This window comes from Rhinoderma darwinii, chromosome 9 (genome assembly GCF_050947455.1).
Source record: "Rhinoderma darwinii isolate aRhiDar2 chromosome 9, aRhiDar2.hap1, whole genome shotgun sequence".
Classification (NCBI taxonomy): Eukaryota; Metazoa; Chordata; class Amphibia; order Anura; family Rhinodermatidae; genus Rhinoderma; species Rhinoderma darwinii.
The window spans coordinates 68,164,182-68,236,270 of NC_134695.1; the positions used below are offsets into that span (position 1 = coordinate 68,164,182).

Genomic DNA, 72,089 nt, shown 5'->3' on the forward strand with positions numbered 1-72,089 from the left:
ATAACTACTATAATACTGCTCCTATATACAAGAATATATCTACTATAATACTGCTCCTATATACAAGAATATAACTATTATAATACTGCCCCTATATACAAGAATATAGCTACTATAATACTGTCTCCTATATACAAGAATATAACTACTATAATATTGCCCCTATATACAAGAATATCACTACTATAATACTGCCCCCTATATACAAGAATATAACTACTATAATACTGCCCCTATATACAAGAATATAACTACTATAATACTGCTCCTATATACAAGAATATAACTACTATAATACTGCCCCTATATACAAGAATATAACTACTATAATACTGCCTCCTATGTACAAGAATATAACTACTATAATACTGCTCCTATATACAAGAATATAACTACTATAATACTGCCCCTATATACAAGAATATAACTACTATAATACTGCTCCCTATATACAAGAATATAACTACTATTATACTGCTCCTATATACAAGAATATAACTACTATAATACTGCTCCTATATACAAGAATATAACTACTATAATACTGCTCTCTATATACAAGAATATAACTACTATAATACTGCCCCCTATATACAAGAATATAACTACTATAATATTGCCGCTATATACAAGAATATATCTACTATAATACTGCTCCTATATACAAGAATATAACTACTATAATACTGCCCCCTATATACAAGAATATTACTACTATAATACTGCCCCTATATACAAGAATATAACCACTATAATACTGCCCCTATATACAAGAATATAACTGCTATATACTGCCCCCTATATATAAGAATTCTACTATAATACTGCTCATATATACAAGAATATAACTACTATAACACTGCCCCTATATACAAGAATATAACTACTATAATACTGTCCCTATATACAAGAATATAACTACTATAATACTGCCCCTATATACAAGAATATAACCACTATAATACTGCCCCTATATACAGGAATATTACTACTATAATACTGCCCCTATATACGAAAATATAACTACTATAATACTGCTCCTATATACAAGAATATAACCACTATAATACTGCCCCTATATACAAGAATATAACCACTATAATACTGCTCCTATATACAAGAATATAACTACTATAATACTGCCCCTATATACAAGAATATAACTACTATAATACTGCCGAAATATACAAGAATATAACTACAATAATACTGCCCCCATATACAAGAATATATCTACTATAATACTGCCCCTATATACAAGAATATAACTACTATAATACTGCCCCCTATGTACAAGAATATAACTACTATAATACTGCCGCCTATATACAAGAATATAACTACTATAATACTTCCCCTATATACAAGAATATAACTACTATAATACTGCCTCCTATATACAAGAATATAACTACTATAATACTTCCCCTATATACAAGAATATAACTACTATAATACTGCTCCTATATACAAGAATATAACTACTATAATACTGCCCCCTATATACAAGAATATAACTACTATAATCCCCTATATACAAGAATATAACTACTATAATACTGCTCCTATACACAAGAATATAACTACTATAATAGTGCTCCTATACACAAGAATATAACTACTATAATACTGCACCCTATATACAAGAATATAACTACTATAATACTGCCCTCTATATACAAGAATATAACTACTATAATACTGCCCTCTATATACAAGAATATAACTACTATAATACTGCTCCTATATACAAGAATATAACTACTATAATACTGCACCCTATATACAAGAATATAACTACTATAATACTGCCCCCTATATACAAGAATATAACTATTATAATACTGCTCCTATATACAAGAATATAACTACTATAATACTGCCCCTATATACAAGAATATAACTACTATAATACTGCTCCTATATACAAGACTATAACTACTATAATACTGCCCCTATATACAAGAATATAACTACTATAATACTGCTCCTATATACAAGAATATATCTACTATAATACTGCTCCTATATACAAGAATATAACTACTATAATACTGCCCCCTATATACAAGAATATAACTACTATAATACTGCTCCTATATACAAGAATATATCTACTATAATACTGCTCCTATATACAAGAATATAACTATTATAATACTGCCCCTATATACAAGAATATAGCTACTATAATACTGTCTCCTATATACAAGAATATAACTACTATAATATTGCCCCTATATACAAGAATATCACTACTATAATACTGCCCCCTATATACAAGAATATAACTACTATAATACTGCCCCTATATACAAGAATATAACTACTATAATACTGCTCCTATATACAAGAATATAACTACTATAATACTGCCCCTATATACAAGAATATAACTACTATAATACTGCCTCCTATGTACAAGAATATAACTACTATAATACTGCTCCTATATACAAGAATATAACTACTATAATACTGCCCCTATATACAAGAATATAACTACTATAATACTGCTCCCTATATACAAGAATATAACTACTATTATACTGCTCCTATATACAAGAATATAACTACTATAATACTGCTCCTATATACAAGAATATAACTACTATAATACTGCTCTCTATATACAAGAATATAACTACTATAATACTGCCCCCTATATACAAGAATATAACTACTATAATATTGCCGCTATATACAAGAATATATCTACTATAATACTGCTCCTATATACAAGAATATAACTATTATAATACTGCCCCTATATACAAGAATATAGCTACTATAATACTGCCCCCTATATACTAGAATATAACTACTATAATACTGCCCCTATATACAAGAATATAACTACTATAATACTGCCCCTATATACAAAAATATAACTACTATAATACTGCCCCTATATACAAGAATATAACTACTATAATACTGCTCCTATATACAAGAATATAACTACTATAATACTGCTCCTATATACAAGAATATAACTATTATAATACTGCCCCTATATACAAGAATATAGCTACTATAATACTGCCCCCTATATACAAGAATATAACTACTATAATACTGCTCCTATATACAAGAATATAACTACTATTATACTGCTCCTATATACAAGAATATAACTACTATTATACTGCCCCTATATACAAGAATATAACTACTATAATACTGCTCCCTATATACAAGAATATAACTACTATAATACTGCCCCCTATATACAAGAATATAACTACTATAATACTGCCCCTATATACAAGAATATAACTACTATAATACTGCCCCTATATACAAGAATATAACTACTATAATACTGCCCCCTATATACAAGAATATAACTACTATAATACTGCCCCCTATATACAAGAATATAACTACTATAATACTGCCCCCTATATACAAGAATATAACTACTATAATACTGCTCCTATATACAAGAATATAACTACTATAATACTGCCCCCCTATATACAAGAATATAACTACTATGACGTCCATAGGCTGTAATTGGGTCTTTATGAGAACTCCTTTAAGGTTACAGATGTAGCCATCTTTATCTTAACTTTTAACACATATAAACTGTCAAGCAGCTTAATTTGACTTGTCAGTGGCTTTTGGTGTGTGATATTACGCTGCAAGTTATCATAGTCCAGATATAAATGGCTACATCGTTGTATCTGCTGCATGTGTGAATTTACAATCTACAGTGAAGCCGGATATAAGTAGATAATATGAGGTGTACAGGACACTTTGAGCTGATGTTACTCCACATACGGGCGTCCGTCTCGGTTTTCTATACACTAGGCCCCAAATTCTAAACTAGGTGCTAAACCAATAAATCTCGGCCCCCAGCAGTAATAGTTCCCTGCCAGCTTGTAAAGGCTCTGCAATTCAACAGAGCCGCTAGACATTAATATTCCATGGCAATTCGTTCAAGAAGAAAAATTGTAACAAAGGCAAAAAAATGGGGCGACCTCATCTATCCTGGTAATCGCAGCGGAATTAGGACTGGGACAGGCACAGCGAGGATACGCTGCTAATGACCCTATTCTGGGGAATTAATGAGGCTTAAACCAAGATCATTCGCCGTAGTAGCCGTAGACAAAGTGTATAATGTGGCTGCTCTTTCATATTCGCCATTGTGTACTAGAATTCAAATGTCACAAAACGCAACCGTAGAATAATGTCCTGAATCTCTGGTGTTTTATTGTCCTGGGGGCTACTCTAAAATATGAACCCCTTATTAGCTGCAAGCATGGACTGTGCTGCACCGGACTATAGTATTCCAAAAATGATAGCGTTAAAGAGATGCTGACGTCACAATTCAGCTTTCTATGATTAAAAGTAAATTTTCAACATGTTGTTTTTTAAATCGAAATCGGTACAACATTTTGTGCTGATTTAATTTCGTAATACATCTTTACAGCGGTCAGAGTTCCATTTTTCTTTCTAATACAAACCTCCAAATCCCCTTCATAGACATAGAGGTAAATGATAAGATTCTGTTTTCCTGCAGCCACCACTAGAGGGAGCTAAGGAGTTTACTGCATACTGTTATTATGGAGTTCAATGTATAAACAGTAGTAAGCTCCCCCTAGTGTTGACTGCAGGTAAGCAGAATTGTATCGTTTTACTCTGTTTATGCAGGGGATTTGGAGCTATGTATCAGAGAAACATAAATAAACTATAAAGATATAGTAAGAAATGAATTGGCACAGAATTTAGGCATACACAAAGAGTGGTTCAAACTCCCTCCGTAAGCTTTTACGGGGTATCTGTGATCTATACTCAAGGTTGTATTCCTTTAAACTATGCCAGTGTCCAGGGGGTGCAATACTCTGCTAATCAGCACTGAAAACTTTTAGACTCCATTCACACCACACTTGTGATGCATTGTCCGTGTATCCTGCAGGTAAATCGTCCGGGCAAACTGCACTTTTCAATTCAGCTGTATATAAAAATAACGTATATTGTGCAGTACATGTTATCTTATTGATGCGGGCATAGGCAGCTGTATTGGCAAAATGTCCAGTGACTGTAGGTGGCAATCTAAAATTAAATGCACTGGGCCATTCTAGGATAATTTGGGTAGAGGGTCCTTTAATTAACTGGTCCCAATCTTTAGGATTTTGGGGTGGAGATAATTTAGGTAAACAGTTTGTTTTTTTTCGCCTGGTAGGGTTATATTATAATTTACAGCAAATTGCAAAAATTGCCTATTAGTTTTAGGCTATATTAAGGGGGTTGTCTATTCCCATAAAATTGATGGCCTATCCTCCCGATAGGCCATCAATATATAATCGGTCGGGGTTAGACTTCCGGCACCTCTGCCGTTCAGCTGTTTGTGAATGGGGGAAGACTAATCCGCCGCTACAGGTGTGTCGGCGATTCATACAGTGAGCAGTACGAGCGCTGCGGCCCCTTCAAAACAGCTGATCAGCGAGGGCGCCGGGAGTCTGACCCCCCGACTGATCAGTTATTGATGGCCTATCCGGGGATGAGACATCGATATTTTGAGACTGCAAAACCACTTTAAATGAAGTAAAACTTGGCACGTTCAATGATAAATTTAGACTTTACTCCATAAGTCAACCACCGGAGGTGCGCTCCATAAGCATATAGACCTGTTTCGCCATGACCGGCATCTTCAGCCCCTTTCCCCCTGAAGATGCCGGTCATGCTGGTTTTCCCCTATTTGTGATTGAAGGGGTTGTCCCACTATTAAATATTTTGCAATATATTTCAGCATTAAAAATTCATTTGTTTTGTAATTAACCTTCTGTTACAAAAATGTTCCAGTTGCGTGATATTCCCTTTACAGATTGAATACCAGGGGGCGCTATTGTAATAAAGTATAGTAATGTGAATGTCCTCCTACTAAGCTGAAGGGAGAACGCACGTGCTCAGTTCCACTATACAACAGCCACCAGCCAATACAAAAAATTTCTTCTCTCCCTGTCCGTAAAGAAGAGGGGAAGAAGCTTTTGTTTCAGAAATACGGCTTGTAGTGCGGATGGAGACTCACACAGTAAGAAATACACAGGAGAGGCAGCAGATTGTTTAGATGAAGAGAGAACTGGCATACAGCACAGCTCTCCCGTCTCCTGCTCATCCTCTTACTGTGCGTAAACTGCAGGCTCTCCCTCTTCTTTAGTTTTATATAGGGCTGGGCTCTCCCTTTTCTTTAGTTTTATATAGGGCTGGGCTCTCCCTCTTCTCTAGTTTTATACAGGTATGGGCTCTCCCTCTAAACTGGAAGAGCCCAGTTTTATAAAAGGCTGGGCTCTCCTTCTAAAAAAGACATTTGTAAAGCTGTTTCACTGTATCACTAGAAGAACAATCTGCCTATACAAGCTATGACGGAGGGGGAGGAGCTTCAGCAGAAAGCACACGCCCCTGAGCTGCCAGCTTGAAGAAGATCCAGCAGAGCAATGAATCTCTCTGGATCCATGTAAGATAAAGGGCTGATTCTAGCATTTATTAGATAGTTAATTCCGGGACAACCCCTTTTAAGTACCTTCCATATATCTTCCATGACTAATTTTTTAAAACTATAAAAAATTAGGTAAAACTAGACCAGGCAGGCAGAAGTCGCGCCACATTTAACACACTGGTGCATATTGTATGATCATTTTTGTCATCTTGCTAGACATGAAAGACCCTTTTCTCTTCCTTAAGTCCCCTCTTGGCTGAGGTCATTTACATCAATCTTTTGCACAGTGTTCTGGCGCATTTCACTCCCCTCCTGTCTAGAAAGGTGCATAATTTGGCGCATACTATGTACGGTACGCCACTTCTTTTGGTGCAATTTGTGACAGAATTCTGGTCTTCCTCGTCCACATTGACTGTAGATGTCTGGGTACATTTTCCTACAGGAACACGATCTACTCGAACCTGACTACAAGGGTTGACCTCAGCAGACGAGGGCAAATATATCAAACTCTCTGCAACCGTGACTTGCATAATTACCGAAGAGATTTTCTTAGCAACAGATTTAGCTACAGAATTAGGTCACGGTGTTCAAAAACCAAACATTATTTCAAACCAACAATGCCCTCGGCTACGCATTCACTTAAATGACTCTTAAGACATTAATACTAAATTGGCCAATTTTTTTTTATTTTTTTTCTGTAATTAAGATATAAATGAAGGGTGAGGACTTTCTAATTGGAAACATTGGAGATGCCCGGGTGCTTGGAACACGTCTTGAAATCATCGAGTTCTCTTCTATTTACTCAGAGCTTTTAATGTGAATAAACACGGCACATTTAGCGATATACGGGAAGATGTTTCCTGATGGAAGCGGGCATTAAATATTCATAAAGCGGTGGCTTGACATATCATTTATGACAGCTTTGTAATGTGTATGCAAATGCAGTTCCCGGGCTTGTTACTGACTTATATACCAGTGTTCGCTTTTACGGAGGTGAATCTCAATGTACTTGGCCTGATTATAGTTTCTTTCATCCCAAAATACATGAAGATTCAAGCCAATGTTATTTCTCAACCCTCCCAGCTGCCTTATACGTATCGGTAAAATAGGAGATAAACAGTGGCTAGTGCCCCTAGTGGTCACTTGATGTCAGTGCATGTCCAGATTATCACACTAATGTGGTGTTCTCTCATATCTTTTTAGATAAATGAAGTCTTTCTCATTTTTTAATTGACAATTCTACTCATCGGTTGACAATTAAAGGGATAATCCAGGGAAAACTTGAGTTTCCAATTGTAATTGTACATCAGGAAGTTCTGAAATGTGTGTCGACTTTTGAAACTAATGTTGGTTTTTTTTCTATTGCTCCAATGCATTTATTATAAATCAAGCAATTTTATAATATAACAATAGGTTTGATTAAAGAGATTCTAGCAGTTTGTGTTTACTGCTCCTTTGCAGACCTATGTGTCTCCATGGTAACAGACTACAAGTCATCTCTGTGTAGTCTGGTCCTGCAATCATGTGTTACTCTGCTCCCTCTGCCTCATCTTCTCATTATCTTGATAACCTATGGACAGTAGAAGAGCGGAAGATTGATAGAAAATAAAAGCTAAGCTTTTGTAAAGTATTGTATGTTTATTTATAGGCGTAGTTGTACAATGATAGATATATGAATGTATATATATTTGTGGGCGTGTCTATATATATATATATATATATATATATATATATGTATATATATATATATATATAGTGTGTGTGTGTTTATACTTGAACATATTGATATGTGTATCTACAAGTATATGTACTGTCACACAGAATACATCACCTTTCACTACTGAAGAGGGCATCAATAGTTCTGATGGCCTGGGCACCCGGAGCTTGTACCCTCAATTCTACACTTTGTGCCCAAGGCAGCTACATTTGCCTAGTTTATTGGTTGGACAGTGTTAATTCGACTATATTATTTGGGCGCTGTGTGGGGCCATCATGCACACGACTGTGCCCGTAATCATGGGCCGCGATTGCGGGTACGGACGGCCTCGGACATCCGGCCGGATTTTTGGCCCGTGCTCCCATACTTTGTATGGGAGCACGGCCCGTAAAAAGCAAAGGATAGGACATGTTCTATCTTTTGCGGTACAGTTCTACGCAATTACGGAGAATTTTTACGGTCGTGTGCATGGGGCCTGACTTTATTATTTATTATTATTTGGGCACTATATGGTCAATTATAAGGGAGAGGTGTCAATAGAAGGTACTGGACAAGGCACCAAGTAACCTAAGGTCAGCCCTCTTTGTACGTGTGAATGTTGTCTAGTGTGTATTTATTTGTATTGTTGGTGTATATAGATATATTTGTATATTTGTGTTTTATGTACAGATGTAGCCAAGTTTATTTTGATTCTGATGACTTACTGCAGTGTGATATCACACAAGTCATTGAAAAAGTCAAGTTAAAGTTTCTTGCCACTGTAATTAATGGGTTAAAAGTCAAGATAAAGGTGTGTGTGTTTTTCATTAGTGTGTGTGTGTGTTTTTATTAGTATGTGTGTTTTTATTAGTATATGTGTGTTAGTATGTGTATAGATTAGTGTGTGTGTGTGTGTGTGTGTGTGTGTGTGTGTGTGTGTGTGTTTGTATAGATTAGTGTGTGTGTTTATTAGTATGTATATATTATACTATGTGCTGTCAGATACAGAATGACATCACTAAATATCAGTTAATGATGTCACATCTGTATTGGGGTTGGAGAATGGGGGACAATGACTGGTTGGGGGTTTATTATGATCTCCCAGAATAGAATATAACCAGACGTAATCCGCGTCCAGCTCCGTTCTCCTCTTCGGTGGGTCTTTCTCTTGGAGCACGTCACCCTCTTATCAGCATGTGAACAGTCGCCCTCCATCTCCCCGAAGTGATCCGCGAAGAAGCCATTTACCGAACACTAGAAAAGTGACAACCCCCAACACCCAATCACATGTCAGACGTCTCCAGTAAACTACCCACATGCATTCTGGGTAGTGAAGGGTGCCGAGAAATACTCAACCGCAGACTATTATTCCAGGAAAAGTCACCTCCTGAATACCTGTCCCGTATTTACACTGCTCTTACAGTTTGGAGGAACACTCCGGATGAAACCAATCCCTTGTGTTATGACTAGTGAAGGGTTACTCAGGGGGCGGAGCATGACACAATAATTCTCTTTGGTGGCTTTTACATTCTGATCATGCTCCGCCCTCTGGGACCCTGCACTTGGCATAACACAGGGGATTAGTTTTACAGTGTCCCTCTAAGATTATTTGGACATGCACATATTCTGTATAGATAGAGGGTGGAATCATTTCCTCTTGTGGGCGCCAGTCCGGCGCGGCTCACTAGTCTCGCTAGGCTACAGGCACACATTGCGGAATTTGGTGCAGGAAATTTGCATCAAAACCGCAAGTATTTTTTTATTTTCCACTTTGATGCGGCAATAAATGCATTTTTATGCTGCAGATTTCTTTGCGTTTTTTTTTACATTTCAGATACAGTTTGCAAGCCGAAACGTAAGATAAATTGAAATGCTGCCGATTTTAAAATACGCACCGCAGGTCAATTTATGTGCAGAAAAGATCCGCACTGTGTAGATCACATCTTTTGAAATCTCATTTACTTTGCTGGTACTGTATTACGCTTCAGATTTGCCGCCGGAAAATATACGGCAAATCCGCACGTAATACGCAACGTGTGCATTTGGCCTTTATACTACTAGCACTTGAAACAAGGCAATGTAAATGTTTTAAAGTGTTTTTGTTTTTTTAAAGTAATGTGTATTAGTGTGTTCAGAAATTTTGTAAATACATTTTATTAAAAATAATTTTTACTTCTTGAGATACAGCTGCTTTGTATCCTGTATACAGAGTAGCTGTTTCTTGCGCTGAGACCTGAAACCGTCAGTCCAATAGGACTGACGGGTTCAGTGTTGACGGGTCCTGCTTGTCTATGACACGCAGGATCGAGCGGTTATTGCTCACATCTAAGTTCTGAACACGCAGGACCCGCTTTCACTAAATCCGTCAGTCCTGCCGAACTGACGGATACAGGATTCAACGCCAGATATATACAGGATACAAAGCAGCTGTATCTTAAAAATTAAAAATTATTTTTAATAAAATGTATTTACAAAGTTCATTAACACACACTTATTTTAAAAAAATAACCCCTTTTAAACCTTTACATAGTCCTTATGACCCACGGGCGAGCATCTAAACAGCAATATATAATATCCTATAGCTGTGAGTCATGAACAAACTAAATTCTGTCATTTTACAGGCTACAAGATATTTTATCAATACAATTTTAGGACCTTTTTTCACACAAAAATCACATTTTACAGATGTAGTAGAGCTGAATTTGCTATTTATTATATGGAGGTTAAATCAAGATGTATCAAAAGAAGTAAATAAGGTTATTGGTGCTCTGTCGCCACCATGTGGCAGAACTAGATCACTGCTGCTAGGTAAACCTTGTGAGGTGGTGGTGGTGACTTTTGGTCTTCTGAAGAGCAGTCAATCATGCAATGCACAGGAGCCAGTCAGCATGGAGGTTTTGCATCCCTTCCATACCCCGAAGACCACAGGGCCCAGTGGTGTATTTCTGTCTGGAGAAATCCACTATTCCTCCCACCATTTAGCTGTTTCATATTTATTTATTTATTGTAGTTGTTTATTGTATTAGAATTTACACCACATTGTTGCATCTGGAGGAATCAGGACATGCGCGGCATTCATAGGGCCTCATAGCAAAACTCCGAATGGGTCCCACTGTGCCAAATATACACTTTTTTTAGGCCCTGTTTACACATTTTTTTGACACGTTTTTTTGCTGCAAAAACCGTGGCAAAACACGGCCGAATTTGCCTCCCATTGTTTTCAATGGGAGGTGGAGGCGTTTTTTTCCCCCAGAAAAAAACGCTTGTGGGAAAAAGAAGTGACATGCCATATCTTGAGGTGTTTTCCGCCTCAAAAACACCATTGAAATCAATGGGAGACGGAAAAAACGCCTTGCCCCTTTTTTGACGCGTTTTATGTCAAAAACATGGTTTTTCCCTTTGCTTGTTGAAGAAATAGGTAAAAAAAAACAGCGTAACAAAAGCGACAAAAATCGCGTCAGAAAACGCGTCAAACAAAAAAAACTGGGCTGATTTTTCCAGGCAAAATTTTCTGCCTGCAAAAAACTCTGTGTGAACATACCCTTAATGTCCAGCATTGCCTGTAATGTATCTGTAATACGGGAGCTTTGTTTTTCTGACTACATACATTTTGTAATGCAGTCAACCGGTCAGCCCTGAATCCCCCCACCCCCAACATGGCATCATTGCAGGTGAATACTCTGACTCACTGGTCACCGGTAGGTTTTCCACTGAGACATGGGATATCTATCTCTAATATATACTAGTCCTCAATGAATTAGAATATCATCAAAAAGTTAATTTGTTTCAGTCAATTCAATTCAAAAAGTGAAACTCATATATTATATAGGTTCATTACACACAGAGCAGCATTTTTGCGCTACTGAAAACCCAAAATTTAGCCCTTCAGAAAATTAGAATATTGTGTAAAAGTTGAGGATTGCAGCCTCCTGGTGTGACACTCTAATCAGCGAATCAACACAAAACACCCGCAAAGGTTTCCTAAGCCTTTAAATGGTCCAACAGTCTGGTTCAGGAGGCTCCACAATGATGGGGAAGATGCTGACGTGACAGTTGTCCAGAAGAGTCACTGACACCCTCCACAATGTGGGGAAGCCACAAAAGGACATTGCTAAAGAAGCTGCTGTTCACAGAGTGCTCTATCCAAGCATATTAACGGAAAGTTGAGACGAAGGAAAAAGTGTGGTAGAAAAAGGTGCACAAGCAACAGGGATAACCGCAGCCTTGAAAGGGAGATACACAAGCAGTGGACTGCGGCTGGAGTCAGTGCTTCAAGAGCCACCACACACAGACGTATCCAGGACATGGGAGAAAACCATCGCGTTCCTTGAGACAGTGTCAGAAGCGTCTTACCTGGGCTAAGGAGGAACAGGATGGGTCTGTTGCTCAAAGTTCTGTTTTAAGATGAAAGTAAGTTTTGCATTTCATTTGGAAATCTCGGTCCCGGAGTCTGGAGGGAGAGTGGAGAGGAGTCAATCCAAGTGTCCTGCGGTCCAGTGTGAAGTGTCCGCAGTCAGTGATGGTTTGGGGGCCGTGTCATCTGCTGGTGTTGGTCACTGTGTTATATCAAGTCCAGAGTCAGCGCAGCGTCTAGCAGGACATTTCCCAGCACTTCATGCTTCCCTCTGCTGACAAGCTTTATGGAGACGCTGATTTCATTTTCCAGCAAGAGTCGGCACCTGCCCGCACTGCCAAAAGTACCAATACCTGGTGTAATAACCACAGGATCACTGCGCATGATTGGCCAGCAAACTCGCCTGACCTAAACCCCATAGAGGATCCATAGGGTATTGTCAAGAGGAAGATGAGACCCTAGACCCAACAATGCAGACGAGCTGAAGGCCGCTATCAAAGCAACCTGGGCTTCCATAACACCTCAGCAGTGCCACAGGCTGATCGCCCCATGCCACGCCGCATTGATAACACATCAGCAGTGCCACAGGCTGATCGCCCCATGCCACGCCGCATTGATAACACATCAGCAGTGCCACAGGCTGATCGCCCCATGCCACGCCGCATTGATAACACATCAGCAGTGCCACAGGCTGATCGCCTCCATGCCACGCTGCATTCATAACACCTCAGCAGTGCCACAGACTGATCACCTCCATGCCACGCCGCATTGATGCAGGAATTCATGCAGAGTCGGAGCCCAGACCAAGTATTGAGGGCAGATACTGGACAGACTTTTCATTCGGTCGGCCAACACTTCGGTATTAAAAATCATTTTTGAAATTGGCCTTATTTATTATTCTAGTTTTCTGAGACACTAAATTTTGGGTTTTCATTTTAACTGTTCCCATAATCATCAATATTAAAATAAAAAAAATGCTGGAAATACATCTCTCTGTGTGTAATGAATATATATAATGCATGAGAGACACTTTTTGAATTGAATTTTCTGAAATAAATTAACTTTTTTATATTCTAATTAATTGAGAAGGACTAGTGTGTATACCTTGCCTCTGGAATGTATTTTCGATAATATTGCTAGCTAAGGTTTGTTCTTGAACCATATTCTCTGAATATCCGACTACTGCTCTCCTTATCAGGCCTTCAAGGCTGTTCTGATATAAGACTTCAAAGTTTACTGGAGACAGACATTATATTCAGACAACATAAAGTAGATAGATAGATAGATATGAGATAGATATGAGATAGATATGAGATAGATATGAGATAGATATGAGATAGATATGAGATAGATATGAGATAGATATGAGATAGATATGAGATAGATATGAGATAGATATGAGATAGATATGAGATAGATAGATAGATAGATAGATATATGATATAGATAGATAGATAGATATATGATATAGATAGATAGATAGATATATGAGATATCTATCCAATCTCTATCTATCTCATATATATATATATATATATATATATATATATATCATATCTATCTATCTCTCTTCTCTTACATTTTGTACACCGTTGATTTTATTTGATTTTTTTATGGCACCTGTTACCCATGAGAACCAGTGTCCTGCTTGCACGGTGCTGTACACCTGTCCTTATGTTACACCTTGCAGTAGGTAAATCCTATTTACCCACAAGGAGGATCGCCCCAATGTATTTTACATTAACACATAATTAGCAAATTAACTCAAGTGAAGAAATGTGATTGAGTCTGCAGTCCGTGCACAGGACACCTGGACTACACCTGCCGCTGTATCAGCTTGTTACTGATATGCGACACGTGATGATCTGCGGATGATGAGTGTTCTTATACATAATAAAAGATAAATAAAATTTTTAGTTTTTTGTTTTTAAAAAGTTTTATAATGGTATCAAATTAAGCAAATATATAAAGACTAGAATACTTGGCTTCCTGTTTTCCATGTGGCAACCATTTCTCCTGCAGGTCCTGGATATTGTTCTCATTTCGAGCACATGGAAGGCAGAAGGGTCTTTTTATATGCAGTAAATGGTACAAAAAGAAAACGTTTAAACCTTATGTAATGGCAGGAAGGAGGTGAAGGGAAAGTGAGCCCTAATCTACCCACCGCCCTGTCCCTGCCTACTTGCAACGACCCGCCCTAGGCGACGGGGTACAACTGGGCGGCGGTCCCTACGCTGTCTAAGTGCACGGGAGAACAAACAGGGAACACGCAAGGGAAGGGGCAGCAGCCACGGAACGCCGTGAGGAAACGGAGCGGTGAATGAGTAGTCAGGACCAGGATGAAGTGGAGTATACCCAAGTGAGCACGGAGGAGGAAGCAAGCCGGAGGCAAAGCAAAGCGGGTTAAGCAGAACAGCAGCAAGGCAGAAGCACGGCAGAAGCAGGCTGGAGCAAGCAGCAGTGAGGCCAGGAATCCAGAAGAATTACAAGCACTGAGGAGGAGAACACAGCAGGTAATAAAGGACAGGGGGCGGAGCTAACTCCGACTGACCAGGCCGCGATAGGCTCTCCCACTCCTGAGCCTGCCACCCTGGTTGGTGGGAGATGGTGTCAGTCGAACAGGTCTGGCCTCAGGTGTGGATTGATTAATCCCAGGAGTATACCCAGACGTAGTACCTGGCAGATCCCTAACACCTGACGTACCAGGCAAACTGACGGCTCATGTATAAAATCCTTTCTTATGAGCGACACCAAATGTTAGATACACTTATGACAATGTACGAAATCATCTGCACATCCTATTTCATATTCAATTATTTTCGGTTTTGCATCGATTGTTGGGTAATCTTAGCATCCCGTTATTTTCCGGTCATTGCTCCATATTTAAGATATTTGAGGGTTATACGACTGCTATAGAGCGCTTGTATGCAGAGCGCACCGCATCGTTCCTTGCCCCTTCACCTGAGATGAGGGGGTACTTTCTTATATACAATACCAGCCTACAGGTGCGTCGCTATAGGAGATGTAGAGGTAGCGGTCTCATCCGGTCATGGTGCCTGAGGGGAGACAGAAACCCCTTCCATACAACATAAGAAGACACCAGTATTATAAATGTCACATGGTAGATGGGGGCCCAGTTACAGATTTAGCATTGGGGCCCCATGTTAAGCCTCTGGTGCCAGTGAAGTAGAATATGACAGCCTGGGCCATATGAAGAAGGGGTCGTCGGATCCAATTTTTTGTTCTTTCCAGTTGGTACAATCAGAATTAACCTAACCAAATGTTATTACTTTCTGCACAATTTTTTTATGACATTTGGATAGTGCAAAATAATTTTTTTTTTTTTATGGCTTGTCAGGACAGTAGCTTGTGAGCACAAGAGCCCAGGATATAAGGCAGCATGCGCCATTTTTACGACTTGCGTCCATACACATACAATGTATGCCAATTATCATGTTCTCCGATATCTTTAGTAGTCCAGAGACAACACAGCTAAGACTTGTATGTACCATGCAGATGAACTTTTCACGTCTTTTCGGGTAGTGCCAAAGTCTTGCTAGCTGCCACTTGTATAGTTGATAACGTAAAAAGCAAGATTGGGTTAGTACAATAAGTACAAATGCACCTGGTCACCCTTCGCTTACATGGCACCCTCTGCAGACGTGTATTTTAGCACCAATTCCCCACATAGCACTCACACAGTACCCCAATAATGCACCTACACAACATACATACAGCACCCATACTACACTATCCATGTGCACCCCTCATTCTGCCGTATATCACCTATAGGATAGACATAGCATTCATACAGAAACTACACAGCGCATATACGGAACCCACACAGTACCCTACATTGCACCCCTCATTCATCTATATGGCATCCACACCGCTACGATATGATACACGTGTACCCCACATTTCTCCATAGAGCTCCTACACAGAACATTTTATAGTAGAGAGATGGTTTATGGGACCCATATACAGAAGATGCCATGTCATGCCATTATGCAGTAGTCCATCTGATCTCAAGCACTGTGTAAGGATTGTAACATGCCTCCGGGGTTAATTCCTATGATCGTCCCTCCGGACAAATGTTCTGGTAATTTTACTAAATTGTGTGCAGATTGGAATTTGTTCCAGGGAGGAAACTATGAAATATTCCTGGACGTCCAACCTAGAAGTTATATATTAGGAGACCCCGGAGCGCTCCTTGCAACAAAGTTCTTACCAAGACCAGAGGAGACAATGGCAAAGACTTGGCACCTGACTCTACTGGGCTGCGTCTTCATCCAGGTCCATAGCCTTCCATTACAGGTGAGACGGTCACTTCTTCTATTATTTCTTCAACTGTTTTGGGATTTGTTTTTTGTATTTTATTTTTATATAAATTTTTTATTTATTTACAAGATTATATTTATTATACTCATTAATTACATCATAGAAAATATACTTTTTAAATAACTTCAAAATTACCACGGAGATTCAAAAAGTTTGTAGGAAAAAATGCACAATTTTTATTTGAGGAAGTTCACAAATAGACGATCATTTATATGTCCATATGGGACCCCAAATAACAGGTTTTAGCACAGGAAGCCCCAAATATCAGCTGTTTCCAGAGATTCAGTATTGCAAAATGCTCATTTTAGTCATTGGATATCAGTAATGTCCATCATTGACGCTTCACCCGTACCCTAATGTTTGCTCAGCCAAAGTTTTTGGGAACTGTTAGGTGTAGGACATATGAAGGGAGAAATCCCTCACTCAACTTCCCTTTTGAGATTACCTTGGGGCATTGGAGGTAATTCAACTTTATTTTTTAGTGGATATATCAGTTGCTAATGTGGGGTCTGGTTATAGGAGGGCAAGAGGGGTAATTACACCAGGGCCTCTGCCATCCAGGGACCTGCCCTAACTCATAGGAATCTACGAAATCTATTTAAGAGCACAAAAAAAAATCTGATTGTACTAGAGGGCACCATTATTGGATGCTTTCTGAGTCTTCTTCACATCTTCCTAACAAGAGAAGGACGCTAACATGCGCAATGTTTTTCTACGGAGCCTCCACAGACATAGATCCAGCCCTGTGCATGAGGGCTTCATGAGAAGCAGAGTTAAATTATAAAATTATTTCTGCCGCCACTAGGGGGAGCTCACTGTATACAGATTAATCATAGAGTTCAATGGGAGTTGTATAAATCCTTTTATACAGTAAGCTCCCCCTAGTGGTGGCTGCAGGCAAAAATATGTTTAGCATATGACTATGGCTGTGTGAAAATCCTCTCTGACACCTATAAAGTATGTTTGTCCTATTTGGACTCAAATTAAAGGGACATTTGCCTTAAATTACATACACTAACCCTTGCACCATCACAAACCACCCAGAATATTTTAAGTGTTGACCAGGGACACCAATTGTCCAAAAATTCCCAAATAATCCGTTTAATGGGGGTGAGGAGAAATTTTTCCTTATCCACTGCGGACATCAACAAGTGTGGAAACCGCCCTTTAAAATCCTTTATTTGTCCGTAAGGATTTTAGAGGTTGACTTATATTTTTCATTTGTCCCTATAAAATACGTGAGATGGGCTCATCCGTTTCAGTAAAAAAGCGTACACCGTTTTAGTGGTGATGGGGTATGACAGAGAATACTTCATATCTTTATGAAGGGCTCTAATATGTTCTCAGTAATTCTGACCATTCATTGTGCCATTCTACAGCTCGATCTGATGACTATTTCAAGAATTGGGCCATTTAGTGAAATATAAGGAACGGCCCTGACGATGGCCACATCAACAGTGAATGCATCATGAAAATGTGCTGTATATTGATAATCTTTCTGTGTTACTATATAGTTAATAATAATAATAATTGAACTTTACTTCCAGCTACCTGCCCTCCTAGGCTACCAAATACAAGGTGAGAAAGCATGCTAACCTATTTGATTTTTTTGAATACATTGTTTCTATGAAGAAGTTTCGTGTGCCACCACTAGGGAGGTTGTAGTAGCCATTTTTACCACCCACAGAGCTATAATATAGTCACAGAGTCACTCCGGCTTCATAGAAATGCATAGTCTCTGCTTGCTCCTCCCCTCTCTCTATTGCTCATTCTGTAAGATCTCACACTGAATTTAGGCAGTGCCTGATTTGTTAGATTGTAGCTCATATGGGCAGAGCTCTTCCATATTGTGTCCTATGCTTTATTTGTGTTGTTTAATTGTTTGTTTTGTATGGAGTTTTTACCCCTTGTGCCACGTGGTAAAGCCCAAAGGAATGGGATGGTGCCTTATATACATTATTCGTAATATTAGTACTGTACGGTGGATATAGGATATGAACATACACAACCTTGTACTGTTCCTATGTCCAGACCTACAAATACTCACACTTCACTGGGAAAGGAAGTAGTAGTCTGGAAAAAAAAATCCTGTAAGCGACATTGTTATTGTGCATGACCCACCAACATTGAACCTTGTCAGGAAAGAGTCTAGTTGTGTGCATAAGGTGGAGAGCAGAAATGATTTAAAAAAAAAAAAAAAAAAGTCTATTCATGTGTTTAGTGCAATTTTGTAATTTTTATTAAAAATTATCTTTTTTCAGATACAGCTGCTTTGTACCTGTATACAGGGCAGCTGAACTTATAGCTGATTCCGTCAGTTCAGCGGGACTGATGGGTTCAGTGACAGTGGGTAATGCGTGTCTTTGAAACGCAGGATTGAGCTGTTATCAATCACATCTAAGTTCAGAGACCCGCTGTAAGTGAATCCGTCAGTCCTGCTGACCTGACTGATTCAGGTCTCAGCGCAAGATACAGCTGCTCTGTATACAGGATACAAAGCGGCTGTATCACAAAAAGTAAAGCTCATTTTTAATAAAAAAGTAATTACAAAGTTGCCCCAAACACACTGATACTGTTATTTAAGGGAAAAAAAATTATTTTGAACGGTGTACATGGTCTTTAAGAGAAGGGTAGCGTGGTCATCCGGCAGGTTCTTGCCCCTCCGTTTGCTACTGTAGCTTTGCATTATCCAGTGGTAGTGTTGATTGGATTCTTATGGGACGTGGTGAACGTTATCTGGGGTCTTGCGTCTCTATGGCCCCATAGCAGCACCTGCATGTTAATGATTGTATTTCTAGCTGATGTTTTTGGTCATTTATTCTTTTAACTAAATCTTCTCTCTCCTCTCATATTTAGATCCACATCCCACTTCAAGTCCCCCAACTGAAGATGTTTTCAGCACCATCGAAAGGATGAACAAGGGTAACTGACCAAAGAGGTTATTGGTCACCAAAAGTTTGCGATAGTCGTAGAAAAATGTAATTGGGGCCCCCTCTTAGTTTGTGCCAGTCTGCCAACCCGGGATAGAAGGGCATGGAGCTTGCTCAATGTCATCCCTTCTCATTCCTTTTAGTAGAGATGGGGGGTAGACTACAGGGTTGGCTGTCCCTCACTTCTTTTTGGATGTTGTAGGGTCTGTGGAAAGAGGGCACTCAATAGGTCCATGATTGGGAGGAATAGTGCCAACCTGAGCTAGAAGTCCATTTCCATGAGCCCCATAGTAGTCCTATAGGCTGCTAATGTCATAGCTAAAGGTTTGGTTGAAAATAAATCTGCATATCAGAGCGAACTATGTAGATGTTTTCTGTCTCTATTCTAGGAATCAAGAAGTTTCTCCAGCATGGCGACATTGCGGTGAAGGAGGGGCGCAGCGCCATTACATGCACCACCGGGAACTGTTTTTGGCCTAAAGCAAGCAGTGGTTTGGTCTCGATACCCTACGTACTGGATCCTCAGTTCAGTGAGTCACCTCTACTATAATTCATAGGGTGCAATAGAGCCTTGAAAAGCCCATCAGGAGTCACATTACACATTTTCTTGTAGCTCTGTCTGCGAAGGGTTAAGGGACTGGGCTCTCTTTTATGGCCCCCATATTTACTGCTTGGAGGGGGCGGAAGGTCATTTTAGAGATTTTCAATGTTTTAGCTGGAAATGGACTCACAAATCAAATTTGTTCTTTACATTAATTTTCAGTGTGGTAAATGTTTCTTGGGAGGATAATCAACCTTAAAGAATTTTTTAAAGCTACAGAAGCACAAAATTGCGTAGAAATGTGAATGAGCACGTTGCAACTTTGTTTCTTTTATCCCAAAAAATGTGTATCATAATGAGATGAAATACAAAACAATTGAGATATCGCCCAAAGTGGCAGATCGTAAGGTATCCGGATGGGTTCTTTTTGGTGGCTTTTATAGATCTTTTTGCGGAGACTCCACGAGGAAGGAGGGTTGGCGTCTTGCTACGCCGATGCAATGTTTCAGGGGTCCGCTCCCTTTCTCAAGCACGCGTAGTGTGTCCCACCACCTGTTTAAATAGTCGTACATATGATATATACGTTTTTAGAAATACAATTGAAATGGATAATAAAACATAGAGGTGGAAAACAGCTGCTGTTTGTTGTATTTTTTTAGAAGTGATATATAATATGTGCGACTATTTAAACTGGTGGTGGGACACACTACGCGTGCTTGAGAAAGGGAGCGGACCCCTGAAACATGGCATCGTTGTAGCAAGACGCCAATCCTCCTTCCTCGTGGAGTCTACGCAAAAAGATCCATAAAACCCGCCGGATACCTAATGGACTTTGACACTTTGGGTGATCTCTGAATTGTTTTGTATTTCATCTGATATGAAAAAAATTTTTATAAAAGAAACAACGTTGCAACGTGTTCATTTACATTTATATACAAGTTATACTGCTATTGAGATATCGGCGGCGTCTCACCGAGCACAATTTAAAGTGTAACTAAACGTTCAACAAACTTCTGACATGTCATAGTGACATATCAGAAGTATTGATCGCTGGTGGTCTGAGCACTCTGACCCCCACCGATTGCTAAAATGAAGCGGCGTGTGAGCGCTGAGCCGCTTGCTTTCTCTTCTGCTTTTCTCGGAAAGCCGAGCAGTTGGTGTACAGAGTCAATAGAAAGTCTATGAACCCGTACTCCGCTACATCGGCTTTCCAAGAAAAGCCGAACAGAAAGCAAGCGGCTCACACAAAGTGCTTCTGCCGCTTAGTTTTAGCGATCGGTGGGGGTCTCGGTGCTCCCACCCCCAGGGATCAAAACTTGTGACATATCACTATGACATGTCGGAAGTTTGTTGAACGTTCAGTTACCCTTTAACCCAGGTGTCGACTGCTTTTTACTGGGTCAGATTACTTACAGCTACTACAGAAGATCCAAAACACAATCAACCCAAAGAACATGATTCTGAAGACGAAAATAAAATTGTTTGGAAACCTAGTTTGCAGAATAGCTCTAAACAAATGGTCATGAATTTCCCCTAATTACAGTTAAAGGGGTTCTCCGCTGTAGACAATCCCTACTTGTTAGAAGGATCTCTTGACAATAAGCTAATTACAAACTATCCACCTGCTGGGACCCTCATCGATCAGCTGTAATCTTTGAGGAAACCTGGCAGTAAGTGATAAATTTCCCTGCAGCACCACCACAGGTGAAATTAGGCATTACACAGTGTCCATTCATATCAATTGGTAGTAGCAGGACAGGTCCTTATGAGCGAAGTTGGTCAGACCTTCCCACAATGGGATTGGCCAACAATCTAATATGTATGAGGAGCTTCCCAACAGTCCAGTGATGGCACATGATTGGGGGGGGGGGGGATCGGGCATGTTGACCATTTGTTCCTGTGGTACTGTATAAGGTGTCTACTTCAATGGTATCCGGGAGTAAGCCACTTCTAAACAGGCAAGGAGGAGGTCAGCGGAGTTGGCAGTCGGCGGTACAAGCTATTACCCGTGGATGACCAACCTTTTATTATGGCTTCTATACTTTGTATACTCAATTAATCTCATCTATCCAGGCATGGAGATACTTGTATGTCATAGGTCATGAACTAGTAATGTCACTTAATCTGAGATTCTCGACCAATCAACCGGCTGAGTGTCAAAGGTTGTCAATAGAAGTGATCGTATATAGCGCGGGGGTCAACCACTGTGCTCCATCTGCCAGTGACACTCAGCTGCCAGACTGTTGGGCAGTATCCATTTCTCAGACCTCCAAATCTGATGGTACTTCCATGCAAAAAATTGTATTAATTATTATTCTTTATTTTTTCCAATCAGCAAACGAGGACAAAGCAGTTATAGTAAAAGCCATGTTGGAATTCTCCGCATTGACCTGTGTTGGTTTTGTGCCGCGTACTACAGAAGCCGATTACCTAAATATTATCTCCGATATTGGGTGAGTGCATGGGGAGCAAAGTTCTGCAAAACCCATGAAGCAGAGCAAATTTAGCCTCTCAAAGATATTGAATGGAAATGATGGGGTTAATAATAGAATCCTACAGAAAGCAATACCCCAATATAGTCTTCTCATTATTTTTTGGGACCTAATAGGTTGGGCAAGAAGGTCGTTAGTTTTCTCGTCTTTGTACTTGAGGTTCTTGTATGTAATCTCTTGGTTATTCGGCTTTCCTCTTGGCTTGTTTCAGATGTTGGTCCTCATTGGGCCGAGAAGGAGGACCTCAAGACTTGTCTATTGACAGGGAAGGATGTATGTTACATGGGGTCATTCAGCATGAACTCAACCATGCCGTCGGCTTCGAACATGAGCACAGCAGGAGCGATCGCGACTCCTACATTAAGATACTGTGGCAAAATATCTATCCTAGTAAGATTTACAGCAGTAGATATACAAGACTGTCACCTCATCATATTCATACGTGTAATCAATGTTTTATAATAAACCACCTCTCCTGACATGTCTGTTCTAGTAAATAATTGTTTTCCCCTTAAAATACCAATGCTGGAGCATCTTTTAGAACTTTACATTGTGCCATTCCTCTATTGTTCCTCCTAGAAATTTATGAATAAATTGACAGCTGGGTGTTACCAGTTGAGGGTGTTTCCCTACACAGACTGACAATGACTAATCAGTGCTGACAGAGTGAGACTGCGTAGGGACACGCCCATTTGATAAGGGGAATGGTAACACCCAGTTGTCAATTTATTATTCAATTTCTAGGAGGAACAATAGAGGAATGACACAACATAGAGTTCGAAGAAGATATGTTCCAGAATTGTTTTTTCATGGGGAATACAAGTATTTACTAAAACAGACATGTCAGGAGAGATGACAGGTCCTCTATAAATGGAAAAATTATGTCAGTCTGCAGTCGCCACTAGGGGGAGCTGAGGGGCTGTCTTATCAGAAAATATCAATGTAAAACTATAGGGTCCCATAGCAAATGCTGGACCTTGGCCCCACTCCACGAATAGCAGCAAATTATATTAGGTAATGGAAAGACCATAATTACTGTGGTCTTGTCTCTGTCCTACTGCAGAGTGAGCGTGCGTCACTGAAGCCATATATCCTATTGACTTTAATAGATTGTTACTGGACGCCCCCTGTTCTTGGGATCATTCACCATCCCCTCAACTGGACAGAATTCAAGCTCATTCCACGGAAATCTCCTTTAAAACCGGACAATCTCACATGCTGGACCCGAATATCCCTTATTGGGCTATGTGTGTGACTGTCAGCAGAGTACAGGCTGCTGTATTATAGTATCTACATTCTGTCAATTATTTATATTTTTCTCCTAGTATACAATAATAGCTTCCTAAAAAGCAACACCAACAACCTGGGTCTGGAATATGATTACTCCTCTGTGATGCATTATGGGAAGTAAGTATCTCTGATAGCGGATTCTAGGGCCACTAGACATTACCCTTGTATATGGTGTTGACGGAGACAGGAGTGGAAGATCAAGGCTGAGAAATAGATAGATATATATATTATATTTTTATAGTTTTATTTTTCATTATTATTTATTTTTTAATATTTTAATTTTTTTTTTTAATTTATAATAATTTTATTCTTTATTCCAGGGGGGAGGGGTTAGATTAATGGACATGCACCAAACCTATGAATATTACATTTTACTTTGCCCCACACAGATATGCATATGCTCGGAATTACTGGGAACAAACCATCCAGCCCATTCCTGATAACGCCGTCCTTATTGGACAGAGAATAGGACTGAGCAACCTGGACGTAGCAAAAATTAACCGGCTGTATAACTGCAGTAAGTACGTCTGGTGTAGGGATAAGAGTAAGAACTGTTTATAAATGTGTCCGGATCCAGTGACCACAGTGAGGCACAGGGCACACGGCGCAGCCACTATATGTATAGGTTATATCGTTGTGCGTTCTCCTTGTCTGGGTGATTCCGCTGCTTACAATTGAATTGTACGGTTAGGAGATTTGGCTTATGACCCTACCAGAGTCTATTTTCTTATGAAAGATATTTAGTGACTTAAGTGGCCGTGAGCTCCTGGGCCCAATGCAAAATTTGAAACATGTCCCAGCTACCACGTGCCATTTATAATCCAGGTGTCAACTCATGTGGCAAAGGACCTTTGAGCGCCCTCGGGGTCTGGGTGTGACTGTGACTTCTGCCCCCCCCCTATATCTACACCCCAGGTGTTCCTATAGTTTCAAGCCGCCGGTGTCTGTATCATGTATAAAAAGTTACCATAGAGGGGACAAAGATAGGAGTTATAAAGTGGGGTGTCCAAGCACTGGTGCACCTCTCCCTTTAATATTGACTGTTCAGGAAATTACAGACAATTGATAACCCTGGTAAAAAGCTAGTATTCCAGGTAATTTGGGATGGTGCAGGTCAGAATTCTTTACAGGGGTCGGATCTCTTTTTTTTTTTTTCTTCTGATACAGAGTTCCAGAACCTCTGCTTCCCTTCACACAGCCATATAGTTACATGATTATCTGTTACCTGCAGCCACCACTAGGGGGAGCTCCATGCACAGGATTTATACAGCTCATAAATCTGTATGTAGTGAGCTCCCTCTAGTAGCATCAGAATTATATTCTTCTCATAGGGGGGTTTCTAGGTACTAGGAAACCAACTACAAAGTGTGCCAACATGCGTAACATAATAGTATAATGTATTAGTGTCACGTTGGGTGTGTGGACCCACTGGGCCGTACCACCTTGACGGTATGGCAGCTGGCCAACAGGATGCAAGCCAAAGTCTATAGTTTAGATAGGTGTACCTGTTGTAACTTCAGACAGTAGCAAGATAGGCTCGGATGGGACCTTGCTAGCAGGCAGAGACCAGGCGTGGTATAACAAGGCAGGCGTAGCACTCAGCACAACACGACTCCAACTCTAAACAGCACTTGGATCAGGATAGCACGGGATACAGGATACAGGTAGCAGGAACGGGAACACTGGGAACTGGAAAACACTAAAGGGACCATTTGCAGAGACGAACATAGGTAAACGACAACGACACTCGGGCAATGCAGGAAGGGGCAGGGCCCTTCTTATAGTCCAGGGTGATCATGGGCTGATTTGCTATGAGATTCAGGTGCACTCTGGCCATTTAGGACAGGGCACAAGCGTGCGCGCGCACCCTATGGGACACGGCAGAGTGAAGCGGAAGTGAGCGATGGCGTCTCCCGAGGAGGAGATGTGGGACAGCACTCACTGATCCATGGCTGTGGCTGTCAGGAGGTGAGTAAACCTGATGGTCCACGGCCATGGGTGTTACAATTAGTATGTTAAAATATATATGGAACGTATTTTCCAGAGTACTTAGGCCAATTGTTTTGCTGCAGGAGATACATGAGCTTCTGTACATTCCATTATTAAATGTTATTCTTTATGTTAAATTACCATTAGTGTATAATAACACGACTTCCTTGGCGTCACATATGACATTTGTTATTCTCCTTCTTGTCCAGGTGTTTGCTCCTCTGTGCTCTCTGGTGACCAAGGAATCTTCTTCTCCGCATCAAACCCTTCAAATTACCCAAATAACTACAACTGCTCTTGGCTCATTCGGATTCCAAATAGAAAGGTATTTATAGATGATGTGTGAACTATTGAAAGGAAACCATTCATACAGTTAAAGGGAATTTTTTTTCTTCCAAATAACCGTATCACACAGTTTCCACTGCCATATAGTTCCTACAAAATAGTGCCATACAGTGCCTATAAAGTAGTGCCATACAGTGCCTATAAAATAGTGCCGTACAGCGCCTATAAAATAGTGCCATACAGCGCCTATAAAATAGTGCCATACAGCGCCTATAAAATAGTGCCGTACAGCGCCTATAAAACAGTGCCATACAGCGCCTATAAAACAGTGCCGTACAGCGCCTATAAAATAGTGCCGTACAGCGCCTATAAAATAGTGCCGTACAGCGCCTATAAAATAGTGCCGTACAGCGCCTATAAAATAGTGCCGTACAGCGCCTATAAAATAGTGCCGTACAGCGCCTATAAAATAGTGCCGTACAGCGCCTATAAAATAGTGCCGTACAGCGCCTATAAAATAGTGCCCTACAGCGCCTATAAAATAGTGCCATACAGTGCCTATAAAATAGTGCCATACAGCGCCTATAAAGTAGTGCCATACAGCGCCTATAAAATAGTGCCATACAGCGCCTATAAAATAGTGCCGTACAGTGCCTATACAATAGGGCTATACAGCGCCTATAAAATAGTGCCGTACAGTGCCTATAAAATAGTGCCATACAGTGCCTATAAAATAGTGCCATACAGTGCCTATAAAATAGTGCCATACAGCGCCTATAAAATAGGGCCATACAGCGCCTATAAAATAGTGCCTTACAGCACATATAAAATAGTACCATACAGCACCTGTAAAATAGTGCCGTACAGCGCCTATAAAATAGTGCCGTACAGCGCCTATAAAATAGTGCCAAACAGTGCCTATAAAATAGTGCCAAACAGTGCCTGTAAAATAGTGCCATACAGCGCCTATAAAATAGTGCCATGCAGCGCTTGTAAAATAGTGCCATGCAGCGCCTGTAAAATAGTGCCGTACAGCGCCTATAACATAGTGCCGTACAGCGCCTATAACATAGTGCCGTACAGCGCCTATAACATAGTGCCGTACAGCGCCTATAACATAGTGCCGTACAGCGCCTATAACATAGTGGCGTACAGCGCCTATAACATAGTGGCGTACAGCGCCTATAACATAGTGGCGTACAGCGCCTATAACATAGTGGCGTACAGCGCCTATAACATAGTGCCGTACAGCGCCTATAACATAGTGCCGTACAGCGCCTATAACATAGTGCCGTACAGCGCCTATAACATAGTGCCGTACAGCGCCTATAACATAGTGCCGTACAGCGCCTATAAAATAGTGCCGTACAGCGCCTATAACATAGTGGCGTACAGCGTCTATAACATAGTGGCGTACAGCGCCTATAACATAGTGGCGTACAGCGTCTATAACATAGTGGCGTACAGCGCCTATAACATAGTGGCGTACAGCGTCTATAACATAGTGGCGTACAGCGCCTATAACATAGTGGCGTACAGCGTCTATAACATAGTGGCGTACAGCGCCTATAACATAGTGCCGTACAGCGCCTATAACATAGTGGCGTACAGCGCCTATAACATAGTGGCGTACAGCGCCTATAACATAGTGGCGTACAGCGCCTATAACATAGTGGCGTACAGCGTCTATAACATAGTGGCGTACAGCGCCTATAACATAGTGGCGTACAGCGCCTATAACATAGTGGCGTACAGCGCCTATAACATAGTGGCGTACAGCGTCTATAACATAGTGGCGTACAGCGCCTATAACATAGTGGCGTACAGCGTCTATAACATAGTGGCGTACAGCGCCTATAAAATAGTGCCGTGCAGCGCCTACAAAATAGGTGTCATATAGTGCCACGCAGTGCCTATACAATAGTGCCTACTATACTACCCCTAAATTATATCTTCTCTAGATTTACACAGCAAATGAATTTTTCCCTGCTATCAGCCATTTCAGGCTGGGGCGGTATTGCCTGTAGTTCATCAAGTTGATGAATAACAGGAAGTGCAAAAAAGGTGTCGCTGATATAAGCCGCTGAAACAGGTGTCGCTGATATAAGCCCCTGAAACAGGTGTCGCTGATATAAGCCGCTCCTCTTATAACGCTCCTGCTCTGTAAGTCGCCAACTTTGGGGTAAGTGGCCCTTTAAATAAATAACAAATGTGACGCCGCTGCTTCTGTTTTGTTCCAGGTTCAGCTGCAGTTTTTGGCGTTCGATGTGCAATCCTCTGCTGGTTGCTCTTCAGATTTTGTCAGGGTGTATGACGGGCCCAGCTGGACGTCTCCTCTGCTGCTGGACCGGTCATGTGGAGCGGGGCAGATGCCGTCTCTGGTGTCCTCTGACACAATTATGCTGCTGGAGTTTATCACGAATGGTTCTGTTACCGCGACCGGCTTCAAAGCCTCATACAGCACAGGTAGCCCCGGAAATCTGGGCAACACGAAACCACTCTCACCAGGGGGGAGGAGGTCAGGACATATGCCATAAATGGAAAAAACCCTTTCATGAGCACCACTATTTTATGATGGTCGTTAAGGGACTTTTTACGGCACTATGGAAAAGTGACGGCATAGAGAAGCCGAGACCATTATGTGAGTGAATATAAGGGCTCGTGCACCCGCCTCCATTCCCATACATATTGTACAGATGTGTAATGCAGCACCCATAGAAATGTTTGGGTCCTTCCTCTTCCTCCATGTGCCCGAAGGGGCGGAGCATGACACAGGATTCTCTTTGGTGTTTGAATCCCTGTGTCATGCTCCGCCCCCTCAGGCCTTGCACTAGACATAACACAGCGGATCAGTTTGCCCGGAGTGTTCCTTTTAAAACAATACATTAGGGCCGGGGCCCCCGGGGACGGTGCCTGAACGTGCCAATCCTGCATTATAACCTGCAATATCTTCCTACTCTTAGTGGACTGTGGAGGGACATTTACTGCACCCACTGGGGTCGTATTCACACCAGGACATGATAAAAATCAAACGTACGAGCCGTTCAGTGACTGCACCTGGACAATCCTGGCTCCAGTTGGTTACAAAGTAAGTACAATTCTCGTTCTGCTCTAAATCCTACAATTTATATTCCGTCAAAATTGGGATATCTCAGACGTGAGGTTCTTTGTGGCTCGTGCCTCAATGAAGTCGCTAATTACTTATATTACTTTTTAACTGAATATTGATTCGTCCATTTGGTTGGGGCACTGCCTAGCCTCTTTGACATTTATTTCCCCTAAAAATCAAGGCTGAGTTGGCATTGAACTAAGACAGACTGGCTACTATGGAAGGACTGTGTGACAACCCTTAGGCAGTGTGCATAGCAACCGTTCTCCAATAACTCAGCTGACTCATTCAGATTAATGCTGGATCAGCATTGTGAGAAAAGGGGAAGCCACTTGGCAGCAGTTGCAACGTGCCAGTCCCCATCTGTCCACAGTACTAATCACATTTTTCTAAATAATATCCCCCTTTAACATATGGTATTCATTTCATAACCAAACTCTATAGGAGTCAACTCTCCATGTTTCTTGTTAAAGAGCTCCACAACGTATATAGCTCCACACTGTATATAGCTCCACACTGTATATGGCTCTCATTGAACTCCATAATAAGCTTACTGCATATTGTTTTCTCAGCTCCCCCTAGTGGTGACTACAGGCAGACAGAATTTTACCATTTAAAGACCTGTCCCCTCTCCTAACGTGTCTATTTTAGTAAATACTTGTATTCACCATTAAATAACCATTCTGAAACCTATTTTCTTAGAACTCTGCATTGTGCCGTTCCTCTGTTATCCCTCCTATAAATGTATGAATAGATTTACAACTGGGTGTTACCATTGTCAAAGGGGTGTGTCCTTACGGTCTCACTCTGTCCACACTGATTAGACCGTGTCAGTCTGTGTAGAGACACACCTCCAACTGGTATCACCAACTGATACATTTCCATGAGGAATAACAGAGGAACGGCTCAATGTAACGTTTGGAGGAAAAATGTTCCTGGAATTGTTTTATGAGGAATACAATTAACTAAAACAGACCTGTCAGGAGAGGGGATAGGTCCTCTATAATCTATTTCTATGAAATCACCCCCTTTGTTACTGACATCATATATTATGTATTCATTCAGTGACATGGTATATTACAGGTGCAGCTGACCTTTGTGGACTTCAGCTTGGAGGCCAGTGCCACGTGCTCTTATGATTCCGTGCAGATCAGAGATGGAATGTTTTCCACTTCACCCCTCCTGGGCAATGCCCGCTGTGGCTCTGCCACCATCCCGCCTCTTAATTCCACCAGTAACGGTCTGCTCCTGCGTTTCCAAAGTGACTACTCTGTACAAAGCGCTGGATTCCTGGCAAAATACTCTCTTGTTAAGACGCTATCGAACCTAAGTTACACCCAACCCTAAAGACTTCAATGGGCAACAGAACCGAAATGGATTGAGGGTAAATAGCGATTGGCTATTGATCGGTATCAATCATTTGGTGGCCGTGCTCTTCCCCCACCTGCATAGCTCAGGCGATCCAACAAGCTACTTTCTAGAAGGATAACTCCAATATATATTTCAACCACCATCTAATCTCCATGTTTACCTTAAAGAGGAACAATATTTTCCCTTTGGGAAATAAAAATTGAATAACTTTACAAATAATTTTCTTTACTGTTTTTGTACCAGGTTTGAGTTATTTCATGTTTCTTTTCTGTTCATGCAAAGCGGAATTCTGCTGGTTGTCCTTGGAAACAGACAGCGGTTAGCCACACCCCTCTGTCAAATATGTGACCTAACAGTTTACCTCTGGGTATATTTTCAGCTCCCACAATACACTGCAATTCTGAAATTGGCTTTAGACCGGAATGGAGAAGAAAATCTTGTGTTACTAAGGATCAGTAAAGCAAAGTGTTTACAAGGTTATGCAGATTTGACTGAAGAGTTCTCCTTTAATACCCTTTGAACACGATCGAGATCGGGCCGTGAAAAACGGTCCGAGTGTCGGCTGGATTTCCCGGCCCGACCGCGTTCCAGGTGAATGGGACTCCTGGCATCATAGACATTTTATGACTCTTTGGAGTCTCCGCCTCCAAACGGAACTGCTGTTCCGAACTGAACAAAGTGATACCGTACGTGGGCAGCGGTTCCGTGGGGAGGTGGAGACTCCAAAGAGTCATAAAATGTCTATGATGCCAGGAGTCCCGTAACCTGGACCGCGGCCGGGCCGGGAAATCCAGCCGACAATCGGACCATTTTTCTCGGTCTTGTACAAGAGGTCATTGGATTCCAGTAACCAGATTAATAATAATTCTGATTTTAGAGGTTTTTTGAGATTCTGGTGAATTTTGGAAAAACCTATTACTGTGCCCGCTGCTTCCCACACCACGTCTTCTGCTCAGAATGGCAAATAGTGACGTCTTTTCCATAAGTGACTTGAAGTCATGTGACCATGACAGCCAATTGGTTGCCATCAGGTGTGGCCATTAGGTCCGCAGCCCTCTCCAACCTGCTATTGTCTTGGGCAGAGAAATCTCCCTCCTTTGTTTTGTAGAATCCTTAAGTTCTCCTAACAATTATTTGTTTCTTCAGTTCCAGCCAAATGAATGAATGAGAGAAGTTTCTGAATCATCATCTTCATCTTTATTCATTCATCATCATCGATTTGTTAATTAAAATGATAGTCTAATATTTTGTGAATGCTGTTTATGCTGTTTAAAAATAGTTTGGCCTGTTCTTGCTGATTATAAAACATTATATTGTAATTACAGATCTGTGTGGTTGATGCTTTCTTAGAATGTTATCTCTTGTAGCATACCTCCCAACTGTCCCGGATCCGGCGGGACAGTCCCGGTTTCTCACCGCTGTCCCACCGTCCCGGGCGGTCTGAAAAATGTCCCGCTGGCCGCTGCAGCTGTATCAAAACAGCTGATCGCTGGAGCGATAAAAAGAAGGCAGGAGTCTTGCGGTGGTGTTCTTACTGGGATCGATGCCGGCACGGGAGTGCACCAGTCCAGTCACCTGACCTCACCAGTCAGGTGACTGGACTGGTCCAATCCCGGGCCGGCATCAACACCAGTGAGAACGCCTCCGCACGACTCCTGCCTTCTTCTGACAGTGAGTGAAAGCAGAGCAGAGGGTGGTAGCAGTAGGGCCGGCTACCTCTTATAAGGGGGTTGTGTTGCGCTACCTACAGGGAGCTATCTACAGGGGGGCTGTGTGTGGAGCTATCTACAGGGGGGGCTGTGTGTGGAGCCATCTACAGGGGGGGCTGTGTGTGGAGCCATCTACAGGGGGGCTGTGTGTGGAGCGATCTACAGGGGGGCTATGTGTGGCGTTATCTACAGGGGGGCTGTGTGTGGCGCTATCTACAGGGGGGCTGTGTGTGGAGCTATGTACAGGGGGGGCTGTGTGTGGAGCTATGTACAGGGGGGGCTGTGTGTGGAGCTATGTACAGGGGGGCTGTGTGTGGCGCTATCTACAGGGGGGGCTGTGTGTGGAGCTATGTACAGGGGGGCTGTGTGTGGAGCTATGTACAGGGTGGCTGTGTGTGGAGGTATCTACAGGGGGGGCAGTGTGTGGAGCTATCTACAGGGGGGCAGTGTGTGGAGCGATCTACAGGGGGGGCTGTGTGTGGAGCGATCTACAGGGGGGGCTGTGTGTGGAGCTATCTACAGGGGGGGCTGTGTGTGGAGCTATCTACAGGGGGGCTGTGTGTGGAGCGATCTACAGGGGGGCTATGTGTGGCGTTATCTACAGGGGGCTGTGTGTGGCGCTATCTACAGGGGGGCTGTGTGTGGAGCTATGTACAGGGGGGGCTGTGTGTGGAGCTATGTACAGGGGGGGCTGTGTGTGGAGCTATGTACAGGGGGGCTGTGTGTGGCGCTATCTACAGGGGGGGCTGTGTGTGGAGCTATGTACAGGGTGGCTGTGTGTGGAGCGATCTACAGGGGGGCTGTGTGTCCGGCGCTATGTACACGGGGGCTGTATGTGGAGCTATCTACAGGGGGGCTCTGGTGGATGATTTTTCCATTGACCGGTAGCAGAGTTACACAACTGGGAAAAAAAAATCCCCATCATGTAATTCTGCTACCGGTCAATTGAAAAGTTATCCACCACAGGGTCTCCCTCTTGACTTTCATTGTTCTCAGCCTTTTGGTTTGTCCTGCAGCTGTGTAATGACGGGGTAGGGAGACAGACAGGTGAGCCCTAATCTAACCGCCACTTAGTCCCTGCCTACTTGCACGGCCCGTCCTAGGCAACGGCGTACAACTGGGTGACGGTCCCTATGCTCAATATGTGCACGACCGACAAACAGACAAGTGTACACAGAAGCCAAGGGAAATGGGGCAGCTGCCCACGGCAACACCGTGAGCAACAAGAGTAGTGAACAAGCCGAGTCAAACCAGGAGTGTACGAGGTACCAAACGCAGAGCAGGAGAGTAGTCAGTAAAGCCAGGGTCAATATGAAGCAGAGGTAAATAGTACTAGCAGGAGCAGCAGAGCCAGGAAACCAGACAGAATCACAGGCAAGGAAGAGCAGGAAATGAAGGTATAAATAGACCGAGGGTGGGAGCTAGCTCCATCTGGCCAGGCTGTGATAGGCTCTCCCACTCCTCAGCCTCCCAGCCTGAGTGGTAGCAGATCGAGTCACTCTATCAGACTTAGGAGCAGGTGCAGACTGATTAACCACGGGCGTCGACACAGAAGCTGTGTCTGGCAGATCCTTTACAAGCTGCTGCCGTGATGAGCAAATGTTATACCCAAGATAGGAAAAGTAACACAAAGACGATATAACCGGATCCATGATATCTGTGCTATCCAGACGGACTAAAGATTCGCAGTGAGAATGTGCGCGCGTTATTTGCAGAAGGTTCTGGCCGTGATTTGATGTGTTTATGCAGGTAATTGGGCGTGGCTTAAAATGTCCCTCTTTTCTGAATTCAAAAGTTGGGAGGTATGCTTGTAGTACCACTCTTCACCTCTATAGGAACCAAATCCCCTGGATTGATATCAGCAAACAGCGCCGCCTACTGTTAGATTTTATTGAGACACAAAATTGCAGAATAAGGCCCTGTAAAAACTGAGGTTTTTTTTATGCTGAAGCCGTGCCAAAAAATGGCCGAAAACGCCTCCCATTGCTTTCAAGGGGAGGCGTATTTTTCCAGCGAGCGGAAAAAAACTCTCACGGGAACAATCATCATGCCCTTCAGGCGTTTCCGTCTCTGACCTCCCATTGACATCAATGGGAGGCAGAGAAAGCAGTTTTCACTGCGTTTTTGGCAACGGCGCTCAATGGCCGAAAAACGCAGCAAAAAATGCAGCAAAGAAAGTGCAGGCAGGTCAAAATTCCTGAAAGGATTTTTAGGCAGATTTTTCTGCCTGCAAAAAAAACTCAGTGTGAACAGGGCCTAATACTACCTCCATGTAATTATGCATCCATGGATGCAGGAAGCATATAGCACTAGCCTGGATATAATTGTATGCAGGGGCATAGCTATAGAGGGTGTTGAGGTATCAGTAACCTCTTGGCCCTGGTGTCTTAGGGGGCCCAAAGACCCCTCAGCTAAATAAGAAGACACCAGTATTATATATGCCACATGGTAGAGGTTTTGCACTGGAGCTCTGCAGCTTCATGTTACTTATCTTATTGTTTCCGGATGTAAGCAAGAATATTACCATCAAGTGACAGCAAGCAGAGATAGAGATCTAGTATGATGTTAAGTTTTAAGATATAAACTAAACTGATGATCAATATTCTTAGGCTCGTTCATTAGATCTTGCACCCCCGGTGTCTTTTGTTCAAGAAAAACAGTACATGTTAGACCAAAAATTGACCACAAGGTGGCGCTATTATCCTATGACCGAGGTAAGAAATTTGGTCTTGTTTGAACCTGATTCATAATATTTTCTGCTTCCTGCATCTGCTGCTGACATTACATTACATAAGAAACATTAAAGGGGTTTTCCAGTTTAGAAAACCTGTTGTCCTATATCCTATTAGGTAATAGAGGGGGGTCCTCTGTTCTGGGTCCTCATCTCTTGGCCAGAGTGGAGAGCGGTTTTAAAGAGCGTCTCTAACTCTGGAGGTCCTGTCCTGTATTACACAGACCACACATTCAGAGATTAGAGAGATATTAGATAGATGTCAGATTGATTGATGGTCGTCAGAGATATCGATGGATGTCAGACAGATCGATGGATGTCAGACAGATCGATGGATGTCAGACAGATCGATGGATGTCAGACAGATCGATGGTTGTCAGAGAGATCGATGGATGTCGGAGAGATCGATGGCCGTCGGAGAGATCGATGGCCGTCGGAGAGATCGATGGCCGTCGGAGAGATCGATGGCCGTCGGAGAGATCGATGGCCGTCGGAGAGATCGATGGCCGTCGGAGAGATCGATGGATGTCGGAGAGATTGATGGATGTCAGATAATCAATTTTCTGCTACACTGCTCCAAATACTCAGCAGTGAGGGACACTTCAGGAGACTGATCTTTTTACTGTCTTCAGCTCCATGAAGGAGTAAGGGACACTTAACATCCTGCTGGGTGAAGAAGAAAACACAGTGGGCAGAGCCGCACAATGTTATTACATGCCATAGACTGAGAGGAAGATCATAAGCCGCGCACCTCTAGAGCCGTTACTATAGATGGATATGAGGGAGATATGAGATATCCATGATGATGATGATGATGGTGATTTATAATTCTTACTATTATTTATTCTACTAGTGATATCCCCCGGTGACTCCTGTTATTATTGACGTCTCTGTAGATTCCGCTCATCTTGATGATAATCGGCGCGGTGACTCTCTGGAACCAGTTTCTGTATTTCAGGCAGAGCTGGAAGTTCAGAGCCTGAGGGGTAATGAGGGAGAGACGGATACAGCACGCACCTTCCATCCGCTCCTTCTGTGACGTACAGCAGCCGAGACCTCCCTCTTCCCTGGGGAGCCCCTCATGCCAGCTCATTGAGAGAAGCCGCCACATCAGCCTCAGCACTCCAGGAATACAGCTGCCCATTCATTCATACTGGAGCTGGCAGCAGAGGGACGGAGTGACAATGCCACACTGACGCCCCCTGCCTCAGGCACCACAAGTACCATCATGATGCCAGCCCCTATATTAGCCATGGGGGCCACCCTGGGCACTGCAACTGGCTTCCTCGCCCTCTGCGGACTTATGTGCTTGTGCAAATGTTTTCATAAAAAGAAGTTACCACCTGACAGTGGGGATGGCACACCTGTGACCATGAGCAGTGTACTCCAACCTGGGCAAGTGGTAAGTATGATTGTGCCACAGCACTCGCCTACATTACACCAAGGTCCACCCAGCATGCTGCCACATTATGGGGTCATGTATCAATAGTGCTGTGTGCATGAGACCTTTATTTATGTGCCAACATGTTATTAAATTGTTGCTACCTGAAACAGAGGGGGCATTGGGGACGGATCCACCCTGCATAATTATAAGACACCATACACACATATATATAGAAAACTCAGACCTGTCTGCCCTCCCTACAGCTCAGGGATGATGATATGTTGTGGGGAAAATAGGCGAAATACGTTTATTATAGTGAGGCGTGGTTTAAGCTTTATTTCTAGATACAGATATGAGATAGATAGATAGATGTGAGATAGATAGATAGATGTGAGATAGATAGATAGATAGATGTGAGATAGATAGATAGATGTTAGATAGATAGATAGATGTTAGATAGATAGATAGATAGATAGATAGATAGATAGATAGATAGATAGATAGATAGATAGATAGATAGATAGATGTTAGATAGATGTTAGATAGATAGATGTTAGATAGATAGATGTTAGATAGATAGATGTTAGATAGATAGATGTTAGATAGATAGATGTTAGATAGATAGATGTTAGATAGATAGATGTTAGATAGATAGATGTTAGATAGATAGATGTTAGATAGATAGATGTTAGATAGATAGATGTTAGATAGATAGATGTTAGATAGATAGATAGATAGATGTTAGATAGATAGATGTTAGATAGATAGATAGATAGATAGATAGATAGATAGATAGATAGATAGATAGATAGATATGAGATAGATAGATATGAGATAGATAGATAGATATGAGATAGATAGATAGATATGAGATAGATAGATAGATAGATAGATAGATAGATATGAGATAGATATGAGATAGATAGATATGAGATAGATAGATATGAGATAGATAGATATGAGATAGATAGATATGAGATAGATAGATAGATAGATAGATAGATAGATAGATAGATATGAGATAGATAGATATGAGATAGATATGAGATAGATATGAGATAGATAGATATGAGATAGATAGATAGATAGATATGAGATAGATAGATAGATAGATATGAGATAGATAGATAGATAGATATGAGATAGATAGATAGATAGATATGAGATAGATAGATAGATAGATAGATAGATATGAGATAGATAGATAGATAGATAGATAGATAGATAGATAGATAGATAGATAGATATGAGATAGATCGATAGATAGATAGATAGATATGAGATAGATATGAGATAGATAGATAGATATAGTTTGGGGGCTTAGGCTGCATTTCCCTGTATTTTTTCCGGTAACCTATTATATTATTTTGGCTCCACCACAGCGGAGATACAGTATTTAATAATAGATCCGGCTGACGTTCAGAAATGAACCTGCGGCTTCTCCTCACATAAACCATTATAAATTATACATTGTGTGTGATTCGCCTGAACAAATTCACAGCGGCATAAAAGTCTTCTGACAACTTTTTTAACCTGACCCGACGCTGCGGATTGTAAGAGACCGTTTACTTACCAAGCAACACGTTCAGCAAGGACGGGGAAGAGGTGACCGCGCCAAGTGTGTAAATGAATTCCGAGAGTGACAGCAGGTGGAGGGTCTCCCCGTGTCATGGAAGACATTACACTTCTCCTAAAAGTAGCAAGCCTGAGGTGTCACTTGATGATCTTGCAGACTCATACAGTATGAAGGGGTTGTGTGAGATTAGAATAAAATAATCAGCTTCTTTCCCAGAAACAGCGCCATTAATGTCCACAGGTTGTGTCTGGAATTGCAGCTCAGACCATCTCAAGTGAATGCAATACTAGACACAACCTTTGGACAATAGTGGCGCTGTTTCTGGGAAAAAAAGCTGATTATTTTTCTAATCTCATACAACCCCTTTAAAACATAATTTATCCCCTGTATATACTATATAGCAACATATTCCAGACACGAATATTATTGTCCGTGCACCTTTTTCTTCTTGTCTCACATGTTTTTATCTCCTTAAACGGCAAAATATCTTGTACTCTGTTCTCATACATCCTGGCAGGTACAACGAGTCTGTGTAGTATAGAAATGCAGTCTAATGTATAGCAGATAGAACTTCCTGTATTCACTTCATTGTGTGGTCTTCAATGGTGGTCACCCAGTGTGGAAGTAAAGCGGTTGCTAAGCAACCAGAATTTACACACAGAAGTAAAGAAGATATGTGCATTAAAATTCCTTTAATCCAGCATCAGAAGTTCTTATAATCCAGGACTTGATTCCATGACACAACTGCATGGTAATATTGAGGACCATAACCAAATGACTGAGCAGAGAGAACCAACCACATGACTGCTCTTATTAAAAACTGGTAGTCTAAAAATGCAAATCCAAAATATCACAGATTACAAATACATTGTATAATATTTTCTAAATTCATCCAAATAATCTAGAATTTTGATAATCCAACACCCAGATCAAATTAAAGGTTTGTCCAGAATGAAAAAAAAAATGGATGATTTCCTAAAATAAAAAAAAAAAGTGCCACACATGACCACAGGTTGTGTGTGGTATTGCAGTTCTTGCTATTTACTTCAATGGAGCTGACCTGCAATACCAGACATTGACAGGTGTGGCACTGTTTTATGGAAGCAGCCATGTTTTTAAAATCCTAGACAACCCCTTTAATGCCAGATTAAAGGAGTTTTATTGTAATAGTAATAAAGCTGTGTGACTTACCTAGTAAATTACTGGGCACCATAGCAAAAATGAGAATGAGCCCCACTCCTACTCTGTGAGTTTCTATGTTTATTTAAAAATGTGCAGGTCCCTTTTTATGACGCAGCTAAATAATAAAATTCTGACTGTCTGCAGCCACCACTAGAGGGAGCTCATTGTACTCAGTTGGAGCTATATCAATCTGTATACAATGAGCTCCCCCTAGTGGCAGTTACACATAACCAAAAGTTTTTAAGTTTACTCTATGACTGTGCGAAAGTGAGCAGTTCAATGCCAGGTCCCCAAGGTGGTATGACCCATTATCCATGAGTGTGGAGTCATACAGTTCGGCATGGAGCAAAAACCCACAAAGGCATAAAGAGGATCAAGTCCATAAAGTAGAACAGATAAGAACAATGATGTTCATGGCAGGTAATCTAAATGTCAAGCGAAGTTAGAACAACACGGCAACACTACAAGTTTATATATGTTTTTATTATTTTTATACATGATACACATGATCAAAATACTGAACTGCAGTATACACACTGAGGAGCGGTCATATTTCCAGACCGTGGAGTGTTGTCATAGATCATCTCCTTATTGAGAAGCCATTAGCCCAATCCCAATGATAAAATTCTGACTACCTGTAGCCACCACTAGGGGGAGCACACTGCATAGAGATGTATACAGATCCCATTAAACTCAATAATAACTTCTACCCCCCATAGAGTAACACTAACCTTTACTAAAAGTGTTGGGGAGGAGGTCATGGAGAACAAGTGTCAATCCCTCTAGTGATAGGGTAGGTGTAAACCCCTCCAGAAGATGGGGCCCATTTTGACTTTTGCATGAATTGCAATATGAAGCCAATTTAACCAGTATGTCCACAATTCTTTCCACTGGTTTGGTCAGACTGGACTATTTAAAGGTGTCTTCCCATCTCTGAATGCTTTCCATCCCACTAGGATTTTTTTTATAAAATTTTGATGAGTGGGGGTCAGACTACTGTGATGCCCACTAATCCCTAAAATGAAGGGACAGATTTTGGGAGTCGTATTGGTCCTGGCAGTTAGACCCCCCATTAAGAGGTGATGGTATGCGCCATCATCTTCTATAGAGGGAAAACTCCTTTAAAGTTATAAAAGTTTAACTTTTCACCTGTTATAAAATCAGCAAATGTTCAACTTTTTCACCTTTTTCCGTATGCAAAACATCCGTGGTTTCGGTCTTTAATCTTTCTCTCGCTTCCGTCGCTCATCGTCTTTCCTTCTATCTTTCCCATTAGATGAATATCTACAAATGCACCGAGCCGGTTCAGCCACAGGCAATGCTTCGCTTCCCTCACATCATTTCCACCAAGCAGACGTCCCCGGAGATGGTTAATTGCAGAGATCCAGCTTTGAAGGTTTCAGGGAACGAACAGAAAGATGCAAAGGAAGAGCACAAACCGGTGGAAACCATCTCAGGAGGTTTGGTCTCAGGTACCAGAGAAGTGACAAGGTCTTTTTAAAGTGACACCAACCCCATTGTGATTTTTATACAGTAATATTAACGGGATTGTTTTGAGATAACTGCCCCTCTATATACAGTATACCAAAAATGTATGGATTTCATGAAGAGGGGGGTTCCGAGTGTGAGCAGTGAGAGTGGAGTGCCATCTGGCTTGTCCATGTATTACATGGTCACCTATTCATAATTCTGTGTCACTAGCTCTGTGGTGTCACCTATGCCCCGGATATTTAGCCCAGTGCCTCGGATCCCCGGGCGACTACCATATTCAATTGTATCTGCTTCCTCAGGACGCAGATACAATTGAATTCTTTGGCAGAGCAGGGAGATCTCAGCCGAGCTCCCTGTTCCGCCACTCATTAGACTACAGGCCCCATTAGGCCTGCAGCCTATAAGATGCTGGGACAGGATCCCTGCGCAGTCCAGCGCGATGACATAACTGGATCACGCCGGCCTACGCAAGGGTCCTGACACGGCATCTCACGGGCTTCAGGACTGAGACTCTGCAGCTCCATTCATCGTGGGTTTGGGGCTATGTGAGTATAAGGTTTTTATAGTTTGTCTACTGGAGGCACTATCTACAGGGGGGGATGTGGCACTATCTACAGGGGGATGTGGCAGTATCTGTAAGGGGGGTGGCAGTATCTACGTACAATGGAGCCGTGTGGCACTATCTACAAGGGAGCTGTGTGGCGCTATCTACAGGGGGGCTGTGCGGCGCTATCTACAGGGGGGCTGTGCGGCGCTATCTACAGGGGGCTGTGCGGCGCTATCTACAGGGGGTGTGGCGCTATCTACAGGGGGTGTGGCGCTATCTACAGGGGTGTGGCGCTATCTACAGGGGGTGTGGCACTATCTACAGGGGGTGTGGCGCTATCTACAGGGGGTGTAGCACTATCTACAGGGGGTGTAGCACTATTTACAAGGGGGGTTGTGTGGCACTATTTACAAAGGGGGTTGTGCGACACTATTTACAAGTTGGGGCTGTGTGGCACTCTACCAGGGGGGTGTGGCACAATCTACAGGGGGTTTGCCACTATTTACAAGGGGTGTGTGGCACTATTTACAAGGGGGGTGACACTATCTCCCAGAGCAAAAGTTCTGTGTCCTGCCATAGCCTAGCCTTGTATCCCCCCAGCACCTGGGGCACATGATCCAGCAGCCAATGACCCCACATAAGAAGACCCCAGTATTATAAATGCCACATGGTAGGTGTAGGGGGGGGGGGGGGCTTGTTACAGATTTTGCATTAGGGACCAGGAGAATGAAGCAACGCCTCTGCCCCTGCCCCCAGTTATTCCCCGACCTAGATAAAGAGATTCTCCAGGAATGTATCAATATCTATGATCATAGCAAACAAGCAACATGAACGTTGTCCTATCCGGGTGACTATTCACAGGAAGTTCTGCTATACAACACACTACTCCTCTCTGCTACACAGACTTGTTTTAGGAGCCTTCCACTCAGAGAAGCATGAGAAGGCTGAAGAAGATCCCATATAGATTCAGGACAAAAACCCACAAAGCAAGAGAAAAGGATGCCGAAAAAGAGAATATAAGCGATGGGTAGAGGATGAGAGAAGACGGAGACAGATATACAATTATTCCAGTCTAAATAATAAGATGCCCACCAGGCACCTGTGTCACCTACCCCAAATATTAACTCTTGTGACCAGGCACTGCCCAGGGGAGATGTAAGAAGTCTGTGGGATAAACTGGAATAACCTGTTCTTGGGAAAACCGAATAGAATTATCACTAAAAAACAAATGTAACTAGAAGTCGACGCTCAGGTCACCAGATGGAATATCTATTATAGAACAAGTTTTCTAACTGTGGGGTGCAAATACTTATGTGATTATCATGCGCACAGGGTACGATCTATGGGAGCTACATTAAAGTGTACCTCCAAATATGAATATCACTTTATATATAACTCCAACATTCTGCGCTGATTAATCTCATACTATATCTTTATAGAAGTCCGAGCTCAGTTTTTCTGATACAGAACACCAAATCCCCTACATACTCTAGAAACAGAAATAGATAAAATCTGACAGCCAGCGGTGGCCACCAGGGGGCGCCTATGAGATTACTGAAAATGGGTTTATTATTCGAGGGAGCTTTTTAAATTTGAATGTAGTGAGCGCCCTCTAGCGGCGCGGCGGCGGCAGTCAGAATTTTAACATTTATCGTTCCATTTTTGTTTTGCAGGGCATTTGAAGCTATTAATCAAATTAAAAGGATGCCTCAAAATTCCAAAAGAATCCACTTACCAATGTACAGTGCTGTCATATAAGAATACAGCAGTGATGACATGTCTTTCCCATACATGTGGTCACATGACATAATCACATGACTTACATTTAACAAACATGTATGCATGTGCAAAGCTTTCAAAGCAAGCGCAGAATAATATTCAATGCCAGTCTATGTGACCATGTCATGTGACCACAGGTGCATGACATCACCATGAAAAACAACAATTTTTTTACATACAACTAGGACTTTTCTAGACCTGAGCAAAAATCTTAAAACAAAGTACATAAATAAGCGGGTGTTTTTAAAATTTGAAGGTACTAATAAGCTAATGCCAATCACACCCACATCCCATTCCCCACAAGGACTCAATAGAGACATATGAAAAGAATACTAGATCTGTCAACAGCAGCTTGTTGGTGGTTTCCAACACATTTTTTATTTATTTTCTTTATTACAAAATCATAAAAATAACCAGAAATGTAATGCAGATAGAAGATAAATATGGTTGTGACAAGAAAAGGCAAACCTGGAGACAGGAACTAAAGGATACGTTTTCTAGTTTACAAACTGGTTCATGCTGCAGGTTTACGGCTTGTGTGTGGGTGTCTATTTCAGGGCTGTTGAGTAAGACCGTGTGCACTTACACTCGAGAGCCCTCGTGAGATCAATAGCACTTGTTGGTACTTTGTGCCATTTTGATACTGCTTCAGCTTCCAAATCATCTCCGTTACAATAGCAAAGCCTTAAAGGGCAACTCCACTAAATTGCCCTAGAGTTGGGAAAGTGCAAAAAAGAGCAAATAATACTGGTGAACTTATACAAACATATACATGCACTTATAAAAACCTAGATTCTAGAAAATAGGACATGTTCTATTTTTCAACGGACCCTTCACACGGTCCGTTGAAACAACAGCCGTGTAAACGGCCCCATTGAAATACATGCGCTCGTGTGACGGCCATTGTTTTAACATCCGTCACACGGACTTGTTCTACGTTCATCTGGATAAGGCCTTAAAGGGGCACTCTAAAGATGAAATATTTTAACCTGACCCGTGTCATCAGACTTGTCTCTCAAAATGAAAATCAAAGGGGTGGAGCTTATGCAAATGTTCCCTAAAGTGGGCGTTTCATTGAGTTTATTTCTAGGCAGATCGGGGTGCGGATTAAAATTTTCCATGAGTGTTGCGAGGTACGCCTGAGATCAAGGTTGCGTCGAATCATCTGCATGGAGTTTCTGTGTTCTTCCAGTTGGTTCTATCCATACCCCGAAAACATCTTTATAGGTCTATTGACTTACAATCTAATTGACTCCCGTCTCATAGACACACGGGGCCACATTTTTGAGAGCGCCATTAGTGACAGATATTGATGTGAGTCATCACAATCTCTGCATGAAGACAACTGTGAAGGTCTATCTTCTGGAGGTCTATAAGACGGGGGTCAATTAGATTGTGAGCTCCATTAGGGACACCTAATGGAGCTCACAATCTAATTGACCCCCGTCTCATAGACACACGGGGCCAAATTTTTGAAAGTCAATAGACCTATCAAGATGTTTCCACTGATGGGGCCTTCAGAACTTGAAGATGATATGTGCAAGATATGCATCATTGTGGGTCTGTAAGCAGGGACCACCACCACCAATGTCCCAAAAAAGGGCCAGTGGTGCTCGGAATCCTCTTCGACCTTTAGCACATCGATCTCTGGATATCAGAAGCAATGTTGACTGGCCAGACATAGAGCTGAATCGCGCTTCTCACATAGCTAAAGGGGTGCAACACATGGAAGACCACTTGGAGACCCTTCATTTTAGCGATTGGTGAAGGGTGTCAACTCATGAAGAGGTAAACTAATCAGGCCAGATCTAGGGTTGTGAGCTGGTGGTCAGACCAAGTGAACATATCGGCTCCATGTATAATGTGCATTCTACCAAGACCAAATCCCTCTCTTCTTCTAGACTTTCTAAAGATTTAGAGACCTCCTCTCTGCTTCCTCCGCTCAGTAGACATCAGGTCTCCCACATTGATATTCCGGAGAGTAGTACGTCTTCGGCCGGGGCTACTGATTGATTTAACTCCTGAGCTGCAGCTGCAGTCCACATGACTCCAAACCACTCAATGTATTCAGGTGTAGCCCGGCCTTACTGTGCTGGGATAATGGGAAGGCTGTGGATTTCTGTACTGTGGCCTTTATTAGTGACTCATCCGGTATACAATGTGACGTGAGAGGCAGATGTGACAGCGGAGGGCAGCGCTCGTAACTTGTGTGTAATACAGGATGACAAGTGGCGAAGCGAATAAGAGAAGTTCTCTGTATGCAAATCATGGAGTGTCCTCAACGGAACCGAGTTATAAACCAAGAACACGCCGAGGAGAAAAAGAGAGATATTCGCATAAATCTACTTATTTTTATCTCTCATATTTAATTCATCTCATATCTCTTTATTATTTATCTACTACCTATCTATCTATCTATCTATCTATCTATCTATCTATCTATCTATCTATCTATCTCATATCTATCTATCTATCTATCTATCTCATATTTCTCTATCTATCTATCTATCTATCTACTACCTATCTATCTATCTATCTATCTATCTATCTATCTATCTATCTATCTATCTATCTATCTATCTATCTATCTCATATCTATATCTATCTATCTATCTATCTATCTATCTATCTATCTATCTATCTATCTATCTATCTATCTATCTATCTATCTATCTCATATCTATCTATCTCATATCTATCTATCTATCTATCTCATATTTCTCTATCTATCTATCTATCTATCTATCTATCTATCTATCTATCTATCTATCTATCTATCTCATATCTATCTATCTATCTATCTATCCCATATCTATCTATCTATCTATCTATCTATCTATCTATCTATCTATCTATCTATCTATCTATCTATCTATCTATCTATCTATCTATCTATCCCATATTTCTCTATCTATCTAAATGCTTTATATTTATAATCTACAGACCAGATTCCAAATATTTCTCCTGATCATGAGGATGTTGAAAAACTAAGCCCTTTACAACACGCACCAAAACTGCGCTATTCCCTGGGGTACGACCGTCAGACGGCAGAGTTGTGTGTGTCTTTCCTTGAAGGTAAATATCTCTATACGTTACACGATGAATTATAAATATATAATATCATCTCATTGATTATATGCAAATTCTTTTTCCTTTTTGAGATACAGCTGCTTTGTATCCTGTATACAGAGCAGCTGTATCTAGCGCTATTCATTGAACCCGTCAGTCCCACGGACATGACGGGTTCAGTGACAGCAGATCCTGCTTGTCTCTGAGTTGCTTACATGTAATAGTTTACAGGTCAGAGACACAGACCCGCTATCACTGAACCTATTTGTCCCAAGGACCTGATGGTAGCAGGATTTGGCAAAAGATACAGCTGCTCTGTATACAGGATACAAAGCAGCTGTATCTCAAAAAGTAAAAATCATTTTTAATAAAAAGTATTTGTAAAGTTGCACCAAACACACTGATTTACCTTTTTATTAGAAAAAAATGTTTTCCTTGCAAAGGTTTACATAGCCTTTAAATCAAAGAAAATTCTAGGCTGCAGGTTTATGGCGGCAGATTTGGCAGCCATATTTTCTACCGACAGTGACTGATCTTCACAAAACCGCCAACCAATCACAACAGCTTCTCACACTGACAAGCCAATCACAAGAGGCTTCCTATGTGATTTCATAACTTTCTTCCTCTCTATTTCACAGGGATCCAGGAAGCTGAGATTTGGGGGGTTGCTTGCAGTAATCCTATACTTTATAAAGCTGTACCTGTAACACAGAAGGAACACTGTAATAACAGGTCATTTTTCCTTCCTGAACAGCAAAATAGCAAGTCTACAGGGTTAAGGAGCTAAAGTTAATAATTTTGACCCAGCAGAGTCGTCACTATGTATCACCAAACAGCTCCTCATATCTCAGCTTCCAGGACCATGAATATGCATGGGATGTTGAGGGTAAAGAGAACCATCACCTCTCCTGACATGCCTCTTTTAGTAAGTAATTGTATTCCCAATGAAATAATTCTAGAACATATTTTCATAGAACTCTGCATTGGGACGTTCCTCTGTTATTCCTCCTGGAAATTTATGAATAAATAGACAACTGGTTGTTACCATTCCCCTTGTGAAAGGGCGTGTGCCTCCAGTCTCACTCTGACAGCACTAATTGGACAGTGTCCGTCTGTGTAGGTAACACCCAGTTGAAAGTTTATTCATAAATTTCAAGGAGGAATAATAGAGGAATGACAAAACAAATTGTTTTAAGAAAAGATGCTCCAGAATAGTTTTTCATGGGGAATACAATTATTTACTAAAACAGACATGTCCGGTCACAGCTCACAAGTCAGAGTGTGATCCTTTCAAGGGTGTGTATACTTTTGCAACCATTTTTTTTTATATATATCTATATTTCACTATTGTTTAATAGGCTGAGTATTGCTCAATACATAGAAAAATGTGCCATTCAGGAGTATGGGAAAGCTGGATGACTGCAAGAAACAGCAGTATGGTAGTGTTAAAAACCTGACCTTCGAGGACGAGTCATTTTACTGTACTTTATTATCTAACTTTATTATAAAAGAGAAGAAATGATGAAACAAAATTTTTTAACGATCATTACCTATATTTTGAGAACAAAAACTGAGCCTGCATATGTTGATGTATTGAAGCTGTAGGTGTGCTGCTGTCAGGAGAGGAGGATTCTGGGAGTCACTTCTACGTCCTGGGCACATTAAATACTCATCATGGCCAGACGGAGGCGCAAACAGCACTTCTAAAAAGAAAGGCCCACACGGTGTGGGAAGAAGCTCTGCTGTTTCCTATGAAGGAGGACGACAGAGCTGAGGCCACGCTGACCCTCACCCTGAGAAACTGCGACCGCTTTTCTCGACATCAGGCGGCTGGAGAAATTACCCTGAGCCTGGCAAATGTTGGCATTCCTTTTGGCACAGCACGATGGGTGGACCTTAGGGCCCAGGAAAAGGTGGGTACAAAAATGTTTCCAAAATTACCGTAATACTATTATCAAAGTTACAGAACTTTGAAATACTGATTTCATGTCTATGTATGAATATGAAATATTGCCGATTTCACATGTGCTGACACCTAGTGGCCAAACTGACTACACTGCAAACGGGTCCAAAAAAAAAATCTCATTTTACAGTCTACAGTGAAATTGAATGTAATCACTTATCACTAGTAAACAGAGGGTTAATGATAGAATTATACTGACTATTATACGGATAGAGATAGGGGCGGGAATATTGGAGTAGATTGAGGGGGTCGGGTTATGTCAGTAGGACTAATGATGGAGTGACGGGACTAAGTTATGTGGGGACGGCTGGTGATAACAGATAACACTGCCCCCTTGCTGTGGGGAGGACTTACAGGAATTTATTCAATCTGGATCACATTCAGCTGATATGACTGGAGTATTACATGGACCCATTACAGTCTGTGACCATCTCTTTGCAGTCGCATTGTATTGTTCTGCTCTGGTAGGATGGCACCACAACTCCCAGGATGGTCAGAGCCATCTGGGCATAAGTAGGGCATTGATCATCCATTTATTACTCCTCTCTTCCCTGTTGCTGGCATCATCAGGATAACATTTGGTGAACAACCCTACTGCCCAACTGTACAGAAGCATGAACATACTGCACAAATCTATGTATCGAAAGTGAGACCGCGACTCAAGAATCAATAGTGACAACTATATTAAGCTTTTCAGATTCAGATTTTCCTGCCAGGAAACAATCAACAAGTAGGCTGCCTCATTTTTATTATTATTGAGTCAGAACAGCTTATGCTCTATAACAAATGAACATGTAAAAATGTCCATTCTGTATTTGTGTTAATGATCAGAGGTGCGAGGACTAATCACTTGCGAATGAGCCAACGAGACCCACAACTTCTGTTTACTCAAACCTGTAAATATAGTGACATATAATACATGTACCAGATCTGTCAACAGCAGCTTGTTGTTGGTTTCCGTGTTGCAACAGTAAATTTTTTATTCTGTGCCCTACGAAAAAAGTTGCAAAAAAATGAAACTAGGATATTAAGGAGGATACGATACAACGATGCCACACACCTGATTTCCTATTTATTAAAAATAAATAAAAGGTGGAGTTTTACTTTAATGTCTGTAACAAACGTGGAACCGATCCTGAGATTTAAGTGACCGAACTTGTTGGCCCAACCCAAATGACTTCAACTTCTCTGCTTTTCTCCTCTTCCCTTATGGCATGTGGACAATGATGAGGATCCACCTTTACTAGAAGTACAGCAGTACTGAGCTATGGCGGCAAAGGACCAAAAGCACTGACATAGACATAGGAATATGCGGCAGGCACCAGGTCTGAACCTTCAGTTAATGGACAACACGCTCATTTATCTACTATCCACAGGATAGCTGATACATGTTGGATCAGTTGGGGTCCGACTGCTGAGACCCCATCAATTGTTAGAACGGGGACCCATCTGCTCTGGACAGCGCTGGTAAGGATGCAGTGAGCGTGCTTAGACATATTCACATAGACTTTTATGGAGTATGTAGTGAGCATGCTCGGTCCTCACACATACAACTCACTTCAGTCCAAAGGAGGAGGAACGAAGGATGGGGGTCCCTGTTCTAGCAATTGGGGGATTCGACAGGGGATAAATGTTAACCGTGGGAAAATCCCTTTAGGATAATGCAGAAGGGTTTCCAGCCCTTCTATGCAAAACCACAGATCACACATTGTAATGTCAGCACGAGTTCAGCCAAATCACAAACTCATCTCTGCTTCATCTATGCATAATGAGTAATACATCCGACAAAAGGAAATTAATTACACCGATCTCATTACAGAGGACGTCAGCGGATCAACTCCCAGGCGGTAAAACGGAAAACCTTGAATCTATGAAATGTAGCAGCTTTATAATAATGCAGCAAATAAGGAGTCAGTGGAGGATGAGCTGCATGTGGTCGGCCCTGGATCCGGAGTGCACGGTGCATGTCCTAGTTATAAGCTGAGATCTCTGCCTGCGTCGTATAAGATATTCTGGAGGGGTCTTTTAGTGTCGATCATTACTAGGGGGGAGGAGGGGGAGACTTCCTGTAGCTATTTATAGCCCTGCTCATGTGCTCCCCCCCCCCACCTTAATATTCTCCTGGGAATTTATGGAAAGTAGACAGAGAGATTCCTGATGAGCTTCATCCACCTGTGTCTAGATTACAGGTAAAACATGCACAGCATCTTATTTCCATTTATATGAAGTTCAAGGGGAAAAAAAAGGTTCGGCGCAGAATGGAATTATATTTTGCTGAAGGTTGATGTCTATAGGAGGAAAGGGACAGGCCGCCATCTCCCAGTGTGGGGTGCGATGGCATGGACCACCAGGGTCCCCATTTAGATTTTTGCTACAGCGCACTCAGGGCCGGCTTTAGGTTGGATGGTGCCTTGTGCAGTACATTCATACAACCATACAGTGCCCAAATAATACAACCATACAGTGCCCAAATAATACAACCATACGGTGCCCAAATAATACAACCATAAGGTGCCCAAATAATACAACCATACAGTGCCCAAATAATACAACCATACAGTGCCCAAATAATACAATCATATAGTGCCCAAATAATACAACCATAAGGTGCCCAAATAATACAATCATATAGTGCCCAAATAATACAACCATACAGTGCCCAAATAATACAACCATACAGTGCCCAAATAATACAACCATACAGTGCCCAAATAATACAACCATACAGTGCCCAAATAATACAACCATAAGGTGCCCAAATAATATAATCATATAGTGCCCAAATAATACAACCACACAGGGCCCAAATAATGCAATCATGCGGTGACCAAATAATATAACCATACAGTGCCCAAATAATGCAATCATGCGGTCACCAAATAATACAACCATACAGTGCCCAAATACAACCATACAGTGCCCGAATAATACAACCATACAGTGCCCGAATAATACAACCATACAGTGCCCAAATGCAACCATACAGTGCCCAAATAATACAATAATATAGTGCCCAAATAATACAATCCTACAGTGCCCAAATAACACAATCCTACAGTGCCCAAATAATACCACTATACAGTGCCCAAATAACACAACCATACAGTGCCCAAACAATATAACTAAACAATAGCCAAATAATAGAACGATACAATAGCGAAATGCTGCAATCAAGAAGTGCCAGCATAACATTGTTGTAAGGTGCCCAAATAACACTGGCCAATCAATGAACTAGGGAGTGTTTCTCCATCCTGTACCAATGCCTTTCCATATACTGTATTTAAGCACCAGGTATTGGAGTTTAAGGGTTCACACTCCGGCTACCAACGCCATCCGGGCGATAGGTGCCCCCTGTGATAAGTGATTTATGTTCCCCACTGATGGGATTATCTATAGAATTACTATTTATGTAGCGCCCTAGAATGTAGTTCCACCTTTGGTACATAAGATATCAAATGGAGATCGAAAAGTCTACAACCACTAACTGCTTTACATTTCTTTATTTGTGCAGCATTTCAGTCTATATACAGTATAATTTTTAGTATTGTTGCCTATATTGTCCTGATTTTGAGGCACATCATGACTTGTCCTCTGATCTCATCAAAAGCTGTATTCACAACTCCACTGATTTATTTGTTACCATGGAGTTACTCAAGTGGTTGCTCCACAATTAGAGATTAGCTGTTGAGTCACATTTTTGACAATGGAGTGCAGGCTGACTGTTTCCAAGTCCAAGTGGCAGAATTTTAATGCAGCTCTAGATGTGATTGGAGAAAAGGACCAGATTTAATTGGTAATATATATTTCTAGACGTGATCATTGCGGTGAAGATTTATCTTGTAGTAAACTTGTGTGGGTCATACTGTATGTGATCATCCTCAGGACGCAGATTCTTCTGGTGAAGTCCTCCTATCTATGAGTTATCTCCCAGCTGCCAATCGCTTCATTGTGGTGCTGATCAAAGCCCGGAATATACATTCTAATCAAAGCAACGACCTCATGGGCAAAGGTATGTGGTCCACAGGTATGGGGTAGCTGGTCATTATTGGGCTGTAAAGGGGGCACAAACTATACAGAATCTCAAGAGCTCACACATTGTCACCTCCACGTCCCGATCAATTTGTCTTGACTTCTTCCTTGGTTCTCTACATGAGGTAGAGGTCAAACTTAAAGGGGTTGTCCAGTATTAGAAAAACATTGCTGCTTTTTTCCAGAAACAGCGCCACACCTGTCCATTGGTTGTGGCTGGTATTGCAGCTCAATTCCATTGAAATGAATGGGACTGAGCTGCAATACCACACACAACCTGTGGACAGGGGTGGCGCAGCAATGGTTTTCTAATCCTGGACAACCTCTTCTGGGCTCTAATGCAAAGAACATTGTTAATGATGCCCATTGACTGACCATAAATAACTAAAGCTTCAGTCAAACTCATTCAAACCTGACCCTTATTGTAGCTGAAAATGTGTTACACTGTATCAGTGTAGGCAATTCACTGGACAGAAACAATGAAAGTTCTTATTGAATGGCAGCAAGCAGAGATGCTGAATACCGTGAGGAATTGATACAGAAAGTATATTGGAAAATTGTGAAGCTTTTTATCACACAAAAAAATAACATTTATTTGATGTAAAAAAAAAACGGAAACCGGAAAACCCCTTTAAGTTCACAGAGGATTATATAGCCTGGAGAAATTTTACTAAATCCTCAGCTGTGAGAGCAGGACTAGGTACAAACCGGTTTTCAGCCCCAGAATGTACATAGGCAATAACAAATATTGACCTGTAGGGGACACAGGGATATAAGTACACATGGCCGACTGCAGATGGCGTTTTATTCCTATAAGTCTTTTGTGTGTCTTTTACTTTTACAAGTTGCTAAACAAACATCAAACAAAACCAAAGTGTCAAATGTAATAAAGCCGCAAGTGATCTGCAACCGGTGATTACTCTAATCAAGGGTGAATACAGAAATCATAGGGCCCCATAACAAAACTAAGACAGGGCCCCCCCCCCCCCCCGCCAAATGTTCTGCACCCTTATTAAAGCTACGTCCAACATCCTGTTTCTAGATAGAAAAGTCTGTGATGATTCATTTCATCTGTGTCTGTATAGGGGAGCTCTGTATTTCTTGATAAATTATAGAATTCTGGCTACTTGTCTCCACCACTAGGGGGAGCTCACTACATATGGATTTATATAGTATTATAGGGAACCTGTATTTAACCACATAAACTGATATGTTAAGTAATAGGAGCTGTGAGGATAATTATAACCCTGTTTTCGTTTGGAAAGACCACAGCGTACCCACCCGGAATGTAGGCCCACCTCACCAGGATGGCTCTCCTCGTGCTGTAATCCCGCATACAGCCTGTTGATTGACGTCTTCCTCGAGCCCCACGGCTGCCTAATCTTGTTCCATATGTGCATAGGACATGGGTAAAGCTGTCAATCAAACACGGCGAGGAGTGGTCAAGCATGAAGCTCATGAATAAGCTGGAGTCATCTCTGCTGCAGAACGTGCATTAGACTCTTTTCCCCTTATTAGCACAGGAAAACTTTGGATAATTAATTTTCAGAGGGACCATTGGGATGCATTTAGAAATGGGGCAAAATTGTTGATGACAGGTTCCATTGCCGTTGTACAAATTTGTATGCAGTGAGCTCCCCTAGTGGTGGTTGCAGGTAACTACATGGACACTTTCCTGACAAGCAGGGGAAGCAGTTAAGCCACCTCCCACCACGACCAAAAAGCATGTGCCCAGCCTCTATAGTAACGCAGGACTTCTCAAACATCACAAGTAGTCAATGACAAAAGGAGAACATGGAAAAGTAGTGTGGATAGTGTGCCCTGAAAAGTTCCTTAGGGTGCGCAGTGCCAGTCCTAAAACCTGCAGATAGGTGTGTAGACCTATGCATTTTACAGTTGATCCCTATCCTGACCTGTGTCTCTTCGGTAGATCTGTTTGTGAAGGTCACTCTCTGGCATCAGACGCAAAGGCTCAAGAGGAAACAAAGCAAAAGAGTAAAACACAAAATCAACCCAGTCTGGAATGAGATGATCATGTTCGAGGTGCCACCAGAACTCCTGGGAGAAGTCCGTATGAAGATGGAGATGCTCAGTCAGGAATGTGCTGGTGGACCTAGTCGTGTCCTGGGGTCTTGTTATCTGGCCTCAGATCAGACTGGCACAGGAAAGAGTCATTGGCAAGAAATGATAAGTAATCCCAGGAGACAAATTGCCATGTGGCATCGTTTACTCTCATGAGTCATCCTCATACCTTCGTCAGATAATACAGGGACCAATTCATGTCATGAATGATGTCCTCTCCGGAGTATTACCTTCTATTCATTGACCCTCAACGCACTGTCCTGAGTCTCATCACTGCCAAGAATATAGAAAATCTGTGGACCATGGCGGGGCCGGAAATGAAGAAGTTATCAAGATGGTGTCAAAGGGTTCAGATTGTTTGGACATGTAACTGTGTATAGTTCTTATTTATTTATTTATGTACCCATATTGCCATGGCCCCCCCAAGATCAACAGGCCCTGGTATATGTCAAAGTTTATTTGGTACGGACGCTGACCCCGAGCCATATGTCAAAGGTCATCAAAGGTATATTTTAGGCTCTCGCATATGATACCATGTCATTAATGGACCCTACGCTGCATTCTCCAAATTCATCATTGATATGTAGCCATAGAGTTGCCAAGTTCAATTAGTAGGATAGAAGGATTGAGCAGGATTATTGTTGGATATGTTCAATACATGAGGGTTTGTCCACTTTTTCCAATTCCATTTTGTTATACGGGTGCCTTAGAAAATAATCTGGTCACAATTTGTCCCATTGCTAAAACCTGCAATAATAAGCAGCAAGTGTTTAATTTCCCTGCAGCGCCACCACAGGGAAAATAAGGCATTACATGGTTCCCATTAAAATTAATTGTGGAGGACCCGACATGTCTATGTATTATATAAACTGACAGAGATCAATGTTCTTTGTAGATCCTCTTAGCTTCAGATAATAAATGATGGAGGTCCCGAACAGGATACCCCACTATTAACCCAGAATGGCCTTATAGGGTATTCGAAAATGGGTTTTCTAAGCCTTTAGGCACACTTTTAGTAATGATGTCATCTACTAATATTCATGACCTGAGTGAACTTTATTTTAAAAGGGTTCTCCAGTTTAGAAAACCCATTTTCATGCACCCTAACCGTGAATTCTGAGTTAATAGAAGGGGGGTCTTCTTTTCAGGATCCTCATCTCTTATCCGGAGTGGAGAGCGATTACATAGAGCGTCTCTAGCTCCGGAGGACCTGTCCTGCATTACACAGAAAGCACATTCATGAGTAGGCACTGTGTAATACTTTATTTAACCAGTGGTGGCACTGCAGTCAAATTGAACACTTACTGTCCGGTTTCTCCACAGATTAAAGCTGATTGCTTTGTGATCTGTTTATTTTCAAGAGACCTTTCTAAGAAAGTAGAGAACGGTGGAACGCTTTTATCATGGTAATCTATTTTATTAGAATTATGTAAAAATATTTTTATTTAAAAAAAAAATCTAACACAAAACAAAAATGTATTTTCTATCCCAAACACCACATTTTTAGAATTGTTTTATCTTGTCAAATTGCGTCTAAATGTACATAGAATAATTTTATTTTTTCACCAAAACGAAAAGCAATTCTTTAAAGTCCTAGAAACTAAAAAAAAAAGTGTATAACTTTATACCGCCATGACTTGCTTCATGAAGAACATTTCCATGTCTGAGAATGAAGTCGAGCACTCCAGAGAGCGGGCTGCAGCACAAGAGAAGTTTTTAATTAAAAAATACCAATTCTTAACCAATATGCAGCCTTTAAAATGTCAGAGGGACATCCAATCATTACATGCAAAATGGTAAAGATGAGATCAATCATTTAAATGCCCTTCATGAAACAATACCACTTTGAGAGAGGCTTCTGAGGGTAGCTAGAATAGTGAGCGCAGAGGTCGGGGTTGTAGTAAGTCGCTCGCTCAGTCTTTTGAGAAGGATGTTGCTCCTGGAAAACGGTCCGCAACTCCAATCAATGGTGCTGGTCAGTTTTACCGAGGCCACTGAATGGAGGGAAGCTGATGACTGACAGGACTCCAAGCACCACCTGCACAGATTGTCAAGGACTGAGCGAACCGTTTACAGCAACCCGTTTCCCCATGAACTGGATGCCGGTTCTCCCCTTTAACACCAATTTTTTTTTTTCAAAATAGGTCAACATTCTGTGTTGATTAAATTCATCGACCACTAGGGGGAGCTTATGAGCTTACTGAAAACTGTTTATACATTGTACTCCATAATAACTCAAGTATACAGCAAGCTCCTAGGCTCCCCCTAGTGGTGGCTGCATGCAGCCAGAATTTTTATCATTTGCAGTAACTATTCGGGGATTAATTTAAATGTCTTACACATTCAAAAGTCACAAATTCTCATTGTATACTGATTGACAGTGATGTGCCGCATTCGCACACACACTCCGCACCATCTGCACACAGATACCCTCCACATTAAAAAGTGCACGCCGTATTCTCATAGTAATTTGCGACTTTATATTGCTTTTTGGCGCTCTCAACACTTTTCGGGAGGCAACACATTTACTATAAATTATAACAGAAATCGACACCACGTAATAGCCAGCGTAGATTTCACTTTCTGGGCAGCACAAGATCTAATTTATTTAGAAGCGTTCGTCTCTTAATAAATTAGTTGCATCTTCAGGCTAAAGCTTTATTTAGATGAAAGTGTGAAAACCGGCCGTTACTCACGTCCGATTTGCCTCCGTGCGGGGCACGGTTTCACCGATCCTCATAGACTTGAGTCTATGGAGGGATCTGTGAAAACGGACAAAGATAGGACATGTCCTGTTTTTTCACTGGCCGTTCACGCGATCCGTTAAAACAAAGACGGTGTGAATAGCCACATAGAAATACATGCAGCCGCGTGACGGCCGTTAAAACAACGGCCGTCACACGGACGCCTGTATTTCAATAGGGCCGTTCACGGTCCATTGAAGGTTAGAACATGTCCTATTTTCTTCTGTTTTCTCATATCCCACCATACACACTCAAGTCTATTCGATCCGTAAAAAAGCGACCCGCATGGGTGAAAATTGGCCGTTTTTCACGTCAGAGTTTCCCCACGTTCGTGTGAATAAGCCCTAAGACTGATGTATAAAGCGCTAGACTTCGTAAGTCTTTGCAAGGGATTTGGGGATCAAATATCAGAAAAATGGAGTTCTGACCCCTATAAAGATACGTCATTATTAAACGAAGGACCTAAAAATGACAGGATGGTAAAAGGTGGAGATTCGCTTTGTGGATGGTTCCTGAACTCACGGTATCACGCCTCACCGCACTTTAATGTGAATACTGAAAAATCTTGCATGTTGTGTTGTGTTTGGGTTTATGGTTGTCCAAAGTTCAAAGCCATAAGCCATAATATAGAGTAGACGAGTGTGAACTGTGGTCATACCTGTAATGTGTTTTCTCTCCTTGGCGGTCTGTAAAAATGTCGCACCATGTTCATAGTGAGAAATACGATGAGGCGAATTACTGCATGGCCAAAAATAAACATATGAAGCTTCAGTTTTCCTGTGTCAAAGATTTAATGACGATTTATGGTAAAGAACTAGAATAGTACCGGAGGCTTTAGCAGATTGGTGTGAACATAGGGACACACATGTAAGTCGACAGGGCTTTGCAACCATTTTCCAATGCATTTAACCTAAAAAATGAAGCAACTTTGAAAGAAGTGATTAAAAATCTTCAACCGTTTTGAGTATACAGCTCCTATGCAAACTGGTATCTCCATGGTTACAGACTACAAAAAAAACCTGTGTAGTCTGATCTCAGGAGTTCCCAATGACAGGGCGTTTCAAATGTTATTGTCCCCAAGCTCTGTAGTCCTGAGGGAGACGTGGGAAATACAACACCCATCATGTACGCTGCTTGATATTGAGCATGTGCATGAGTGAATAGATTTCAGCCAGTGGTCACTTCTTCTTCTTCCTCCCAAAATAGCAGGAATTCAGAATTTCCTGCTATAAAGGGAATCCATCAGCAAGTAGTATTGTTCTTGCTGATGGTATTCACTGGGTAAAGAATTTTTTATTTTTGTCAGCTTCTCGTCTACTGGGTCTAAAATGGTCCGAGAGCAAGGAGATTATTAATTTACTGATCTGCTGAACAGGTATATGTTGCTCAAAAGTAGAAATTAACTTTGAAGAAGCATTCCTGAGGGGGCAGAGCATGACACAGCAATTTCAAATCACACCAAAGTGAGGATCGGTCATGCTCCTCCCACCTCAGGCCCGGCACTAGGTATAACCTAGACTATTAGTTTTACCTAAAGTGTTCCTTTAAAGGGGTTGTCCCTAAATCAGCTGTTTGACAGGAGCCGGACCCTCAATTATTCGTGATTGCTGTTCCATTCTGAAAGGGAATGTCTCTGAGACTGCCCCTTTAAGTCATGGGATGAGGCGGCAGATAACACCGGACACATACTGATTCCCGTAGCAACATACATTGTGCAGGAAATGATTACTTACTAGAGGAGAAAAAAATGAAAGACGCGTTGCCATAGAAACGATGATGCAAGCGGCCGCTTATTAAAAAACCAGGCACAAGACATGAACATGACTGCACCCGGACTGTGCACACCGAACAAAAGGTCTCATTATGGTCGATGTTATCGTTTACCCTGCGCCGCCATATCTTCCATAAATAGAAACGCGCTGACGAGAATTCTAATGCTCAATATTCAAAACTGGGTCAGAGAAGCTCAGATTTAAAAAAGGAACCAGTTTATATCATAGGGTCCTTGCGACAGGTGTCCTCTAGATGTTGCAGACTACAGGTCCCAGCTTGCCGCGCCAATGACAAACTGGGAGGAATCACTGGGAAGTGTAATCCCACAACATTACTGTATCCGGGAGCTACAACGTTCTAATACTCCAGAGCTGTATTCACAAATCTATTCGGTTCAGAGCTGAAGTCTTCAAGTTTTCCCTGCTTGTTCAGTGTCTGCTCTGGTGATTTTCACTAGACACTGTACAGTAACCTGATTTATATAAAGCTGTACCACCTAGAACAGTGTTTACATTAACAGTAAGCAGAATTGTGAATGCAACTCTTCAGTATAATTCAGGCTGTAACTCAGGATCAGTACAGGATAAGTAATGTAATGTATGTACACAGTGACTCCACCAGCAGAATAGTGAGTGCAGCTCTGGAGTATAATACAGGATATAACTCAGGATTAGTACAGGATAAGTAATGTAATGTATGTACACAGTGACTCCACCAGCAGAATAGTGAGTGCAGCTCTGGAGTATAATACAGGATGTAACTCAGGATCAGTACAGGATAAGTAATGTATTGTATGTACACAGTGACTCCACCAGCAGAATAGTGAGTGCAGCTCTGGAGTATAATACAGGATGTAACTCCGGATCAGTACAGGATAAGTAATGTAATGTATGTACACAGTGACTCCACCAGCAGAATAGTGAGTGCAGCTCTAGAGTATAATACAGGATGTAACTCAGGATCAGTACAGGATAAGTAATGTAATGTATGTACACAGTGACCCCACCAGCAGAATAGTGAGTGCAGCTCTGGAGTATAATACAGGATATAACTCAGGATCAGTACAGGATAAGTAATGTAATGTATGTACACAGTGACCCCACCAGCAGAATAGGGAGTGCAGCTCTGGAGTATAATACAGGATATAACTCAGGATCAGTACAGGATAAGTAATGTAATGTATGTACACAGTGACCCCACCAGCAGAATAGTGAGTGCAGCTCTGGAGTATAATACAGGATGTAACTCAGGATCAGTACAGGATAAGTAATGTATTCACAGTGTGACTCACCTGTGTAACTCATTCTTTATTTAAGGTGCAATGTAACGGCCGCAGTCTTGGACCGCCGCCTCCCCTTACCTGCTGAAGGCCGCGTCTGCAGACCTCTACTGTGCTGTACATCTCCTTCCCCGGAGACGTCAGCACATCCGGCCACTCTGCCCTGTAGTGTCTGCTAGGAGGCGAGGTCGGTCCCGGCCTTAAAGTGCCAGTGCACGCATATGTAATTAATTTATTATTCCCAGATCACCCTGAACTATAAAAAGGACCCTGCCCTTTCACTCCTTGCCTGAGCGTTGTGTATTCCCATGTTAGTCTTGCAAATGGTCCCTTAGTCGTATCCTGTTCCCTGTGTTCCGGTGCTCTGCTACCTGTATCCCGTGCCGTTTGTTCCTGAGCCTTTTCTAGTGTTGGAGTCGCGTTGTGTCATCTGCCACTCCTGGTATCATCCGCCACGTCTGGCGCTACCTGCCACGTCAAGTCCCATCTGTGCCAAAGCCTCTGCGACTGTCTGGACTATCTCAGGTACCTCTGTGCTAAGAACTTTGTATAGACATTGTTTAGACTGAGACTTGGCCAGCTGCTGCTCCACTGTGGGTCCACATACCCCTAGATCGTGACATGCAATATGGGTGTTTAAAGTTGGAGATACCCTTTAGGCTGGATTCACACGAGCACATTACGTCCGTAATGGACGGAACGTATTTCGGCCACAAGTATTGGACCGAACACACGGCAGGGAGCCGGGCTCCTAGCATCATAGTTATGTACGACGCTAGGAGTCTCTGCCTCTCCGTGGAACTACTGTCCCGTACTGAAAACATGATTACAGTACGGGACAGTTATCCCGCAGCGAGGCAGGGACTCCTAGCCTCGTACATAACTATGATGTTAGGAGTCCGGCTCCCTGCACTGTGTTCGGTCCGGGACTTGCGGCCGAAATACGTTCCGTCCATTACGGACGTAACATGCTCGTGTGAATCCAGCCTTAAAGTCGATCTCCAGGCCCCTCCACCTTATTGAGGCTTGTTCTGCAGAGCCTGTATGTGACGATTACCTGGCAGTCTTCTTCTCACTGGAGGTTTAGTTGTAGTCTATTAACTTTGTATTCTTGCTGTAATGGAAATCCGATATCCGTGCACTTTCTTTCTTCCTAGAAATACTGAACCTGATTGGACGGTGAACGTATAAGAAAATTGGATTTATGTTATAACTACATTATGCGTAATGCAGAGACAAAAAAGCGCTCCATAGTGCCGCAAATCCGGGATGTTATGTATAGAAATAATGGAATTGATTTTACCCAGAGTAGGTTGTGCGACATCCAGGCACAACTCTGCCTAGCGTTTGAGAGATGAATTCGATCCCAGCAGTGATGTAGCTGCTCCAACCTGCGGACCTCCGGACAGAGACCGCCAAACAACGAGAAGGAAAAGCAGGAACCCAACTGGCGCTGCCACCACAGGGTGTATACAAGTAAAAACCTTTTTATTGCATTTAAAACTTATTTGGAGTACGCTCCGGTCTCTGCATCATAAAAAAAATGGGGTCGTAAAAACAGGTTTTTTTTAAACAATGTTCAGTAATGAAACCGGAAGATCAAACAGCGTGACGATTGCAACATTGTAGCGTTAAGATGGAATGTAAACATCACAGAATTAGGAATACAAATACAATCTAATAAAATAACATTGAGACACAAACATATGTCAATAACTGTAAACGTTCAAAAAACTTCTGACATGTCATAAGTTTTGATTGGTGGGGGTCCATGCACTGAGATCCACACCGATCGCTAAAACAAAGTGGCAGAAGCCCTCGGACGAGCGCTTCTTCTCTGAACGGCTTGTCTCTGAACGCCAAGCAATTGTTGTATGGGCTCATAGACTTTCTATTGAGCCCGTACACCAATAGCTCGGCTTTCCGAGGAAAGCCGATCAGAGACGAAGCGCTCGTCCGAGTGCTTCTGCCACTTTGTTTTAGCGATCGGTGTGGATCTCAGTGCTCGGACCCCCACCCATCAAAACTTCTGACATGTCACTATAAAATGTAAGACTTTTTTTTGAAAGTTTAGAGACCCTTTAAAGTAATTCTAAAAGTCGGCATCTCACCATAGGTAAACCCCTAACATTGTTTCAAGAATGGACTACTTTGAACCCGACATATAGAACATTAAGGCAGCGATCTGGTGTTCCCAATCGTTTCGTTCAACCCCTCTGTGCACATTGTCCCCTATCTAAAATTCCAAAACTATTCTCTATAAATTGACAGTGATTTGGGAGGTGATCTGGAAGATATAGTTTGGAGAAATCCTTATTTATAATCTTAAAATGCCTCGATACATCACAGCTCATCACCATATTTCTAATATCAGATATCGGCATAGTATTAGAAATACAGTGATGACCCCTAATGTATCGAGGCTTTTTATCCTTTTGCACAATATTTGTCTCCATGTTATTTATACTTCTAATTCTGTGATGGTTACATGTCATTTTTAACGTTGCAATAGTCTTGCTGTTTGATCTTCCTGTATCAATTACAGGCATTCCAGTAATTGGTGGACGTTTAGTTTAAAAATCCATTTTTTACGATCCATTTACGATTGTTTTCGAAACGCGTTGTATATGCAATAAATAAGTTTTTACTTTTATACACAATGGTGGCAGTGCCCGTTGGATTCTTGCTTTTCCTTTTCCTGTATCTCATAACTACATTATGGAAGGGGGTGTCAAATGTCATACTACTGCACTACAAAATTCGTGTAATGTGTAAACAGATGTAGCAGAGTTGAATTACTAACTTCGTGCTCTCCAGTAATTCACTTCAACAAAACGACATTGTGCCCAAGGACAAATTCAGCTCTGCTATTTCGATAAACTCATTAAATGGAAAGTCCGTTACAGTGTATCAGTGTAGAGCATAGGTACGTTCACACACTCTGTTTTCAGGCATATTTCGGGGAGTAAACACCACAAAACGCGCCTGAAAAAAACCGGTAGCTAAACGCCTACAAATTCAATGGGAAAAACAGCGTTTCTTTCAGACGTTTAAAAAAAACGGCCCATACAAAGGAGCGTGACACATCTTGACCTGTTTTTGGAACTATTTTTCATTGTGTCAATAGAAAAACAGCTCCAAAAACGTCAAGAAAAAACACCTCAAAAAATGTTTTCAGCTTCAAAAATGGCTGAAAATCAGAGGCGGTTTTTTCTGAAAACAGCTGCGTCATTTTCAGCCGTTTTTGATTTTTCGTGTTAACATACCCTAAGGCCTCCCACACACGAGGGTGTTCAGTCCGTGATATACGCATTTCCCGGACCGAACACAGTGCAGGGAGCCGGGCTCCGAGCATCATAGTTGTCTGCCTCCCCGCGGAATTACTGTCCCGTGCTGAAAACATGATTACAGCACGGAACAGTTTTCCGGCAGCGAGGCAGATAACTTTGATGCTCGGAGCCCGGCTCCCTGCACTGTGTTCGGTCCGGGAAATACTGCTGACATATGGACCGTATATCACGGACCGAACACGCTAGTGTGAATCCAGCCTAAGGGTATGTTCACACGGCCTATTTTCGGACGTTTTTCATGCCGTAAACGCCTCGAAAAATGGCCAAAAAATCGGAAGCAGAATGCCTCCAAACATCTGCCCGTTGATTTCGTTGTTCTGTTCCGATGGGCCGTTTTTTTATGCGGCCGTTTTGAAAAACGGCGGCATAAAAATACGGTCGCGAATAAGAAGTGCAGGTCACTTCTTGGGACGGTTTTTGGAGCCGTTTTTCATAGACTCCAAAAACGGTCATAAAAAAACACTGCGAAAAACATGAGTTGCTCAAAAAAGTTTAAAAATCAGGAGCGGTTTTCCCCTGAAAACAGCTCCGTATTTTCAGACGTTTTTGAGTTTGCGTGTGAACATAGCCTATGTGCCGAGCCATTGGTGACCGCGCCCCCATTAGCTAAGCTCCGCCTTCTTTTTTTAAATAGTGAGAGCTGAGAAAATGGCAATTTTTGCTTCTTTTGGGCCATTTGCAACATGAAAAACGGCTCAAAATGCGGGTGCTGAACGCCTCCAAACATCTGCCCATTGATTTCAATGGGAAAACGGCGTTTCGTTCTTACGGGGCATTTTTTACGCGGCCGTTTTTAAAAACGGCCGCGTAAATAAACACCTCGTAAATAGAAGTGCATGTCACTCCTTGATTTTTTGGAGCAGTTTTTCATTGACTCAATAGGAAAATTGCTTCAAAAACGGCAGTAAAAAAAATGCCGCAAAAAACACAAGTTACTTAAAAAAACGGCTGAAAATCCGAGGCTGTTTTCCTTTGAAAAAAGCTCTGTATTTTCAGCCATTTTTTGTTTAGCGTGTGAACACAGCCTTACACCTACCATGTGCATTTGTTTGCTCCATCTGTCATCAGGTGCGTTTATATGTCTTTAACCCACGGGGTGTTCACTTTATACCGCTACGACTAAGGCCCTGTGCACACGACCGTAGATTTCATCCGGAATTAGGACCCATTAATTTTTATGGCCGACGGACACCTTCCCGTATTTTTATGGGAACGTGTCCAGGCCATAGAAACCTTCCGTAAAAAATAGGACATGTTCCTATTTTTTAATTTTATGGACCATGCTTCCGTACTTTATAATGAGACCACGGCCTGCAAATGCGGATGACTGTCCGCAGCCGGGCGTGCCCGTATTTACGGTCCGTGCTTACGGGCACTGTCGTGTGCATGGTGCCTTACAGTGTTTTAGCGCTCAAAAAGCATAGGACTTGGGAACTCTCCCCCCCCCCCCCCCACGTCTGACTTTTAATATGTATCAATTTAATCTGAAGTTTTATTTTTCAAGTGCCGGATTCAACTATTTCTCCGTTGGCATTACCCTACGCCTGCCAGTTCATCTGAAGTCCGGCAGTCTCCACGATTCCTGGATGTTGGTCTGGGTGAGCCGTTCAATGACTCTGTCTGGTTACATAGAATAATAACTTACCACCAACTGCTTCTATAAGGGTCAATTCACACGTTGCGGAAAATCTGCAGAATTATACAGTAGCAGCGAACTGGATGAGATAAAACAAATCTCCTCCACACGCTGCGTAAATACCGAGCGGAAAAAACGCTCAGAAATTGACCTGCGGTGCGGAATTTTATTCTGCAGCTTGTCAATTGTATTTGCGTAAACACTTTCTTGCGGGACTTCCCCATTGAATTGATTGGGGAGGTAAAAGCCGGAAAAAATGGCAAAAGTTGCGTTGTTTGCGGCGGAATCTTGGTGATTTCGCCGCAAAAACCGCAACTCAGAAAAAAAATATCTTATACTTACTCAGGAGTCTGTGTTTCTTCCTCCAGACCGGCCTCCTGGGATGATGTTTCATCCCATGTGACCTCTGCAGCCAATCACGTTATCCCTGGGCTGCAGCTCGTCTGACGTCAGAGGAACGCATCGCCATGATAAGTTTCCCTTTTTTTTTTGTGTGCAGTTTTCCGCAGCGCACATTCCGGCCAGAAGACTGCACCGCAATATGCTGCGTTTTTTCAGCCGGAATTCCATGCGGCACACAGGGCGGACATGCTGCGTGCTTTTACGCAGCGTATCCGCCCTGTGTGAACACAGCCTAAATGATGAGTTATTTATGCTCCGTCCTCTACATCTGGTAAAACTCGACATGTTCTATGATGAAAACAAGGGCTGGATTATCAGATTTTCTGGACTATAGGATGCTGGATTAATGGAATTTTAGTGCATATACAGTGAAGGACATAAGTATTTGATCCCTTGCTGATTTTGTAAGTTTGCCCGCTGTCAAAGACATGAACAGTCTAGAATTTTTAGGCTAGGTTAATTTTACCAGTGAGAGATAGATTATATAAAAAAACAAACAGAAAATCACATAGTCAAAATTATATATATTTATTTGCATTGTGCACAGAGAAATAAGTATTTGATCCCTTTGGCAAACAAGACTTAATACTTGGTGGCAAAACTCTTATTGGCAAGCACAGCAGTCAGACGTTTTTTGTAGTTGATGATGAGGTTTGCACACATGTTAGATGGAATTTTGGCCCACTCCTCTTTGCAGATCATCTGTAAATCATTAAGATTTCGAGGCTGTCGCTTGGCAACTCGGATCTTCAGCTCCCTCCATAAGTTTTCGATGGGATTAAGGTCTGGAGACTGGCTAGGCCACTCCATGACCTTAATGTGCTTCTTTTTGAGCCACTCCTTTGTTGCCTTGGCTGTATGTTTCGGGTCATTGTCGTGCTGGAAGACCCAGCCACGAGCCATTTTTAATGTCCTGGTGGAGGGAAGGAGGTTGTCACTCAGGATTTGACGGTACATGGCTCCATCCATTCTCCCATTGATGCGGTGAAGTAGTCCTGTGCCCTTAGCAGAGAAACACCCCCAAAACATAATGTTTCCACCTCCATGCTTGACAGTGGGGACGGTGTTCTTTGGGTCATAGGCAGCATTTCTCTTCCTCCAAACACGGCGAGTTGAGTTAATGCCAAAGAGCTCAATTTTAGTCTCATCTGACCACAGCACCTTCTCCCAATCACTCTCAGAATCATCCAGATGTTCATTTGCAAACTTCAGACGGGCCTGTACATGTGCCTTCTTGAGCAGGGGGACCTTGCGGGCACTGCAGGATTTTAATCCATTACGGCGTAATGTGTTACCAATGGTTTTCTTGGCGACTGTGGTCCCAGCTGCCTTGAGATCATTAACAAGTTCCCCCCGTGTAGTTTTCGGCTGAGCTCTCACCTTCCTCAGGGTCAAGGATAACCCACGATGTGAGATTTTGCATGGAGCCCCAGATCGATGTCGATTGACAGTCATTTTGTATGTCTTCCATTTTCTTACTATTGCACCAACAGTTGTCTCCTTCTCACCCAGCGTCTTACTTATGGTTTTGTAGCCCATTCCAGCCTTGTGCAGGTCTATGATCTTGTCCCTGACATCCTTAGAAAGCTCTTTGGTCTTGCCCATGTTGTAGAGGTTAGAGTCAGACTGATCATTGAGTCTGTGGACAGGAGTCTTTTATACAGGTGACCATGTAAGAGCTGTCTATAATGCAGGCACCAAGTTGATTTATAGCGTGTAACTGGTCTGGAGGAGGCTGAACTCTGAATGGTTGGTCGGGGGTCAAATACTTATTTCTCTGTGCACAATGCAAATAAATATATATCATTTTGACTATGTGATTTTATTTTTTATTTTTTATAGAATCTATCTCTCACTGGTAAAATTAACCTAGCCTAAAAATTCTAGACTGTTCATGACTTTGACAGCGGCCAAACTTACAAAATCAGCAAGGGATCTAATACTTATTTCCTTCACTGTATGTATTTTAAACATATAGCGTTCCCTTCTAATATCCAATGCATTTAGTATTTAGCTTTTTTTTTTTTCTGTATAAATGCTGGAAAATTCACCCTGAAAAAAAATTTACATATTCAATACAATTTCCTTTTATTTTTTTTTAAACTTCCATCTGTCTCCCGTTTTTACTGAGAACTCACTGTACAATCTGTGAAGGCAAAGTCCTGCCGCCCACCAAGGGCATCCGCCGCAATCACATGACACCGTGCGCTCCCCACCATGTGTTACCCAGAGGAAACACGGGACTGCGTCGTGACAAAAACACACAGACGTTCTCTCATCATTTTTTTCGTTTTTTTATTAACATTTTTTTTCTTCCATTACAGGGATTATAACAAAAGGACATTTTGGTGTACATAACTATTATACCGAAAACCGCTGTGTCTGTACCCAGTGTTACTATAGTGAGGTCACGCGAGAACACGAAAGCGTTGTCTAGACAAAGAGCAGGTTAAAAAAGAAAAAAAATGGTGGTAAAAAAAATACATTTTTGGGTGTTTTTAAAATAAAAAGTTGTGATACACATAGAAGCCGGTGCTTGTGCCGCTAACAAGGTTTATAGGTCAGACTGGCCCCGCTGTGCTCGATGCCAGGAACATCCTGAGGAGACTTCTCCCAAATCAACCTTGGTAAATGATAGGGGAAATTTATAAAAACTAGCAAATAAAAAACAATAAAAAATTAAAAAAATGTAATAAAAAATTAATTGTATTCCCATTGCATCCAATTATATTATACCCATGATTATCCTCAGGATAGGTCATCAATATCTGATCGGTTGGGGGTCTGACTCCTGGCACTTTCGTCGATCAGCAGGGGCCGCAGTGCTCACACCTCTTCATTGTTTATCCAGGCACAGCGCCGTACATCTGGTTGTGGTTGTACCTGGTACTGCAGCCCACAGCAGTGAGCAGTCACTGAGCTGCAGTACCAGGCACAACCACAACCAAATGTTCGGCACTATGCCTGGGTAAACAATGACCTGATCGGCAGAGGTGCCAGGAGTCAGACCCCCACTGATCAGATATTGATAACCTATGGTAAGGATGGCCCATCATTATTACCATCCCGACAATCCCTTTAATACTGACAGTTAAATGGAACTAGAAAGATCATTTTAGCTGTCGGAGGCTGTTAATATTTCACGTGGTACATTCGGTTTCTAGATCCTGAGTCGGCCATCAAAAGCGTTAAAATTGTTTTGTCAATCCACGCAATACAAGATTGATTATCCGTTTTTGACCATCATTTTTTACTTTAGATCATAATTTTAGGTCTACGGTCAGTTTATAGTGAATCTGCAGCTTTTATCACCATCTTGTTTCTTAGGTCCAGCATTCTGTGCTGAATAATTCCATAAATTATCTTCATAACCATCAGATACAAAGCTCCAAATCTCCTGCATTAACATAGTTAACTGATAAAATTCTGTCTGTCTATAGTCACCACTAGGGGGAGCTTCGGAGCTTACTACTGTTTACACATTGAACTCAATAATAAAACAGTATGCAGTAAGCTCCCCCTGGTGGTGACTACAGGCAGACAGAATTTCATATTTGAATTAATTCGCTATGCAGGGGATTTGGAGCTCTGTATCAGTAAAATGGAGCTCTGACCACTATAGAGATATATTATGAAATGAATCGGCACAGAATTTAGATTAAAAAATGGTGTTCAAGGGTGGACATTCACTTTAAGGTAGCGAATAAAAGCAGTGGTCTGATTGGTTGCTATGGGTAACACTTATACTTTTCATTTGCATAAGTAGTCAAGGATTTCTAGCTTCACAATCACAACACGCAGGCCAGGGAGACACGTACAGGCTTTATGCCATTTTTAGCCCTCTAGAAACATATCAGACTCTATGATCCCTTGGTGAGGGTCTACAGTCATGGCCCTGGTCAAATTAGATTACGTCCCAAAAAAAAAAAAAAAAGAACTCTCATAAAAACTTATTTTTACAATGGGCCTCAAGGACACTGATAATCACGGTCTCCCCCCCCCCCCATAAAAAAAACTGTTTAACGCACATCTTAACCCCTCCCCATACAATAAAACAAACAAAAATATTAATTGAAAGGGACAGAAAGATACAAAATAACAAGAACATTTGTAAACTCTTTGCTGGATTGAGCATTTTGTAGCCAGCAGCAGCGCCACCTGCTGGATGTAACACCACCGTACACTCGTTTAGTAAAACCGCTTCATCTTTAAAGGGATATTCCCACCTTAAACGTTTATGGCACATCCACGGGATTATTATTTTGAGTGATTATGACGTACTTGCTGCACAGGATATAATGCTGAAGGGCGGTAACAGACAAATACGTGACGCCTGCTAGTGGTTATTTTTAGTATACGTCATTCATTTTAGGGTAGCATGTTTACCATTTGCACACATTGGAGACAGCCATTGTTAATTCCAGTCCTCAATGGTTTATGAACTAGGGTCATAATTGAGGCGTGAGGTACGTCATGCCTCAGTGATGTAAATATCTGCCTATCATGAGCAAAGACAACAAATCCACTAAGATGGCTCCCCACTGGCTCGGAAGATGGGATTATTGCCAATGAACATGTATGGGTTAATAATACACCTGCTCTCGCACTGGACCCTAAGGATCGCAGGCCTAAAATTTGTAATAGATCATAAAAGCCACTTTACGTCTGTCCAGAAGGTAAAAAAGAAAGATTTACATCACATATAGTGGCAGATAAAAGCAACATTATAAACAATATATAAAGTGACACACATATATATATATATAGAATATTAAAATCATTATTTTTTTTAATAAAGCTATTGTGTAGCAGCATCACAATGATTGTAGAATAGCACCAGCGCCCGGGCGAGGGCAGGAATACCAACCGCATAATCAGTTACAAATCTGTGCCCCAGTGCCAGTCACACCTCCAACATGAAGTCTCATGTCCCAATACAAGGACTTCCACCTGTTTCAGGAATGAATGGGACCCGCACGGAAATCTGCTTACCCAAAAATCTCTGCTCGACAAATCAATTTTAGGAGACCCTTGAATTCCACTCAATTCGGGACATTTCCCAGGACTCATGACCTCAGTGACCGCTCAGGGAGTCCACAGTGTTAACTCCACGCAACAGCCAGAACAGGAACAGGTAAAACAGCTCTACAGTGCGAGGACCCTGCAAACAGCAGCATAAACCTCAGCTCCCTGGACCATTGGGAGTGTGACTGGGGTGAGTGAGGTCATAGGTCAAACCGGAATATATTATGTTCTTAAGATATTTTTACAGTAATTAAAGGGCACGTATTGGGGACGGTGGGCTTTCCATATATTCTGGCCAAGTCCAAATTGTCTAGGATCAATCTATGGCCGTTCTATTCTTTTGCTACACTTGTGTTGTCACTGCCTCTTCTACATTGGAATGGTTGTAGGGGTGGGGCTGTGACAACCATGTAAGTTTAAACTAGGGACACTCAATCCGATTTGGCCAGGCAAACACCAGATCATGGTCCTGATAGATTCAGACGTTATATCTTGTCTGGAATTAATCTCCATAGCGTCATTCCCATCTTAGACATTTACTGTATATCCACGTGCTGTAAATGTCTGATGGATGTAGAGGACAAGAACTAGAAACCACACCTAACTCCAGAATGGGGGTCACCAATCCCACGTGACGAGGTGGCAGCTGGCCCCCGCATCCAGACGGAGAATGAATAGAGAGGTGCGCGCGCATGGGTGTGTGGGTCTCCCCATTCACTTATATAGGACTTATGGAAACAGCTGAGCATGCTTTCCTTTTATTCTCTGCCCAGAAGGGGTGGCCGCCTCGCCAGGCAGGACGGGCATCAGGGGAGCAGAGACCCACATCTATGCCACGGATATTATATAAATGTCTAAGATGAGAATATCCCTTTAAGTAATAGTAAACCAAAACAATTGGGTAATAAAGGGATGAAACTTAAGGGTATGTTTTCCATGTAGCGTCATCCACATGTGGTGGCGAATGGCCGCATGAACTTGCCAGTATTACCGATCCCGGCAAAATCCTACGGCCACCACAGGTAAGTGAGGTATCGGCCGCATGCGGACACCGCTACGCGTGACTGTAGCCTCATGGGTTCTCCAGTCGTATGCACATAAATCTCAATCAATCTTACATGAACGGTTCTGCAACTTTTCGATATACTTTGTGTATAAATTACTCACCATTTTCCAGATCTCCGTTTGCAGTCACTGAATTGAAAGCAAGCAGAGATCTTGGTTAGGAATTGAAACACAAAGTATATTGGAAAGCTGCAGAACTTTTCATTTTACAATGATGAAATAAAACTGGAAAAGTTCTTCATTTATATAAATATTATATTTGCATACACTCAGCATTTTACTTTAGAGGGTTAAGATCTCAAATTTCGGGGTATTGACAAAGGAATTTCGGACATTGATTTGCGGATACCATGAAGGACAATAATTCTTCTTCCGGTGATACCGAGTTTATTGCGTATCCGCCATATTAAAATGTAAACTGTAAATGTCA

The 72,089-nt window shown here is 41.9% G+C and overlaps 2 protein-coding genes across 3 annotated transcripts; both read left to right on the forward strand.

Annotated features, from left to right (window-relative positions):
• The first annotated feature begins 14,904 nt into the window (after positions 1-14,904).
• LOC142660436 (astacin-like metalloendopeptidase) lies at positions 14,905-31,404 on the forward strand. The gene is made up of 13 exons (XM_075837051.1): positions 14,905-15,008; positions 16,622-16,812; positions 18,384-18,414; positions 19,693-19,758; positions 20,156-20,296; positions 22,643-22,760; positions 23,011-23,189; positions 24,125-24,206; positions 24,479-24,606; positions 26,288-26,403; positions 28,604-28,829; positions 29,327-29,451; positions 30,556-31,404. Exons 2-13 carry the CDS (start codon positions 16,744-16,746, stop codon positions 30,817-30,819), a joined length of 1,545 nt encoding a protein of 514 aa, XP_075693166.1. The 5' UTR covers positions 14,905-15,008; positions 16,622-16,743; the 3' UTR covers positions 30,820-31,404.
• A 4,626-nt stretch (positions 31,405-36,030) lies between these two features.
• Positions 36,031-56,723, forward strand: SYT13 (synaptotagmin 13). Of its 2 annotated transcripts, none has more exons than XM_075838035.1 (6): positions 36,031-36,685; positions 40,702-40,897; positions 46,186-46,317; positions 47,911-48,224; positions 52,157-52,283; positions 53,569-54,225. In XM_075838035.1, the coding sequence occupies exons 1-6, from the start codon at positions 36,512-36,514 to the stop codon at positions 53,649-53,651; spliced, it is 1,026 nt and encodes a 341-aa protein (XP_075694150.1). In that variant the 5' UTR covers positions 36,031-36,511; the 3' UTR covers positions 53,652-54,225. The 2 variants fall into 2 exon arrangements, with proteins under 2 accessions (XP_075694150.1, XP_075694149.1); XM_075838034.1 differs by lacking the exon at positions 53,569-54,225 and adding an exon at positions 54,234-56,723 and having other exon boundaries at positions 36,034-36,685.
• Positions 56,724-72,089: the final 15,366 nt, after the last annotated feature.

Excerpts from the sequence above, each read along its gene's own strand:
- LOC142660436 (XM_075837051.1), top strand. The coding sequence starts at position 16,744 with ATGGCAAAGACTTGGCACCTGACTCTACTGGGCTGCGTCTTCATCCAG. Across the intron at positions 16,813-18,383 it reads TCCATAGCCTTCCATTACAG|CTACCTGCCCTCCTAGGCTA; the intron begins GTGAGACGGTCA and ends CTTTACTTCCAG. Across the intron at positions 24,207-24,478 it reads TCTGTGATGCATTATGGGAA|ATATGCATATGCTCGGAATT; the intron begins GTAAGTATCTCT and ends TGCCCCACACAG.
- SYT13 (XM_075838034.1), top strand. The coding sequence starts at position 36,512 with ATGATGCCAGCCCCTATATTAGCCATGGGGGCCACCCTGGGCACTGCA. Across the intron at positions 36,686-40,701 it reads TACTCCAACCTGGGCAAGTG|ATGAATATCTACAAATGCAC; the intron begins GTAAGTATGATT and ends CTTTCCCATTAG. Across the intron at positions 46,318-47,910 it reads GTGTGTGTCTTTCCTTGAAG|CTGTAGGTGTGCTGCTGTCA; the intron begins GTAAATATCTCT and ends GATGTATTGAAG.